General features: G+C 44.9%; 2 protein-coding genes across 3 annotated transcripts; one reads left to right on the plus strand and one right to left on the minus strand.

The window, feature by feature from the left end:
- The first annotated feature begins 3,881 nt into the window (after positions 1–3,881).
- Positions 3,882–23,822, plus strand: RSPH9 (radial spoke head component 9). Its single transcript, XM_054821321.1, has 5 exons — positions 3,882–4,114; positions 4,371–4,533; positions 5,102–5,231; positions 5,790–5,936; positions 22,644–23,822. Exons 1-5 carry the CDS (start codon positions 3,888–3,890, stop codon positions 22,802–22,804), a joined length of 828 nt encoding a protein of 275 aa, XP_054677296.1. The 5' UTR covers positions 3,882–3,887; the 3' UTR covers positions 22,805–23,822.
- Positions 23,823–23,876: 54 nt separating this feature from the next.
- Positions 23,877–46,767, minus strand: MRPS18A (mitochondrial ribosomal protein S18A). 2 transcript variants are annotated; one of them, XM_054821322.1, is made up of 6 exons: positions 46,642–46,767; positions 46,379–46,410; positions 42,770–42,874; positions 35,264–35,387; positions 34,420–34,486; positions 23,877–24,873 (listed from the first exon to the last, which is right to left on the minus strand). In XM_054821322.1, exons 1-6 carry the CDS (start codon positions 46,739–46,741, stop codon positions 24,729–24,731), a joined length of 573 nt encoding a protein of 190 aa, XP_054677297.1. In that variant the 5' UTR covers positions 46,742–46,767; the 3' UTR covers positions 23,877–24,728. The 2 variants fall into 2 exon arrangements, with proteins under 2 accessions (XP_054677297.1, XP_054677298.1); XM_054821323.1 differs by lacking the exon at positions 42,770–42,874.
- Positions 46,768–71,029: the final 24,262 nt, after the last annotated feature.

The raw sequence follows: 71,029 nt of genomic DNA on the forward strand, positions 1-71,029 counted from the left end.
AAGCCTAACCACAGCCAGGACTAGGCTTACATAGCAGTTTCTCACCGTGCCGTTTTTCCCTTCCCAGGGTTCCTCAACAGCATCCTCCCACTCAGACTGTTGGCAGTTTGACTGGCAGCATGGTGGGTGCAAGGTCAGAGGGCTACATCTCACTTCTCTGGGTACCTGAAAAACACAAAGAAAGATGTGTGTGTCCAGTTGCCAGCTGGAAGAATCACAGCTACTCATGTGATGCCCAGGCAAGATGATATAATCAGCACATTGGTACTTCTTACCCCAGTAAACTCTTTACCTGTCCCCTGTGCCAAGAGCAGTCAGGAGGATAGGTACTATTAGGGGAGCGATGAAAAGCATGAAATGAACCTTAAAGACATAGAAAACTTCATGTCACAAAAATCACAAAGCTCTTTGGCTCTCATGCCTGTCTTTTCCCAAGTTGGGCAGGTTAACCACTTTTTTGGGCATACTGCCTTGCCCAGGATTATGCCAAAGAGAATCTCCAGGGAAGGCTTGTCACAGTCATCCCACAGATTTCCTCTTTACCTCAGCACAGCTGTTCCCATCCTGACCTACTAGCCTGATTTCTTGCTGACTTGTTACCACGAATGCTACTGCAGGGACTGCAGATGTGGAGGAGCCCAGCCCGCTGCACACACTGCACCTTCACCCCTTCCTCTCCGAGTTTCCCAGTGACTGCGCACAGCTAGCTTACCGTGGCATTGGTCCCGGACAAGTCAAAACACCCACATCCTTTTCCTTTGAACAATTTGCAGTCAAAGTGTTCCCAAAGTTTTGCCATATTTAGTACAATCTCCAAGACAGAGGAAAGTGTCTGTATTATACCAGGTAGGGACATCCCTGGTCCCTTCTGTTGCTGTTAAACTGTTAACTTGGCTTCAGTTCCTTACTTTATGCTCAGCATGCTCAAGGCTTCGTGTTACAGTTCTTGAAGTTTGTTCAACTGTTTGACATCCACAATCTCCTCCCCTTCTGTCAAGCAGCCATCTATCATGCCTTCCTTATTGAGAAAAACTCTGTACTTTCCATTCTTGTTTACTATCTTTTAATAACCTATTTGCCTTATACAGCGATGACATGCAGGAAAATGATTCAAAGCCACAGTGTTTCTGAAACCGGAGACAGTCTGAACTTTTGAGATAACTGGGAGGAAAATCAGACTTTATATTCAACACACCTGGGAAGAATAGCCCCTATCTATTTCTTGCTGCATGAGAACCAACTGCAGACTGTCCCCACCACATGAAGAAGTAACCCGAATGATGGACAGCAGTATAATTTGTGAGCAGTGTCAGCCTAATGGATGCTAAGGACAGTGCTACAGTTATCCTGCAAGAGTGTCTTGAGGGCAGCCTTCTTAATCTGTACCAGCAGAAATGGTGACATGGATTAATAACTATTTTTCTTTCTCTTGAGGTGAGGTATACTAAAGAACACGAAGGATGATGAGCTCAATTCCTACTACATCACTAAAAGTATTTTCAAATGTTCTATAAAGCTGTGCAAGCATAAAGGAGCCACTGGGCATTCAGCAGTAACTTACACGTATTTCAAGATGCTTAACTCTGATGCTGCAAGTAGTTCTGTGAGCTTCAGTACCTTGCCCAAGGCGAGGGGAAGGGAACCTGTTTGCTTTCTTACCAGAAAGGATGCCAGCTCTAACAGGGTGCAGCTGGGAGGAGCTGAAGCTGTTTGGCGCACAGGTACATGCGTGTTCTGGGCAAAGGCAGGAGAGCTCAGTGCTCTGACGGGAGCTGCGGTGCCCTGCTGGGGCATGGCACCTTACCTCCCTGAAGCAGGTCTCAGAGAAAAGCCAGCTGAATGATGCCTGGTGCCTCTCTTCCCTCCTGGCTGCCCGACCGCTGAGCGGCTCCTTGTTTGAGCCTGGGATGGCAAGGGATGGGAGAAACTGCTTTCAAACTGTTTAATAACAGTGATGGTAACCTTTGACCTTGCTGAATAGAAGCGCTTTTGACCTTTCATTTGCTAAATAATACAACCACTTACTTCCCGATCCTTATCAGTGTTTAGTAATTGGGGTCAAGACAAAGCGAAGCAGAGTACAGTTACCCACCAGACTTTACTGAACCAGGAAGAATTTCCTTAAGCTATAGATTTCCTTTTTGATAATCTTCAGTCAAGACAGGCAAAGACTGGAGACTGGGTGGCTTAGAAGGTCCATAACAGGCTAAAGAGCCTCTCAGCTGTTAGCATCTGGTTTGAATCCAGCTGTGGTTGACAGTGGCAGAAATTCATTATGGTCTCAGGTTGCCTCTCTGACTCGTATGAAATGAGTTTGGCTTGCAGTTCTACTGTTTACTGGTCAGATAATAGCCATAACATAAAATATTAACACACAGTTCTAGAGACATCCATGATTAAAAGAATTTACAAAGCCTGAAAATTCCTGTTCCCATAGAGAAAATCAGACTATGGCACAGTGGTAGGTGACACCATGGACAAAAAGTTTGCTGTCATTCCTGCATGTTCTGCACGATTGCCATCAAAGAAAAGTGGTTAACTTTTGGGAATCTGAGTTGCTTTTTAATGGATCAGATTGTGTGCTGTATAGCTCGTTAAACATCTCACTTGACAGACAAGCAGGTGACGGCTGTTACAGGCAGCGGTCCCAGGATCAGTGTTTTCCTTAGAAGTGAACAGGAAACGGATGAAAAAGAAATCCAAGAATTTATGACACGACAATGGATTGAAACGTAAGCGCACACACATATATTTATTTATATAACACACGCGTATAAAGGCTTAAACTTCCTGAAGACGTCAAACAAATTCTATTTGTCTAAGCAGCTGCACAATTTCATTACTTATTTATTGCATTTTGTATTGAGCCAGATTGCAATATTTTTAGGGCAGGAGCTGTTTCGTGGATGTCTGTTCGTGATTCAGGAAAATGAGTCCCCAAGGAGTGATCCAAATGCTGTCACTTATAAATAAGCCATTTATTTATAGATGTACATGAGCTAGATAAGATCTATAAAAATGACACTGTAAGTAGTGAGATTCAGAGGGGGTTTTTGTGCTGCCGTTCATGTAAGAAATGAGGAAAATGGAGGCCTTTGTGGTATCCCAGCTAAGGTGCAATACAATTGTATGCCCTCCTGCTTTTTGGGCTTACCTTTGGATTTAGGCCTCTTGAAATTGAGGAACACCTATGCAGGACAGCCGCCCCTAACAACATTCTTAATGGGTTGCTGCTTGTCAGCATCTCTGGGTGTCGGGACAGGGTTAGCTTTACGCAGGACTGGCACAGCCAGATCTGCCGGCACAGGCAGTTGCCTGCAGGCTCTCCAGAGCCCTGCTTTCTCCTTCATTGCTCTAGAGGAAGCCCACGGCTGGCCCACAGACGGCGCACAGCCTCCTCGCCGTGACTGCCTCTCTCCCCTCAGTTCGGCGCGGAGGGCAGGCCCGGGCTGAGGTGGCGGTTGAACCGCACGGGAGGTGCCGTCGCCCCGTGCCTGCTCAGGCGCTGAGCTACCAAGGGCCCTGTGAAGGGCCGGCCCAACGGCTCCTCTCCCGCCTCACCCGCGGAGCCTGCCCGGCCGGGCCCTCAGCCCAAACCGGCCGCACTCCCGGGCTGGGGGCCCAGCCCGACCGCCCAGCGAGGACGACGGCAAGAGCTGCCGCCATTGTCCGCCGGCGCCCACCGACGCCGTTTCCATAGCAGCGGAGAGGCGGGACCCGCCGTTGCCATGGCGGCGCCGCTCGCCCCCCCCCCCTCCCCCGCCGTTGACTGATTGACGTTTTGGGCCTTTCCCTCCAGCGGAAGCATGCCGTCACCTTTGACCCCAGCGCCCCGGCGACGGCCCGCCCGAGCTACGGTTGCCTGGCAACGACGACGCGCAGTCGCCATGGAGGCAGCATCGCTGCCCGCCGCGCTGGAGCTGGTGGCCGGTGGCGGCGCCGGGCTGAGCCCGGAGAAGCGGGCGGTGCTGGGGGCCTCGCTGCTGCTCCTCCAGCGCGACTACCGCTTCGAGCGGGTCTGGTTCTGGGGCTGCATCCAGGGCGTGCGCGGCGCCTACTACATCGCCGAGGGGCTGGGCCCCGACCGCGCCGCGCCCCGCAGCCGCCTCTACAGGTGCGGAGGGCCGGGCCGGGCCTCACCAGCGCAGGGGACGGGCACCTCCCTGGGGAGATGGGACAGGGGAGGCCTAAACGGCCTCGGGAGGACGGTTTGGGGGCTAAGGGGAGAAGAGAGGGGACTGGGGAGCCGGGAGGGGGGCCTGCCTCGCTCTCCTGGAGGGAGTCTTGCTGTGCCCTGAGGGGCCTTGCAAGGCTGCATCAAGCCCTGTGCTTCAGCTGGCTCGGGCCTGTGTCGTGCTTGTCGCTGGCAGCTTGAACTGCGTGGAATGGAGCCTCCTGCCACCAGCGACTGAGGACATAGTTGCACAGGCAGAGCAGCTGAAGGGCCGCTTCCAGGGGGATCCTTCTTTTGAGTACGAGTACACCGAGATAAACACAGAAGATGCTGAAAGATTGTTTGAAGATGGTAAGGAGGTAAATACAGCAAAATGCTTTTGAACTCTCTTTGCTACAGTTGTACCCCTCACACTGGGTTGGCCCCTCCTCCTTGATTGTAATACGCAGCCTGAGCCTCGGCTCAGGCAGAATACACACGATTTCCTCTTTGCTGTCATTGTGTAGCGATGGCTTCTTGATTGAACTCTTACTTCAGTTACTCCTGGAGTTAGACACAGCTCAGAAATATTCTTTCTCTTTTATGTTTTATTATGCACAATTGGTACAGATCCTCACTGCTGTGTCTGAAGCTTTACATAGGAACCGCAGGTACCATTCTTTATCACTGAAAAGACAAGTCCTAAGTAGCTTAACTGAGAGAAAGGAAAGGATGGATGGAGGGACAGTTAATTCTCTGATGAGTCTAGACTGTCTGCTCCTAGCCACATTCTTATGAGAAGAATGTTTGATTTGTGGTCCTCCTCTTAGTGCCATCGGGCTTCAAGCTGATGAGTCTGTTGTGGTTTCTATTGTCACTTCAAGTTTATTTTCAGAAATGACAACAAGGAAAGCCCCGCCTTTAAAATTTGCCTATTTTTCTTTAAAGCTCATGATCAAGGAGGAGACCCGCCTTGTAGCTACGATAGAACAGATAGACAGAGCAGTTGGTATCATCCCCCGGGGGGCATTTGTGAAGACTCCTCTTGGGTCTGTCCATGAAAACAGAAACTTTGAAGGTAAATTCTCATTGTCTTTATCAGGATCAAGTGTACTTTGATCATAAAGGCTGTAAATGAAGATGACTTTCTCTAGTTGATGAGAGAATTCTCTTTGATTTCAGGTTTATTTTTCCCTTGGGTAGGATTAACAGGGAGGAGAGAATCCAGTGCCACTAATGTTAAAGTGCATGATTCAACTCAGGAAGGTGGGAGGAAAGTCAGTAACAGCTCTGAGTCATTAAACCTGTAGTTTCATTTTTCTGTGTATAGTTTATGTCAGAGTTTAGCAATTATAGCTGCAGAGAATTCTCCATCTACATACAGGATGTAACCAAATGGGCACAGAGAGTTGGTCTTGACTCAGTGCCTATTGCTGTTAGCATAGTCTGCAATGCACAGCATGGAGGAGTGCTGCCACCCATTTCTGGCAAGACTTTGGTCTTCTGTGGAGTCCATTAAAGAAAGATTGTGATTCTGTCCTATGCTGTGAGTGTTAAACAAACAATATGGCATTCAATGGTATAATGTATGTTAGCCCAGCTTACTGTATTAATGGTCACCACTGGCTGTTTTCAGGTCTTTCTTTGACAGAGGCGAAAAAGTTAAGTTCCTATTTCCATTTTACTGAGCCTGTTAACCTGAAGAATAAAACCCTGCTGGAAAAAGCTCTCCTGGACCCATCCACTGACTTTCTAGACTCTCTGGAGCATGATATCCCACAAGGTAAAGTTAACAGAATCAAGAGATGCAAGGAAAGGGAAAGCAGTCTGAGTAGCCCAGGAATCGCTGCGGGACAAAGTGTGGGTTACTGTGAAGTTGGTATTTTTGGGAGAAGCTCCTGTGAATCTGTAAAGGAACCTTTTCCTTTACTAATTATTGTAATTAAATTCCTTCCTTAAGCAATTACAAATGTTTACAATGCTAAGATGTACCAAGGCTGTCACATCCTCATAACAGGTTTTCTGACCACACCAGCAGTTACCCCTCTGCCTGAGTGCTGTGTTCTCTCCTGACTTCTGTAAAGCCTGTGACAGCTGGTGTCGCTATAGGGAGAGATAATGCTGCTAGCAACAGAGGGAATTTATGTGGTTTGAAGTATTTCACACCTCTCGTCCCACCCAGTATTGCTCTTCTTTATCTAAATGGGCTCTCATTAACACTAAGCTGATATCTCTGAGAGGCAGAATTCAAACTTTCCTTTGCTAAACTGTGTTAGAAATGCTGTAGTGTGGAATAATCTGTACCCTACCAGGATTACACACTGTAGAAGGAGAAAGGAAGATACTGAAATGTATCTTCAGTTCACATCTCTACTGTTCTGCTGGACAACTATTAAATAGATTTAAAGCCTCTTCCAGGGATTTCTCTGGCAGGATATTTCTCTACAGAGATGGGAATGGCTTGTTATTTGTTTCTAACTGCTTTTTGCTGATATGCTGCATTTTTTGGATTGGGCCAAGCATTTTCACATCCTGCTGTCTAGAAAGATTCTTGGGACATAATCAGAACTTAGGTTTGCTATTTTATTCCTATCCTGGAGTAGCAGGGTAGGATAGTAGGCATCCTGTGCCAGATGGAATTGGCTGGAACGACAGTGAATTGCCAGTGCTGTAAATAGCTTTACAGGCTTTGTCATATCCATGTCTATATATGTCCTAATCTTTCCTTTGGCAAAAAAGAACTGAGAATGAACCTAGTGAGCTCCTGCCCAAATTCTGAACATTTTTGACTGTTCAAAGCATAAACAGCGCTAAAATCTAAACCCTTGTTCAACTCACTGGGAGTGTCCTTGCTGCGGTCATTTTCCAGAGGTGCAGTCTGGAGAGACTGCATTTTTACATACACTGGCTCATTGAGTTGGCCCTTTTGACTCAAAAAGGAGTATTGCAAGGGAGGTTAGGTCCTAGATAACTCCTAAGAAAATTTTAGCTGCAGTTTCATATGGTAGTCCAGACATTGCTACTGTTTGCATTTTTTTTTTCTCTTTTTTTTCTAGGGTTTGTGGTAGGGAGACTTTTTTAATTTTGTGAGGCCTGAAACCACAATGCCACTGCAGCAGGACGTAAATCTGTGATGCTTTCTATGCTTCCACTACAAAACTAGCTTAAAGGGCTAAGAGCCTGAAGGCTAATTTGCATCACAGAGCTGGTTTTAGCCACCTTCAGCTGTGATGGAGAATGGCACCTTTGAAAGATTACAGATCTCATACTGCTGTGTTTCTCATCTAGTTCAAGGGACCAGGCAACTGGCAGGTCATACTGTGTTAGACATGAAGATGGTGGTTTTGTGGCAGTCTTTAAATCAAATTTGACTTGTAGCTGTATTTTACCCAGTGGCAGACAGAAAGTGGGGCTCAGCTGTACCACTGTCACCTTTGTCTTCCTGTGGCAACCTGGAGTCTGTGTAAGCGTGAACCTTTGCCCCTTTCCCGGGAGGTTGTTGCTGTTAGTGCAGATCTCAGTCTCCTCAAAAAAAGTTACCCCTCAAAGACTACCTGAGCTCAAGTGGAGCTGAGTGCTTCTTAATGGAACAGGAGAAGATTCATCACAGTGCCTGTGCAGCTCTGTCTGTATTGTCCTGCTCTTTTCTGGACTGAACCTGGGGATTGATGGAATGAGCTTGTCAGGCGAAGGAAGTAAGACAGGAACTAGTTACAGGATCTGCAAGGCATGTAGCCTCTGTAATTGCACTCTATCACATGCAGACAGGAGCTCTGACACTAAAGAAACATCAACAGCCCCCCTTTAACAAGTAATCAGGTTGCCCAAAGTTCTGGTTGCTTGTGAAAATGTGGTGGGGGGGGAAGAACAGAGGGCAGATGCAGGCTTTCTGCTGCTGTTATCAGCATCACTCTGCCAAAGTCACTTACTCCTGGTTGCAAGGCACTCAAACTGTGGTTCTTTGATCACCTTCCTTCAACTCTGCCAGTGCATGTTGGTCCTGACCCAGAGCAGACAGTGTTTTTTCTATTTTCTGATGTGTTCATAGCTCTGGCAAATCCCCTCATTTTGACCTGAAGCTCCTCTCGCCTTTCCTGGCTAGATCCTCTCTTGAATGGTTAGTGTCAGAGCAGAAATAGGAATTCCCATATCTGTTGCATCTAGAATTGTGACTGAAGCCAGAATTGTCTCTGCCCTCAACAAATACACAAGAAGTGGACCGAGGGTGAGTGACATCTGAGTGATGCTCCCAGCCTGCTTTGGCTAGAATTTCCCTACCATTTTAAAAGACCTAAAGAACAGGGCTGCGAGATTAAGGACTGATTTTAACCTGTTTAAAAGTAACAACTCTGTTGGAACAGTTTTCTTTATTAATTGTAGACCATCATTATTAAATGTAGAGCATCTGTGATGGCTGTGAAGGGGGTAACTGTCATAAAATGTATGGTGTGTCATTATAGGAGAGCAGAGGTGTCTTACAGAATGGAAAGTTGGAGGCAGAGAGAACATTTTATATGACAGCTGAGAGGTGGGAAGAAAGGAAGTTAAAACCTGGTCGAATAATGGAAACAATGGTAAAAGCGGAGTGTTTAGTGCAAGATTGGAAAACCTGGAGTTTTTTAACAAAACTGTCTGCCGCCCTTATCTTTACCAGGGATATCTGTGGTGATTGCAGGTTCCAGATTCTGTCTGTGTGTCTATCTGTCAGGTTATCTGCGCACTTTAAGAGTTCAGAATATGTTGCTGCTCCTCCCCAATCATACTGTGAGTCTGTCTGTTTTTTCTTGGTGTCTCAGCTCCCAGAGACAAGTGACTGTGTAACTTAGCTTTTATGAAAAAAATACATTTTTTTAAATGATTGTAGAGAAAAGTGGGAGAATGTGAACCCTGTCTCAAAAGCAAATTCAGTCATTTTATCCCCTTTAAAATCTCCAGCTCTCTGAGCCAAACTCATGAATTTGAGTGGCCTGACTCATGATTTTTGAACATGGAGGGGTTGCGATACTGATCTGTCACCGCAGTATCAGATCATGTAATGCCTCATTCTGATCCAAATGGCCAGCTGGCCAGAATGTTGCATGCTGGGATCTGTAGGTTTTGCTGGCCATATGTCTGCATTAAAGATAAGCTTGTTTGCTCTAGTCTAAGCAGACAATCTGCTCAACTTTATGCACAATTAGATGTAGCCTTTCAGCTGCTGGCAGATTGCCAGCATGGTTCTCTCTGCTGCATGGAGTTGGGCACCCTGGGCAATAGCATTTCAGGAACTAGACCTTTGGCAGTTTTACTTGTGCTTGTAGATAATGGAATGGCAAAGCAAATAGCAGTAATTCCTAGCATGCCCACAGCGTTTTCATTTGATGACCTAATGTGTAGATATGAAATAACAGTCACTTGCCAGGCATTGGCATGATGGGCAAAGTGAAAATGGAGGGCTTAAGGATGATTTTACTGTGACCATGGTGAGGCAATGCTACATTCTGCAAGGATAAAGGAAGAGGATAGGAGAAAGCCTGAAGTACTGCTGTAGAATGGAAAGCTTGACAAGAAGCAAAATAGGCGATAGAGAATTCAGTTCTTTCGTGTTTTCAAACTACATTTCAGAGAAGCAATAACTTGACTCTGAAGATTTGTTACAGATTACTGACTCAGATCACTTCGATATGGAGATAAGGGATACCAACAGGGCACTGTTAAAAACTGATGCAGGAGGAGGAGAAGTATGTCAGAGGCAAAGGGAAAGAAAAATGTAGATAGGAAAAGATATGAGTGGAAATAGGATTTCTATGAGAAGAGTTTATTGAAAAGTCCCAACTCCCAGTCAAGAAATAGCTGCTTGTGGCTGAAAGCCTACCACAGTTCACTGGTAAAAGTAGGAATTAGAATTTTTAAAAAAGCAATATAAAAGGAAATGCATAAAGTTGGGAACAATTAACAATTGATATAAATTGGAGTTGATAATGAGTAGAAAATGACAAAGGAAGCCAGGATAACCTGGAATAATCTATGACAACTGTAAGGAGGATTTTTTAACTATATTGAGAGGAAAAGAAGGCATAGTAATGGTACTGGAAACTGTCACTAAATGGTGATGGTAAAAAGGCTGATAAGAATGTGAAAGGGCAGAAATGCTCAATTTTTTTTTCTGGTTTGTTTTTGGAAAGAATATGTACTCATATCAAATGAATATAATAAAATACGGTTTCAGGCAGTTTTCAGACTATTTGCTAAGGGAGAGTAGAGTTAGGCAACCTTTTCTGTTTGTCAAAAAATGAAAATGGCAGAGCCAGAGAAGTTACTCCTGAACTCATTATCTCGGGAGACTTGTGGCATATTTATGATGCTAACCTTTAATAAATCCCAGCACTGCAGAAATATTCCCCTAAACTGATCTTGATTAGTAGTTGTGATTCAGAAATCACTGAATGGGTGTATTTCTGGAAGGGGTCAGAAGGGGTTTCAGCTGGGACCAGTGCCAGCACTGATGTTCTTCAACTTATAAATAAGTGATCTAGAAGTAAAGGATTGGTGAAGAGACAAAAAAATGACAAGGGCAAGATGGCTACAGAGATCTGGTAAACTAGGCTTACTTAAATAAACTACATTTTGATGTAGCTACCTGCAAAATCACGTATCTAAGAGCAGGGACTGGAAGCCAGACTTGTATTCTGGAAACTGTGGCTCTGAAAGGAAATCCAGGCACAACCTGCTGAACATCAGCTCCCAGTCTGATCCTGAGGCTTAAAAGGCTAATTTGATCTGTAGATGTACAAACAAGGGTGTAGCAAATAGGAACAGGGAGGTGACTTTACTTTTGCATATGCTGTTAGTGGAATCAGAACTGGATTACTGCACATTGCAAAACTGGAGAGTTGCAGAAAAGAGCCACAAAATGATTCAAGGGCTGGTGAGAGACATAAACAATTCAATCTGTTTACCTTATGGAAAAGAACACGAGAATGGCTGTATTACACTGTGTAAATACTCCATGGAGTTTAAGTATTGAGTACTGAAGAGCTATTTAGTATAGCAGAGAAAGGCATAACAGGAATGAGCAGCTGAAAATTATAGCCAGGAAAAGCTAAAACGAAAATTTAGGTACAAATTTTAACAGTGAAATGACTACCAGCTAGCAAGTGCAATGAATTAGTCTGTGTCTCTTGGTATCTTAGCATCATGCTGGATGTTTTCCTGGGAATTGTTTTAGCCAAATGCAAATATAAGCTGCTAGTCCCAGACATGAGTAACTGAGTTCAATTTAATGGGCAGTGGTATGCAGGAGTCCAGAACAGATGATTTCTTGGTATGCTTGGCTGTAAACTTGACAACAGCTATAGAGGGTTTTATTTAGCTTGGGCTTCTTCACTGTCAGTGACAGTAACACAAAGGTGACAATGGGTTCCTGAGACAGTGACACTAAGTGCAGGACTCTCAGTACAGCTGGCTTTGCTTCCTGAACTATGATACATGAGGGCTCAAAAGAAGACTGAAGAGATTCCTGACTTATCCCTGTCCATTGTTGAGGGTGAGCTGACAAGCCAAGACCCCTCAGATGTAGTTGCTGACTGTAATGCTGGGAGAGATTTTAAAGCATCATTCTAAATTGTTATATAGACGCAAGGTGGATCATGGTGAATCTTATCCACTTACTGTTTCAAGATTCAGCTACAGGAAGAGGGGAAGCGCCTAGACAGAAGATCATTTCAGCTCCTTTACCATTTTGACTGTGGAGGCGGTGACAGTCTATTTCTTCACCCAAACATGCAATGGTTTTGGAACGTTCCTTATACAGTATTACAGGCAAAGGGATTTGTGACTGTTTCCCTGGCTGAATACTCTGGGCATTAGCCCCTCTGTAAGCTAGCTGAACAGTAGCCTGGGTTAGAACACTAACCTCCTGTTCTCCGAGCTTCATGAACATGCTATTTATCGGTTTGGCAAAAGCTGGTGCTTAACGGGCCCTTGAAGGCAGAAAGGTTGCATTTTTAAGTGGGAGATAGTTTCCTTTGGCCACTCTCAGGAGCCATTTTGGTAGCCCTATCTTGGGCCACCCCAAAAGCCCAGGTGCTGGGAGGAAAAGGTCCAGGAGACACAAACCTGCTTTATCTCCATGCATTAACACAGCTAATTAACTCCCTTTTGACCCACCCCTCCAGGCAATTAATCCCCTATCAGCCTCTGTCTCCAGCCATTCGAAGAGTCTGTGTCTGCAGAGAGGTATTTACAACCCCCAGCTAGCCAGCAGAGAGCAAGTTGGTCCGTTATCAGGGCTCTAAGACAAATGGCTGCCTATCTCCCCAGCGGCCTTGCAAAATCCAGCAAAGTGCTGTGCTGTGCGGGCCACCTACTTTCACCCAGCCTCCCTTCTCCACTAACATTTCACAGATGTGACCTGAACCCTCCCCTTTCATTGCTTAACAATAAGCAGCACCTCCCCAGCTCCGTGAAAGCTAAGAGCAAGAGCACTTCTTAGCTTGCCAAGAGCCACACGGGGACAAGGCTTTTCAAGCTGTCTCACTGAAATCCAAACTAAAAGACCCATAATGAATGAGAGGGCAGTGCTTTGCATTAACAAGGATAAAAAGAGGTAGCCAAAACACCTAGTGTGGCTCAAAGCTATCCTCATTTCTGGTTAGGAGAGGTGATCCTTAGGCTCAGTGAATGCGTGAAACTGAGCTACAGTATCCTGTGGAGTTACCTGACATTTATACATGTGGTTTTGACATACAAGCTTTATAACACAGTGGTACAGAAGGAGTAAAACAGATTAGAGTGCATCAGAGCAGTCAGCTTTCGATGTGGGAATTGAACTGAATAGTTGGCCCGGTGGGTTATTAGTTAAAGCATTGGTACCTGAATTTCTCTGTTAAAACTGGTCAGCCATCCCTAGAAATAATTCTAGGATGGCTGTAGCTGCTACCTTCCAGCAGGGCGCACTATGGTGTCAGCATTGTCAGAGCTGAGCACAGGAAACCACAGAAAAGTAAAATGAGAAAGAAAAGCACCAAGAGCAGCATCAAATTGAGGAGAAGGTATCGCCTGAGTTTCCAGACTGTGTGTGGTATACTGACCTCCTGAACTGTAGGCATGGAGAAGAGACTCTGTCCCTTCCAAGCTTAGGCAATTTCTGGAATGGTCACTGGACTTTTCAATACCTTTCTTAGCATCCTTAGTGATCACGGGCATGCAGTGGACATACACAAATATATGACTGTGTCTGCTACATCCTTCAAAAATAGAGACACTCTTAGTTTTTGCTAATGATATGGACTGGGGAGCCTTTAGAGACCGTTAAGACCACTCCTGCAGTGATCCAAGAGTTGCCTGGGAATGATACAAGATGTTGTCCCTCCTACAAGCTGGGGTGCTGCCAGCTCAGGAGTTCAAGATCAGACTGTAACCTCTCACGTGGCAGCACAGCAGGGGGACTCCAGAGCCAGCTCGTATTATAGCTTTTGACTGGCTGTCCATGATCTGCCTTGATTTCTGGAAGGGAGTCTGTTTTCCTTGGGCTTTGTGTCTGTGGGTAATAAAGCAGTGCATTCACTGCTTTTGGGTCCTAGGTCTGTATCACCTCACGGATCTTGTTTAGTCAGAGGCCTCGGATGAGTTTATACTGGAGCAGGGCTGCCCATCAACTGAGAGCTGTGGTGGAATCTTTCGCCCTCCTGACTGCTGCAGGGAAAGAATAAAGACAGAAGTCTTTGTAGCAACTTTCTAGGGATTGTATTTGAAGTTTTTTCCTCCTCAGTAAAAGAAATCATTGCCCACCCTGTCTCTATTTCAGCTCCTGGTTCATTGGACGTGAAAAGGAGATGAACTTTTTGCTGAACTGATGGGAAATGCTGGTAAAGCCTCTTAGAACCATAAGTTGTAGTTTTATCACCACATCAGTCAGCCTTGGCCTAACCCTTTCTCTAGGGAATGATGAAAAATTACTTGCAGGGGAAAGCCGAGGGCAGTCTGTGTGTTGCTGAAGTCAGAACGAGGTCAGCTTTTGCTAGGAGTGATATATTTCTGAAAGAGTTCCACGTAAAGAGTGGCAGCTCCTGCCTGCGCAGCAGTTGGCGTTGGTGCCAGCCCTCCATATAGCTTTGCTTTGCTGTTTGCTGTCCTTTTGGCCATAGAACTTTTGCAGGGAGGAAGTCAGCGGGTGTTGTCTTGTTTTACTGTGCACAAATATATGGATTGAAATTCTGCATGTTGAAGAGGTGTGTGGCTGTGTATACAAGGAAAAGGACAAGGGACAATTAATCTATGGGTATATTTGTACAGCAGTTGTGCTGTGCAGAGATAGCTCGGCTATCCCAGACACTAGAAGATGCTTAGCCATCTTTAGTGTTCAGAATTAGCTTGAATATCAACACAACTGAGCTGTGCTGTGTGGATATGCTCAGTGTGACAGCCTTCTCAGAAACTGGTAAACTCTTCAGGTAATTTGGACCAGAATTCGTAACTAGTTTAGTATGAAAAGATCGACAATTTATAATCCGTGCCATCTGTTCCTCGTCCTAAGCCCTTTTAACTAGTCCTGCTAATTTGATGATGAGGTAAGAAGTGCGACTGGGGGACTGACAGGGTTTGCAGGCTTGCCCCTCCTGCAGGAGAGTGAATTGGATGTGCTCTAAGCATTCGGTGGGTTTTGAATCCCAGCATCGACTGCTTTGTGTTCTCTCAGAATTCAGAGATCAATGTGAGGTTCTTTGCCCCTAATCCAGCCCCTGTTCATCATTATCACCTCCTCAAAGTGGCCAGTGCTTTGTTATCAGGAGAGGCAAAATCTTACAAGGTGGCCATAATCTCCTCTGAGAGTCAGACATATTCTCCCGTGGGTAAGAAAGTGACAGTGACCGAAAGCTCTAGGGGGAAGCAGGCTAGAACAAAGCTGTCCATTGCATCCTTTCATCAAACTGTTAATCTTTCTTTCAAAGACATCACATTTGTTTGGTGACAAAAGCCCCAAAGAGGCTGAATTGAGCCTGAAATCCTGTAGCAAGATTTAGAGGAAGCGTCTTTCATTCAGAGCAAGGAGGGGCGAGAGACTCCTTCTTTTTCTTCCTACCAACCAATGGGCTCACAGAAGCCCACGAAGGTGACGGATTAATGCAGGGGCTCCCCAGGTAGATGCTACGTGACTCCTGGCACGCTCCAAAAACGTTTCCACAGCGACCAGCTGAACAAGAAATATGGAGTGTGTCGGGATCCAGCATTAAACCTGGGTTTTGGAAGGAGAGTGCTTTGCCACTCAGAGATTTCTAAATTTACTACAGAAGACCCAGGATACAATGATCTGTATTGTAGTTGTCAGAATCCAAATAGTGGGGATTTTAATCAGTTTTTCCTACTCCTTGTAAGTTTTGATTGCATATTGTCTTGCTATTTCCTCTAGTGCACAGCCCTATTCCAAATCTTTGTTCTGGATGCTTTCTGTGCAAAGGCTGCATCTTTTTCTTAGGAAAAAAAAAAAAAAAGAAAAAGAAAAAAGTAGAAAAGCATTCTAGCTCTATTCTAATTATCAGGTGGATTTCAGACTAAAGGGCAAACTATCTGGGCTATAAGGGAGGTTGTAATTTGATGTGTATTACTTCAGTGCCAGCTTTTTCAGTCCTTCCCATCCTCTGCTGCTCATTTATGTCTGTGTATTGTCCCTTCTTTTGTGTTGGCATTGCTGGCTATGCAGCCAGATTCCGGATGGAAAAATAACTTTATTTTTGGCTAGACTATTTTTCAGCCAGATCGTTTCCTTGACCTCATTCACTGAGCAGTAGATAAACACTTTTGTGGTCTCTGTGATGAAAGTTGGGGGGGGGCAGAAATAAAGGTTTGAGAGCAGAGACTGCTTCAACTGGATAAAGCAGCACTCTTGTCAGATGTCTAAGTACAGCCTGAATTTCACCCAGTACTCAGAGGCGCCTGAATACTGTGCATCTGGGACAACATTGCAATCCCTAAGTCTTCCTTGTCAGCAGGAAACAGGTATTTTGTGTGTAAATGAAAGGTCCAGGCCTGTCTTAGTAATTTGTGCTAAAGGGGCATCCCCAGTGGGAGAGGATAATGGAGAGAAAAAGCCTCTGAAGTAAGATCATTTTAATTTGAGGTTTGGGCATGGTTGTATTTGTGTGTCAAAGATGTGGCAGGCATTAGGACCACGCAAAAGCCACTTGGCAGCATCTGACTGTTTGTAAGCTGTGCTTTCCTGGCTCTGGTGGCTTTTTAAAATAGTACTGAACCTGCAACCAGTCTGTGTTTTTATTTAATTATTATTAAATAGTTATACGGGGAATTGGAAATATTGACAGCAGTGTTAACATATGAGGTGCAGGTGGTGTGTCAAACAAATGAAAGAGATTTAGTTTGCAGCCAGTAAGAGGCATGAAGGAGTTTGAGCCCACATAGGCTGTGTGTGAAATGTCCGTGTGGCAAAATTTGTTGAGAGCCAGAGCACAGTGACCTTTCCTTACAGCTGCTCTGCTTTGCAATTTGTCTTTGTTCCCTACAGACAGCAAATTAGAAGTAGGAAGCTCTTCCCAGTGCAGGATTTTCTGTTGGAGGGAAATGGAAGCTAAATCCCACGGGTGTAGTGTAGCTTTGTCAGAGCCAAGTGCTTGGGGTCACGCAGCCAAGCAGCAGCTGCTTTTGCGAAGGGAATCGGTTATGTTGCCCCTCTCTGGGAGTTAATATTTGTCCTATAACTCAGTACTTCACTCTCAGTCAGGACTGACTGCAGCAAGATATGTTATAACTTGCTCTTGTGGCAGCATATTGTGTTAATGGTAAGTGCAACCATGCTGTAGCTGCTTTTCCCTTGAGACACTTCCTCCTTTGAAGAGGAATTGATAATGTCACTTTTATGACCCTCTGTGAGCTTTCACGACATGGAGCCTCTGTATCAGGCTGTCTAGCTCTTGAAGCTGCTTCTTCTCCAGCTTGCACTGAAATGAGGCATTTCTGAATCACCTCCAAAGCAGCAATGTTATGAGAGGTCATACTGAAAGTGGACCAGTTACGGCAGGAAAGTTCTTCTGCAAACAGCCCTCTTAAAAGCCTTTTGTTTAAAAGCTAATGTCTCATGCACCCTATTGCCTCTGTGAATTACAAGATTCATCCCGTAACAGAGACAGACATGGGGTGGGGGATGAGACAGGGATTTCTATTGGCGACTGGAAAGGAAGAAGAAGCTGAGAAGGAGGTTGACTTTTGAAATTCAGCCCTGGTGTCCTGGCAGCTGTTGAAGGGCCATAAAAAGGCAGTGGTTTAACACTGGGTGAGCATCAGGATCTTCAAAGCACTTTCTTGTTTGGGAAAGATGTAAGGAACTCCTCAGAATTCCTGCTTGTGCTTGGAGGGGTGGAGGCTGCAGCTTGATCCAAAGAGGGAATAGGAAGCTCCAGATCTTCATCCAGAGGATATTTTTCCCATGCTCTTTCCTCCCACACAGCAGCTCCCTCCCTTCCCTTCTGGAGGAGCAATGGGCAATAGTTTCAGCACAGACAGTGCTTGGCTTCCTTAGGTTTGCTGGGTGCAGCTTAAGAATTAACTTACTCTTTTTAAAAAAATGTATTTTGAAGAACGGAAACCGCACCAGAGCAGTGTTACTGTGAGAAATCTCTAGCATGAGAGCAATGACCTCCAGTTCCCTGTACCTCAGTGAGCTTTGTGTGATGAGTGAAGTTAACTCTGCTGCCCGATTTAGGGACAATACAGGCTACAGCTCGCACGTAGATGCAAGTTAAAATCAGTATTTAACTCTATGAAAGCCAGCTTTTACTTGCTGTCTCCTAGTTCTAGTCATATTCCCTCCAATGCAAATAATAATACATTTTTTCCTGACAACTTTTATCTAGGAGTCTTAGTGTACCTTACAGACTGATGCTCTGAGCTTCCCAGCCTCCCAGAAAGAGACGTGTTGTCTGACACAGGGGCAATTTTGAGCACAGGGACTGCTGTGGGATATTCTGAGCCAATGTTAGGAAGGATTTGAACCCAGCATCCTGCTTCTGCGTTTTTATAGTAATACAGACCTATACCTACCTATGCAATGATTTTACTTTAGAACCATTTGTAATAGCAGGGAAGTTAAAAAAAAAAGAAAAAAAGTATAAAAGCAGTATTTAATTTTTGTAATTCTCCTCATTCCTTTTTATATTTTATTATTGAATGCATTTCTAAGACTTTTTCTTGAAGAAGGAAAGAAGGCATATTCATTTTAAGCTATTATTTCATACTATTCATTACCAACTGATTAAAGTACTTTTAGTGATTTATGACATCATTATTTCAAACTCCTACAAGAAAGGTGGGCCTGAAAAAGCATCTTGTTGTTTGAAGATTGTGAGATTTGAGCTGTGATGGAAAAGAATACAATTGCCTTGGATCTTTCAAGGAGGACAACTTTCTCCATGTCTCATGAGCTCAAATATTAATTTTGGTTTTTGGACCATTTCCTCAAATGCTGCTAATGTGGTGAGGTATGGAAAAAATAAGAACTGGGTTAATGGGCTCTAATTTCTTCCTTTAAAGAAAAGGACCAAAATAAGCAGATAGGTTCCAGAACTTCAATGTGATGGCTTCTTAGAAGGCAGACACCAGCATTGTGTATCAAATGCAGCTTCTGAATGGGTTTTGTGTGTTTCAAAAGTCCAGTCTGGAAAAGTATACTGAATAAATCACCTTTGATAGCTGAGTTAGAAAAATGTCCCCAGCGATCTGGTTAGTAAAAGGTGGAATGTGGCACTGCTGCTGCTGTTTGGCTCTGCAGAATAAAGAACAGTTCTATGACTAATCATCATTCTGGCTGAAAACAGAATCTGAGTGAAAATGACATTACAGTTTCAGGCAGTTTCTTATAATTTTTCCTGTCCTCAACCTACATTGCATGGGTCCAGTGGGGACTGCCCTTAAGTAACCTGCTTGTTTTGTTCAGGTTCTCATTTCACAGGAAGACTTATGCACCATTAGCAAACCTTTATTGTCTGTATTTGCATAGAACTAGATGCAGAATCAGAGATCAGAGAGGAGCTGGGAAGTATAACAACTTAATGTTTCCCAAAGGACTCACATTTATGAAATGACAAATTTGAGCCCTTTGAGAGTTTGCAACTTCCACAGATGGTAGAGAAATGAAGCAGCTGCATGCACAGCCTTCAGAGATCTAGCACAAAAGTGAATGGAGCTGTCTTCAATTACATCTGTCCATTGCTGCCAGGTGTGAAGGTGCATGGGAAGGTCCTTTGATCAGCAGAGTTAACTACTGATGAATACTCCATAGAAATTGATAAGCCTGTGTGACACTGGGTAAATGTTCTGAGATGATGATGGATCCAGGTACTGTATTGCCCAAGAGCATAGATAAGGGGATTTAATGAAATTGAATTTGATTTACTCTACCTTCTCTATGAATTTGTCCAACAAAAAGTCTGAATCCAGATGTAGTTCCAGAGAGCGTTGATATCCCTATTTTCCCTCTCACCTTCCCCACTTGTCACGCTTCAGGCATTTCTTTTTATTCTTTCTGAATAGTTTGGGGCAGAGGGTTCATCTGTGTACATGAACATATATATACAAGCTATCACATGTATCCAGGCTGCTGGATGCTTCCAGTATATTGGGGGGCATTAGCAAACTAGATAATCCCTAAAGGCTTTCACCACCCAGAAAGGCAAGGCACAGTCCTATCCTTGACAGACTTGCTTCTCAGATGACTGGTCGTAAATGAGAGCTCCTCATTCCATGATCTTTTTTGACAGAAACTCTTCCAAAAGTTTAGTTCCCCCCTGCAAACCAGGTGTAAAGCTGCAGCAAGAACCACAACTATTTGGATGACAGGCTTGCAGGTAATTTCTGCAAGTTCAAACTGCAAAACCCTGGTACTGAAAGCAAAGTCAGTTCAGTGTTCAGAGAAGAAATGGAAAAAGTTATTTGTCACAATTACATTCAGAACCTATGTGCTTGCCACTTGTTGCTCGACACCCCTATGCATAGTCTGGCTACTGCCACTAGCAAATGCTGAAAACGTAAAGTTCAAGAAACTGTTTGAAAGCTTGTCCTTTGACAGCAGATGGCTGTAGTGCTTCAGCCACTGGATGATCTGCCTTGTAGCGAAGTGTTCATTTGGGTTTCCATGCTACCCAAGTAGCGACGTTTCTTAAGAACATGCAGATTTTGTCAGGGACCCAATCAATCAGTCAGAATTTGAAATCCCAGTGGCTGAGCCATAGTATGTGTATTTATTCCAGGTATGACAAAGATCCAGTCCAGTTTCTCTGGAGAGACTGCATGAGAGATTGGGGTTGCCTTGTATGTGAAACCACTGCTTGTGAAGACGCTAGCTCCTGTTTTAACTAGGACCTGTGCAAAGAATGTCACGGTGCAAGGAAGGTGAAAAGATGGCACATGCCTGTACTGATCCTGCCCTATATTAAGTGCTTTGTTTTGCCGTGATTCCAGCTGTTTGTCTTTAGTGGAAATGGAGCTGAGTGAGTCAGAAGTAAGCTCTCCAGTGCAGACATCTCCTGTCTTTAAAGACTGTGAATGTCTCCTTTGTACTTCTGTCCTGCAGCCAGAGTCAGTTTGTTAGGAAGTTCAGTGACTGTCGTGGAACGTAGCTGTTCTTGCTGTTCATTTAGTTCGATGTTTGCACGTAACTGAAGAGGGCACTTTGAAAGGTAATAGATCAAAGATGACACAGGACTTATGTTGTGCATATGATGGTATAACAAACCTGTGGGACTTGCTGCTGAAGGAGACAGGGGAAACACTGGTGTCCAAGAAACTTTGAAAAGTACAGCAATACAAAGAAAAGAGATAGGTAACTGGTGAGGAGCACAAGTTGTGACACCTGGTTTTTAAAGGACTTTGAATTGTGGTGTTCCTTTCTGATTCTGCAGCCACCACATATATGTTTCCCCTCAACTTCCCTCCTCCCTCAAGCTGTCAACTACTGTAGTTTGCCATGAACTGCATGAGAGGCTACGTGTACTGCGAGTGAGCATGCAAGAGCCCAAAACTAGGCAAACACCGATTGCCCAGCCAGCTGCTGCCTCTTGGCTGCCCGGCAAGCCAAACAGCCTGTGCTTCCTCGCAGCTGCTGGCAGACTAAACAAACAGCTTCAGGAGCTGCAGTCAACCCCTGAGCCATGTCCTGTGGAGACCTGTTGTAGGAACTTGTGGTGTTAAAGCCCTTCAGCCCTTTGTCAGATGTGACTAAAATTGGCTCAGAGTCAGAAGTTAGTAGGGGGGGAGGATTGGCAGCTGACAGCAATCACAGAAGCCCTTCCCCAGGCTAACCATGACATGAGTATGTGTGAGTCATAGCATGAATTGATGAGCTTAAAATTATCTACAAGGATGAATACTGCCTAACTGGCCCAACGCATTATGGGCTTTCTGCTTACTCTGGAATTGGCAGATTTTGGCTTTGGGTGCAGATAGGTTGACCCCTTGACTCTAAGCCAGTAGTGGCCTGACAGCTCCAACTGCATTTTTATTTGGGCCTGCTGCTTTTGCTTTTAGATGGAGATTCAGGAGGAACCTTCTTTCCTACATTGTAGCCTCTAGGCATTACTGATTTCGTGCTGAAGCTGGCATTTTCTTCTCCTGGCAGCTCCTTGCCCTCCAGCATTGAATCCAAGCGATGCTCCAGCCCTCTCCCCTCCAGCATTGTTCCCAGGCTGTCGTGTCAGACACAAAACAAATACTCAGTGGCTCAGAGCTCCTTGCATCCAGGAGAAATTGCATTATCACACTGGCTCTGAACCTCCTCTGCAAAGCCAAAGCAAAATTAATGCGGAAACTAATCCCTTTGCCCCTACCACGCACATCCTCTTCAATGGTGGAGCCAAGAACAACTGAAGAGAATTAACCTTTTCTGTAAATTTCTGTGAGATAGGAAATACCCTGCTTTTCACTTTCCCTTCTTCCTCTTTCCCAGTCACTGCATCAGGGAAACCAGTCTTCCCTGGAGCAGGAAAGTGCCGCCTTCTTCTTCCCACTACTAATGCTACGAGTTTATTTTAAGAAGAAATTTCATACCTTTGCAGGATTGCTATAGCTAGTCTTGGCTCTCTATAGCTATTAGCTAGACCAAGTAGGTGGCAGAGCTTGTTAGAGTAACTGCTGCCCACTCAGAAGCATCCAAGAATAGCTGCAGCCTCTCCTAGGGATCAAGTATACAAGTCTGGAGCTCCAAGGGTCCCCTCCTGTGACGCATATGACGTTACTGTCATAGCCATGGGAATATGCTACTGTGTGAAAGTAGACACAGACATCTGGAAACGAGGGTGGCCTATAATGCTGAATTGACAGAAGAAGAAAGGGCATCAAGGTTTCTGGTCTCCCTGACTTTCCTCTTCTCAGGTGTCACAAACTCCAGGGCAGCCTTGTGCACCGTTAACTGGTCAGGCAGTCCTCCTCCCAGCTTAGGGACAGCTTGCTCCAGGAATGCTGCCTCTTTCTCCTTTGCAGTGACTCATTAGCACATGTTCTCGCACAGGCTCCTGGACTGTCCAGCTAGAGAAGGGAGGCACTGTGGTGGTGCTGCGGAGCCTGCTGTGGCTGGGACTCACGTTCTACCATGTTCCAATGACCAAGCAATACGGCTACGTCTACTTTGGCACTGGTGAGAAGAACTTAGATCTGCCCTTCATGCTGTGACTCTCCTGTTTGGGACGAGGACTCAGGAACATTTAGATCTTATACTTTGGAGATTTTTGTTTACTGCTTGTTCTATTAAATACGTGAAACCTCTGCACATTGAGCACGATTCTTTTGTGCCTGGCCTCTGGGCCTGATTCTTTTCCTAGGACTTCACTGTTTGCAATCCTCCAACTCCAGATTGAATTCACTGTGTCACTGGACATCCTTTAGGTAGTAACAAATGGCATTTTCTTCCATGACAGGCAAAGCCCTAGGTCAGAAATCAAACCTAGGCCATCTGTCTGATTACAAAGGCACCATGCTTACACAGAAACTCATTTGGAGACAACACGAATGAATGCCTGCTGTCACCCATAAATGACGAACAAAAATAGTTTCTGCCTTGGAGTCAGAGTAGAAAGCTGATGCATACTGTAAGGGATCTCTACTAAACCCTGACCTCCAGAAAGGCATATTGAAGAGAGTATTTTGTTTTTCAGATGTTAGGTTTCACCAAAATTAGAGGGGTCTTTCCAGCTCATGGAACTAAACTGTAGAAAAAAATTAACTGTGAGCATCACCTGGTCTTTTGCAAAATGTGCTCATTCAGGTTCATCTCAAGGCAATGGTTTAATTCAGTGACTTTTCCATTAGTAAAACTCACTGAGGAGAGCTAGCTGGGCTAGAAGACATAGTAACTTCAGTACATAGCAGAAAGAAAAATCTTTTCCTTTCTGAAGGGCTGTAGTTTCAAAGCTTCATAAAGTAGACAGTCAGCCAGAGATTTTATCTCAGTATAGTTAATGAAGTCTTGGCTCTGTCTCCCAAAGCAAAAAGCTTGGCCAGCTCAAGGAGCTGAATGTAGGGCCTCCATTTCACAAAGTAAGGCTAAAAAGAACCATTATAATCTAATTTGATTTCCTGGGTAATACGGGTTTATCCCTACCCTTTGTTCTTGTCCACGCTGGTAGGTATTAGCAGATGATTCTGATGAAAGCAGTACAAGGTTAAGTGACATAGTAGTACATAAAAAAGCTGTATTGATTTGTAGTCCCCAGATAAATACCAAAGAAACGGAGCCAAACAACAATAATGATCCTGATACATTTAATCAGCCTTTCATATCAGGCTATAAGTAGCACTTCTCAAGTAGCAGTGGTCAGTAGAAGATGCATACATGTACTGCCCAGGGAGAAAAATGGTGCCACCTTTTAGTTACAGAATGGAAAAATGTGCACACCTATCAGCCCCAAACTCCCAGGAAGCAGCCGTATCACTGACACGGAAGATTTGTGGCAAATGTATTTGCAAGAGATAAAAACAGGCCAAGTCATCAAGGATGTCAACATTCTGTATTTGCTAGATCCAGGAGTGAAGCACAAGCCAGGAATCCTTAAGGGGATGTGTAAGATGCACACATGCCTGTCTGCCACTGCCACAGGTGTACTGCTGCAAATTATGGATAATACAGATTATTAAAAAAAAATAATTTCAGTAGTCATTAACAATTTCTGTTATTGCCAAAGAAACATAGTGCTGCAGGAGACTTTTTCTTCTATCAGTGTCACATGTACAAAAGCCCAAGTGCAGCAAATCTGAGTTGTAACACATGTTAATGGGGAATCACCATTCATTGCTGAAAAAAGAAGGAAACAACCTTTCAAAACCCAATCATGGACCATAATGAAACAAAAGGCTTCAGCTCCTTTCTGGCTTTGAGGTAAAAGTCTTTGCCCCCTGGTTTCTCCAAATCATTCTGCACACTGAACTTTACTTTGCCGAATCTTGTATTCTCCTAGAGGAGCAGATCACAGCTCATTCACTGGAGACAACATAGAGTACTAATGAGAGTTTTCGAACAAGAAAATTTGAGATACTGACAAACTTGCAAAAAAGGCAGAACAGTGGAAACTGGCTGTGCTTACTATGCCAGTTCTGACCATTAGTGGTTTAAAGAGAGAGGCTTCTGTGTATATTTGACATTATCCTTCAGCAAAGGGTGTCCGACTGGCATGGGTTTTTTGCACCACTTAGGGCCCCTACTCCAGATGGGCCTTGCAGATTTGACGGACCAGCGGGTCAGATACCTGTCAAAACAACACAAACACATTTAAGTTTGAGATGATCACTGAGAAAAGGTTCCAACCGAAGCAGGAGCAGGCACTGTAGCCTCTGGCCTCCCCACATGCCTCTTTATAAAAGGAATAATCACGAGCAGAGCTCCCTCAATTCAGAAGGGACCACTGGAAAGGAATTTTTGTTTGTTTTGGAACTTGTACGCTGTACTTCTGTACTGAACCCACTGGCACCTGCCTGACTTCCAGTCTCACAAAACAAATCAGGTGTAGTCTCCAGGCTGCTTGCAAGTTGTCCACCTGTAGCTAAACTGGAGTGCCAAATCCCTTTATTGCAACTAAGCCCAAGGCTGAATGCATCCAGCCTGTATGGGAGGTGTTACTTCAACAGCTGGCCTTGATAAGGTAAACTAATTACAAAGGCTAAACTCTGTGAGAAATAAAGTCTCTAAAAAGGGATTGGTTTACTTTCAGTGGATAATCAGTTATTTCTTCTGCATGGGATGGGTTTCTGGCCTAGTCTTGTATTTTCACATGTCCAAATTTGCTACAGTATTCTCTGTACAATGCTACTGCTGCTTGCTGGTGCAGGAAGTCAAAACCTACAGTGTAAGAGGTACTAGAATGGAATTATCATCACAAATACAAATCTCTGTGAAGAGCGATGTCTGGCAAATATCCTCTGCTTTTTGCCATTTGAAGTTTTATACTTGGCTTTGCAAACAGGCGGGGGATTTCAGATCTAGAATCAGTTACTGGAAATCTTACCCTGTGGCTGGGTGGCCTGGAGTTTTGTTAGGCTTTAAATCTTTTGCTACCAGTAGAGAGGGGAATAGAAGTCCTTAGAGAAAGAGGAGTCTTTTCAGACAATAAAGATCCAAAGTAAAACCCTAGCATAATCTTCACAAACAATGCTCCAACAAATTAGAATTTGGAACAGACTGATAAACTTTGTCCAGCGATGTTTGCATGCCTCTGTTGAGTAATTCCATGGTCTTAATGTAACCTCAATCAGTCATCCTCTCCCCAAACAGCTTTGTTACCTTTTATTTGCATCGTGCAAATTTGAGATATTAAGAACTTTGGACAGAGACCATGTAATGCATTTGTTTGAAGGCACTTGGCACATTCCTGAGAACTACAAAGAAAGCTTGCTATGCCAGGCAGCTACAGACCGTATAGCAGCGGCCCATTTTCCTAGCACTTTTCTTCCTCACCAATCCCAAACAGCACAAATTGAAAAATGAATCGCATTTGGAGGTTTCTGCCACTGAAATAAAGTCACCTCCAAAATGCTTTGCTTTTGCTTTGAGGAGTTTATGACAGTTAAAACATCTAGAAGCAACAGCAGGAGAGATTTGGGAGACGGTGTAGAGCAAGATCCAGCCACTTGTCCTCCTATGCGTGCATTAAATTAGTCCCTGTTGACCTTTAATGTTATGCTAGTGCATTAGTGGAATCCCTTACATAACAACATCAGGACAGGAAGTAGGAGAGACTCTCCTTGTCTCTAATTTCACATGCAAAGGGAGTTCAGAGAGTCCAAACACAGGTCCCCAGTTTGGGGGACCTGGCAAAGAACCATGGCAAGGCAGCTCCTTTGGGAGAAGCTGTATGGGTATTTGACAGGCACATGGGGCTCGGTCCTTCTTTTCACATTCCTCTTGCAGCAGGGGGAGGTCTACAGCACGAGTTTTGATATTGCAAAACTGCATTTACAGCAAAGGAGGAAAAAAAATCCCAAATTGTTTTAATGCATCAGTGTGCCAAATGCAGTTCTGGTCACATGTCCATACGCTTACGGGAAAGTGCTCCCGTGATAATAAATGATCTCACTGGGAGAGAAGTGAATGTGTGAATGTGTGATACACATCAATGCTGTGTGCAGGTTTAGACAGACAGTGGCTTTTTAAGAAATCCCTCTGTTTCTGTGTGGGGGCTGGAAGTGCACACCCCAATTCTGCATAGGAAGGAGGATTTAGTAATGGCCTGATTTTAAAGCTTTTGTTATTTCTCTTTTGAGCAGGTCTAATCCAGCCCTCTGGTCCAGGCTTTTGGCTTCCTTTGGGGACTGCAGGCTGGGGCTTTTCATTGTTAGCTGAAACAGACATTTGGACGCTTTCCCTTCCTGGAGCACATTTGCTTTTAGCGCTTTTAATACTTGCTTTGTCCCAAACTCAAACTTGTCCTATTTTGTTTGCTGCTTTTTTTTTTTTTTTTACCTTGATTCAGCAGTGGCAAAAGCCTGATGCCTGGGAGCAGTCAGTCTACAGAGTTCCTTTTCCTCTTTGACTAACCCCAGTTCCTACTGTTTCACAGATTTTTTTTTCCCTGAGAGTAAAAACAATCCACAAAACTCACATGTGAGAGCTTCAAAGCCCATCACACAGGACTTTTCTGCAAACTCTGCTGTCCATGTAAGGTAGTGTACCCCCTTTTCTAGCTAAGTCACCCAACTTTCCATTGTATCGAACCACACAGTTTGTCTTGGGGAGTTTTTACAATAACCTACAAACACACACTGGCAGATGGTCTGAATTTTCTCAACCAGCTGAGAGATGTCAGGACAGAGGCTCCATGTGGATGCCAAATGCAGCTGGTCTGCAGTCTCCTAACCTGTTATCTCAGTATGCAGAGCTCTCACTCTGGACAAAGGGGGACAGAACTTCCAATCTCAGGGACTGGCAACTCACCTCGGGGCTCTGCTTGCCCCTTAAGTACGGTAGGATCCTGGTCAACACCCAGAATCCCTAGACTCCAGCTGCACAAATGAGTAGTTTGGATAAAGTGTGATGGAAATCCTGGTGGGACTTCCTTGATGGAAAAAGGCAAGATATAAACAGGACAGAAACAAGCATGGTTAGTTAGTCACCTGCCATCATTGCAATTGCCCAAAATCTCTGGCATGTGGAAATCCATTTCCATGGATTTTACTCAGTGAGCAGGAGGGCCCCAAAACATTCCCACTCAGGGGCTGCTGCTTAACACCTAGGAGTAAGCACAGGGCTTCCATGTACTGGATAAGGAAAATGACCAACCCATGGGGCAACTGCGGTCCTGCACACAGCCCAAGCAAAGGCCACGTTGGTGCAGTTCAAGGCTGAACTTCTGAACCCTCACTGAATTTTTTCAATCTGGTTTTTGTTTGGATTAAGAGCAGAAGGCAGAGGGCTACAGACTGCAGGAAGCACTCGATCAAAGTGCTGGCAAGACTGCCTCCTCCCTGCCACATCCCTTCCCATAACACCTCTTGGCTTTGCTCACCTGCAGCCACTCTGGCTCTTTGCTTTTGAATTCACATGCTACGCACAGTACAGTTTCCATGCAGATGAGAGAAACCACATGCTGCTGGAGTGAAACGCTGATAGCAGTGAAACCAGATTCTGCTCCTAGGGAAGAGAGGTGTCCATGGAGCCTGAGAACTTTGTAATTCATGAGGAGTTCATATGGAACCTGCCTCTTTCCTAACACATAGCAACTTCTTCAGTTCAGGTGATGGAGGAGGGATTGACTTGGATATTATCTGTGCCAAGTTCTGTTCTTCCAGTAGGAAGCTGAAGATGGAGTGGCAGCTGAGCACTCAAAATCAAGTACTCCATCATCTACAGCACCTCTTGCTGACAGAGCCCAGACTCAGGGAACCTGTGACACCCCTTAGTCCCTTTGGAAAGGGAACAACTTCAAAGTGTTGTGCTTTAACCAATATTTTGGACCTGCCAGAAGAAAATGAGTGCTATAATCACATTGAGAGCATTTAGATGCTGGCCTGAACTCAGTGACTGTTCTGGATAGAGTGTTAGTCCACACGATCCATGTGACAACTTCCATGCTGGAAAGAAAACTGACGAGCTATTCGGGTTTCCATTCCTGAAAGCAAGGATAGAAGTTTGACCTGCAGCTGTGCTTGACTGTTTCCCAAATGGTTCTAGTGTGTGGTGGCCTTACACACATGGCTCTGGAATACGAGACCAGTCTGTCACTCTGCACAGTGCTGGTGAAATCCCCAAGAACTTCCTCAGCCTCGCAGGCTAGTGAAAATATTTTGTTACTGCAGCACTTAATGGGAACATGCCAGGCTGGAGCACAAATGGACACAGAAATAACAGCAGGAAGTTATGAAAGGGAGAATTCAGGCTAAGGACAAGGGAACAATCCTTGGCTGCAAGACAGATTTGCTTGTAGAATCATCCCTTGGAAACAGTGAAAGCCCCAGACTGGGCCAGACATGAGAAAATGAACTATAGGGAGTAATTCTGCATTGACGGGGGTAAACTTCATTGGTTTTCCATGTCCAAGTTCTGCAGACAAATGATACGGAAGAGAGGGGGAGGACAGTAGATTCAAGAATTTATGGATGATGTGGGTACTCCAACAGCCATATTTCTGCAAAAGCACCCATAGCTAATAAAACAGTTAAGTGATAACATTCACGAGCTATCGCTGTCAAAACCAGATTATGCAGAAAGCAAAAAGGCAAAGAACTAAAGTCCAACAAACAAGAAATACCATGGTAAGTTTCACCCGGACAATGTCCTAACTGCAGGGGGTAGAAAAGAGAGCCGTGGAGTGCTCCCCAGTTGAATTATGACCACAAGGTGTTCTCATACATCTCCTACCACCTCCAGGACCACACAGCTTGGCTCAAACTGGCATTTCACTTTCATGTTGTACCTTCTTCTGCAGTTCCAATCTCCTCCTCTATGTTACATTACATCCTGGATGGGTGATCCCTACTGTGCTAGAAAGCTGGATGACCAGGCGAGAGCCGCAGGCCACTACTTCCCAAAGCATTCTGCTCTTCCTCTTACATTCCAGTAGTAGAAACCAGATCAGAAGATGGGGTGGGTAGGGGGAGGCCAGCTGCCAAGTGACCTAGCGCAAAGCAGGGACATTCTTACCTCTCTGCAGAGTAATCTGGGGCACGTAGGAGGGAACATCCCAAGTTCATACAATGAAGACACAGTACAACCACTTCAGAAAACAGAGCAGGGATTCTGCTTTTTGGAAAACATCATTGAGTAAGCACCAGAAGAGCACCTTCTGGAGGGGCAGAGCAGGCAGAGGGGTTCTGGGTGATAAATCCACACTTCACATCACTAGCTCAATAGCAGGGCAGCACCCCTGACCCTTGTTAAAATAAGACAGTTTGCTGATAGTTCCATATGGTGGCATGTTAATCTCAGCTAGGTGATAGCCAGTGCATGCCAGACACTTTGTATTTGAAGCAGGCTCACTTTACAGGGTGACCGTGACATGGGCCAAACATTCTGGCCAAGAATGCCACAAGCGCAGCCAAAGAAAAGCTGAGGAGCAGCTTTTTTGGTGCTCTCAAACGTATACATTAAGACAGCTCCTCCGTCTTTCTGTATGTACTTTCTTAGCACCTTCGCCCAGGAGCCATAATGCTCCTCCTATGCAGCTGGCCTGAACATTGTCTCAGGGGCAAAGAGCAGAGACAAAGCAGTTTTTCATCAGGCTGGTTTGTCCCTCTTTTGGCAGCAGATGAAGCTGCTTTCAAAAATACTGACACAACCTTGGAAGAAGCCTGGCTGAAGGGAGCATCAACCAGAACTTTGCAAGACTGGAGAGAAATGAAAGGGATTGCTCATCCAAATAAAGTCATCTGCCAGACTTCAGCCAGGCAGGGGTTGCTGCTCTCAGTCCAGAGAACATCCACAATGTCTACATGCAGTAAGTGAACACTCAGGTCTGTATTATGGTAGAAGCACGGGGCTCTGACTCCCACATAAATTTACACTCCCCACAATGAATCTCCTTCAATCTCAGGTGGTGTGAGTGGCATCAGTCCCTAAGGTTATCTTAGGCTTTTACCTTGGTCCTGTTACTCTAGCAGGTGGTGTAGTCTACTGTGAAGAGCTCTACCATCAGCAAAACATTGTTCAGCTCAGTGTAAGATTTTCTGTCCCCAAATGGTAGGAATTCTCATAGAAGTATGTGGGGTAACATCTGGACTAGACAGTGACTTCTCAGAAGTCCCTCCTTTAGGAAAGTGAGATTTCTCAATTCAGAGTGGAGTTAAACAACAGATTACTTACAGGGGGGCAATGAAAGGAATTTCAGGGCAGAAGGGGTGAGCACACAAAAGTACAGATAAGACTCTGAAAGAAATGCTGTCCTTCAGCAGGGTAGAGCTCATTGTCACAGTCTTGAGACAGACTATACGTGTCTATGGTGCTCTGTCTATTCTTTTCACCTTGCACCTTCCTATTTTAGAACAGTATAGCAGGAACTGTGTCTTCTGTATGCAAAGCTTTCTTCCGTGTGCAATGCAAGCTCCTGATGGCAAGAGAGTAAGTGCAGATGAGCAAGGGGGAAAGACATCAGGAATGGAGGACGTGTGACTGGGAATAGACTAAATTCTCAGTATACTGGATACTACTAGCCCACCTGTGAGAACTATCCATCTCAGTTTGCAGCCCCAATACAAGTTTGTCTCCATCTCTGTTTGCTGGCTTGTTTCTGCATGACTACTTTCTTTTGACCAAGGAGGACCAGTCTGCTGCAGAGCCAAGCAAGTGATGCCTCTTTCACCTTTGCAAGCATCGGTGCACAGCACTGTGCAATCTGCTGTGCAGGGCCCCTGAGTCCTTCACAGATCAGGTTAAAGGTCCCTCAAACAGCTGGTGGCAATTCAATAGCTCCAGCATCTACAATATAGACACTTCACTTTGCTCCTGAAGTGTGGCTGATGGGGTTATTTTGGAGGGGATATGGTGCAGAAGAATGTATTTCAACACCACACTGAGCAGACCCACTGGTGGAGCACATAAAAAGCTGTCACTGCAGGGAAAGCTAGAGAGCACAAGGGCTGGTTAAATTGATGTTAAAGAATGTACATTACCTGTGTTCCTGTCTTGGAAGAGCTTTAATGAGGGGCCCAAGCATATTATGAGGCACCTCAGTTTCTCCCCGTTGGCGTTACCAGGGCTAGAGCAGCAGTGCAAAAAGGCACTGTTATCTCTCATTTAAACAGAGAGGTGGAGACAACTAGAGCAGCCAATACGATGTACATCACTTAACTGTGCAATGTACTGCCTGCTATGATGTACATCATATTCATCCCTTCACGGACAGACATTTAAAAACCCAGCAGACACAAATGCAGTGAAAAGACTAGCTAAGTTAGGTGTGCAGCCCTGATATTACACCAGACAGGATTAGAGGATGACCTAGTCATGTTCTCATGGCACTGAACAAGGCAGCTTGTTCCACTGAAAAGTCCCAGCCCAATTCTGCCCCTGTCCTCCCCTGCCAGCTCACTTGCAGCACCAGTGGTTGACTGCTTCCCAAATTACTATGGACTTACAGAAAGCTTTAGAAACAAGTACTGAGGCAAAGACAAGGTAAGCTTGGACAAGTCATTTATGTGGGAAACTTATTTGATAAGAGCTCTAGCTTCATTCCCAAAATAAGTACTAGTTGAATGTCTTCAGCATGTGGGTACCCTTCAGTCCTTCCTTCAAGCTAGAGGAAGGAAGCACTTTAAATCTCCTGCCTTATGCGGTGCCAGCTACAGTTCCAGACAGCAATGCGGGAAGTGCAGGTGGGGGTACACAGAGTCAAAACTCTCACAGAGCTGCAACGGCCAAGATTTCACAAGGCTCCAATACGCAGAGCTTTCCCCTTCCAGCAGGCTGAGATAACAGTATCACGAGGGACCAGGAGAGCACACCTGAAGTACGCCTGCACTCTACCCTGGCTCTGGGACTCCATTCTTTAGTTCCAGCCTCCCCCCTAAAAAAAATTCAATCCAATTTCTTGATACTATTCTCTTGTCTCCACTCAGAGCCCAAAGCCTACCTATTTCAATGCTGTTTATCTCCTCAGCAACGGCTCTACTCTCTTTTTCTAAACTCTGCTTTCACCCTGCTTGCTACGTTCCCTTGCTGGGTGGAAAAAAACAAGGGTGGTGTAGGGAGGGACTAGCAATGCAATAGGGGAGGGCTTGGATACTAAACTCCAATTTAAATCTCTCCATTTTAGAGGTGTAGCATACCTACTTGCATGTAGAACGTATCTGGAGGTATCCATTCTTTGTTCTCGCTAAAAGTCTATGGAACAATTTATAAGAGTCAGGGCATTAGATCTGGAGTCCTGGTGTGATTCCAGCAAGATACAGGATTTACCATTTCCTGTCTCAACCTGCTATGCAGAGCTGCTATGTGAATGCTAACTAGATAATGTGCTCCACCCCACAGCTGCTAGATAGACACAACTACTAAGGAATCCCAAAGACTTGTAAGACACAGGAAAAAAAGTTTTCAGAGCTGAAGTATCTGATGGCTACAGGGCTGCATCAAATGTAGAGTCCTCTAATTTGATCCTCACTGATACCCTTTGTGGAGCCTGCTGGTATCCAAGGGGCATTTCCAAGAGCTTGCCTCAAATCTCCACTGCAGAGTTAGACCTGAAATGCAGGAGTCTCCGGCCGCCCCCAGCCCTGCAGCCCGAGCTCTCCCAGCAACAGCCCCATGGCCTCTGGTAACCTCATGGCTTGCTAATGCGAGGTTCATAAACCGCTCTGACATCCCCATGGAAACAGAGTGTGAGGTCATAAACAGGGGATTAGCACCTCTGAGCGCCCAGCGCAGTGCAGGAGGCAGCCGCAGGCTTTCCCTTTGCCCACCAAAGGCCAGGGGCCATTCAGGCTGGGGAGGGGGAAGAGACCCTGTTGCACAGGAAGGGCAGGCAGAGGGCGAATCACTGAGAGAAATGGGGATGGGGCAGAGGGGAACAGGCTTGTGATGGGCCCTTGCTGGCTGCTCATCCCCCCACTCACTGCTGGTACCCCCCTCCTGGGCACCTTCCTGCTGTTGGGGGCCAGGCACCAAAAGGCTAAGAGAGAAGGGACTGCTCAGCCTGGAGAAAAGGCAGCTCGGAGCAGGTCTTACCAATGTTTATAAATACGTGAAGGGAGGGAGTAAAGAAGATGGAGCCAAGTTCTTCCTAGTGGAGCCCAGTGACAGGACAAGAGGCAATGGGTACAAATTGAAACATAAGAAATTCTGTCTGAATGTAAGAAAACATCATCTCACTGTGAGGGTGCTTCTCTGGAACAAGCTGCCCAGAGAAATTGTGGAAGGTCCATCCTTGGAGATACTCAAAACCTGACTGGACATAGTCCTGAATAACCTGCTCTAGGTGACCCTGCTTGAGCAGTGGGTTTGGACTAGACAATCTCCAGAGGCCCCTTCCAACCTGAACTACTCTGTAATGCTGTGACTCCATCTCTGTGGCATCCTCCTGTGACTGCCCTACTGTTAGTGATGAGGAGGTGAGTGCAGCTGAGGAAGGGAGGGCAGACTAACAAGTGTGGCAGTTTTAATGCTGTGTGGATAAATGGTTTGAATAAGATGTGGTTTGTCCTTAAAAAACTAACAAGAGAACATCGTGACAGACGTTTCTTCTCCGAAATGCTATAACTACTCTTTATGAACCCAGTTGCCTCAGGCATGTTTTACTCAGTTATAAGGAACTGTTTTTCCTCTTCCAATCTATTCCTGAAAAAGAGAGATGTGGAAAGACAAGTCTATTCACCTGTTGAGCTTGGGTTTCTTGGGAATATGCCCTTCAGGAAGTTGAGGCCTGTGATTTGGCAACAAACCTGAAATAGAAAAAGACGTGAGAATATTTTGCAGTGCCTCCTTGCCTCTGTAGCATCCAGAGGCTAGATTACACCTCGTAAGCCAGGCAACCCAGATCCCTACTGAGAAAGCACAGCAAAAACTCAAGTACAGTAGAAAGGGTATTTTATATTTAGTCATTGCTGAACCTGCACCCCAGCCAAAGAGAAGCTAGGAGGTTCTGCTGGGTATAGAGAGGAAATACACACCAAAGACACAGCCACTTGGGCTCATCAAAGAGGCTTTTTGAGAGGACATAGGGCGCTGGTGTCCAATCAGATTGATTATTAAAATTCTCAGTCTATTTAACTTGGATACAACTCAGGTACCAGGCATAAAGCTCAGCACAATACTGACTGTGTCAACCTGGGTCCCACTCTCAGGGTAAAGCAAAAAAGCATTCACATGGCAGATGGTAGATAGGTGCATGTTATTAATGGGGTAGGTCAAGCTTATGCTAAATCAAGTAATTTCCAAGGATGGTATTTAATCATTAGTTACTGGAGACTGAGCCACTTCCCAGATCTTTCTGCAACAGTAGACTCATCTACAGGGATAAACGTCTGCTGCCAAGACACATAGAAAGCAGGGCAAGTAGTCTCTGGTCCATCATCCTGTCCCAGCACTTGGACCATAATGAGTTTGCTGGCTGACTGGACAATGACATCTCAATGAGCTATACTTACTGGGCGGGAGACCCCTCTCACGGGGTTCTATGGGTAGCCCACAGAATGGGGTTGTCTCAGAAGACTAGGTACCTGCACGGTGAGCCATCTGCACACAGACAGCAATCTTCTTGTGCTCCTCCAAACAGAGGCCTGTGATCCTTCGTGGCAGCATCCCTCCATCAGAACGGATAAACTGACTCAGCAGCAAGACATCCTGAGAGAGCAAGAGAAGGGCAAAACCATCAGTGCTACAGCTACTTTAACTGCTGTGATTCTTAGGTGGTGTGCTCACCCTCATGCTGTGTACAGAACTCAAAACAAAACAAAACAACGATTCCTTCCCACGCGTTTTGGCTGCAGCCTGACGAGTGGCTTTTGCTTGCTGTCACTCCACCTGCCAGCTTAGCTCAGTAAGGTCACTCAGATGATCTGAGTCTTCCCCTGACTTCACTAGTGTAAACACATGATGTCAGCTGCAATCCTTGCTACTTCACTGTCGCTTGCTCCAAGATTCTAGCTAAGATAATGTGTCCTAGGTAGTCAGGCACAGTTACACAAGACGTACAGATGGATAGTGTTTACACAATTTGAAATGCCATCACAGCTGCTATCCTAAAGGTCACAGATATGTTAGATCACCTCTGGCCCCCTCCTTGTTCCCTCAGAGCAGGACTGTTCTCTGCTATCTACTACTCAAACTTTTATCCACTTTCCCATGATGGAACTTCTCTCATTTCTCTCTGGAGGGGTGGAGAGCAGGGAAATGGTCCAAGATCTTACATGAAGAAGCTTTTTGTAAGAAAAGAACGTGTGCTGATGAGAAAGACCTAATAGGATAAATTGTTGCCTTCAGTCCTTTCACTGTGCGTGTACGAGGTGGAACTGTAACGGCCATGCTGGATGGAAGGAGCACTCAGAGCATGCCAAGGGTTTGTCTGTGATTCAAGAATCATTTAGATTACACTGCTGTTGACCTTTCCAGTTAAGAGCTCTAGAAATGCAAAGCACTCTTAATAAAAACAAAATTAAAGGGATCTCTAGGATCAGATAGTATCACAGAGCTGGGATGACAAATTTTTAAACACAGCAGCAACACTTGTTGCACGAGTGTCCCATTAACTGTACACAGTACAACAGCCCAGTATTTAGATACATGCTCTCCATTTCCACACACACCACCGCTGCAAATGTACCTCTCAGGACAATATAGGCAGGTCCCCTTGACATGCTGATGTCAACATAAGTTGGCCCAAAGGGCCTCTAGAGACTCTGTGCTTCGCTTTTTTCCCCATCTGTTGATAGATGTTGCTGGTTGAGAGTTTACTTCTCCACTGCTGTTGTAAACATGTTCGTAGTTGAGGCAGCTGGACCATGTGGAGGCTGCCTGCAGGCTGGAAGGGACCTGCCATTGAGCACCCCGACAGAATGAGAATTAAAACCAGGTACGTCAGCACTTTACATCTGCCTGTGTATGGCAACAGGTGAGAACAAAGAGTACTTGTTGCTTTGCACGTTGGGTGACCGTGACTGCCTTTTGTTCACAGATTCGCAGATGTGCTCCCACCCCCCCATCTTTGCTGCTTTACAAAGAGCTCCCTGGAGCATTCCTAGCTTCAGTTACTGCCCTTGCAAAAGCAAACAATTACAAGTGGATATAAAATGAATATTCAGAAAACCTAGCTATCTAGGAATTATACATCTACCCCCACTACACAAGATGAGCTCAGCTCTGAAGGGGGCTGCTGGAATTCAGTATGGCTTTCTGGTAATCACGGATTCTGACAGATGCTGTCACACAAGTCTTACAGTCAAAATTTAGAGGTTTTTGTTTGTTTTGGCTTGTTGTGGTTTGGTTTTGTCCTTCTCTCTCCCCTGCTTCAATCCCACCCTCACTAATATTATCATGACACACAATTTCCCTCCCTTATCTGGCTTCCTTTCTACCTCCACTTGTCTACAATGAATGCATTCAGACTGATTTTCAGACACAGCTCCTTTGAAAACATGGCAGGTTAGGCAACTTCTCACTGATACAAAATGACTTATCAACCACCATACAGAGTGATGTTGTATCTGAAGAACAAGAAAAGCACAGCTGAGCAACCAGCAGCATGCTCCTGAGAGGCCATCTATGGTTAAAAAAAGAAGTGAAGTGTCCTCAGCCCAGCTAACACATGGCCTTGCCAATGAGAACCGTAACCAGGGGATCAGTTGGTGCCAGCTGCGTTGGTGGAAACTGGACGGAGGCCAGCCAAACAGTCCAAGGGCACTGACTTTTGGCCACTCCTGAAATGCACTGGATTGGGTTCAGGAAACCACAGCACGACTCCATCCCCTTTTTTCCTCTTCTTCAGCCATCCAGTTCTCCAAATCACCAACAGTTCAATTTGCCATTTACCACAAACATATTGCGTCCCTAAGTGAAAAAGGGCTGTTTAGCTCCAAGTGCCTAGAAAGAGACAAACTTTCTAGACTCTTCTACTAGCCTGCTGCATTACTCCATCGGGAAGAGGAAAAAAGGAGCTGATGGCAAGTTTGAGGCTGTTCCAGTCTTTGCAGCCGTGAAAACCTAAGTAGGCCACACGCTCTTGTGAAGGGTGTGTGTGGTCCAAGTGATTTCTCGTATTACCACCACGCCTCATGGAGTCACAGGCTTGTTATCAAGTGTTTCCATGCAAAGCGGGGAGGTGGGAAGCAAAGGGAGATATAGTCTTTCTTTTTCTCCCTGTGGAAAAAAATCAGGAAAATCCATTCTCTTTTATCATCAGTGACACCAACAGTATCACCAGCTGACCAACACCCCTGTGTGGCAGTCATTTCTTAACTGAAATCATCTATGTCCCAGCCACTGCAGCTCCAAATTACACTCACGCCGTTTGGCTTAAAATGCTGCACACTTGACAGAAGGTTTGTCCATTTCTGAAGATCCCCACAGTTAACAGGCCAGGTGCCTCTCCCAGAGTACTCGCACAGATGCATCTTACCACAGGGAGAAAGCAGACAGGTACAGCCAACTTTATGGGGCAGCTGTGGAGGGAAGCAAACAAGCATGTGGAGCGGTCAAAGAAAAAAAATACGTCTGGCAAGTCCTCATGGTGCCGTCATGTTCCATGAAATTCACATTTTGTGCTAGTGGACAGCCAAGCCTGTAACCACGGATTTGCTTTAATCACTGGACAGCTCCCATGAGGCTGGACCCAGATTCCCACCCCTGTAATCTGCAGCATTTGATGAAAACAACTTGGATTGAATTAATCTAGGGCTAATAGGCAAAGCTTGCAGTTTGGTTTCCCCTAATTGCTGCCAAAGCAAGATGACATATTTACTGCCTACTCAGACTAATGATGTTTGAAGTGGATAAAGGGGAAAATGAAAAACAAGTTTAGCTTTCACCTCTGAAAGGGCTGGATAAACTTGCTAAATGAAACATTATGTACAGCACGTTCTTGTGAATGGATGGCAACGAAAATGCAGAGGCATCTCTGCATTTTGATATCTGCAGACACTTTGAAAACAGGATCCTTCACTGGTTACATGCGATTCATTAAAACCTTCATTTACTGCAAGAAGAGTTCTGTCTGTGTAGTCAAATTACTACTGGGCTGTATCAGACAAGTCTGCCAGTCATTATTTCCAGTTACACAAGAGTCTAGTTTTTCCTTTCTCCCTTACTCCTGGGAGCTGTACACCATTCTCCAGGCATTTCGTAACAGGATTGCAGGTTTCAATCCAGTTGCATCCTGACAAATCATAGAATCATAGAATGGTTTGGGTTGGAAGGGACCTTAAAGATCATCTAGTTCCAACCACCCTGCTGTGGGCAGGGACACCCTCCACTAGACCAGGTTGCCCAAAGCCTCATCCAACGTGGTCTTTAACACTTCCAGGGATGGGGCATCCACAGCCTCTCTGGGCAACCTGTTCCAGTGCCTCACCACCCTCACAGTAAAGAATTTCTTTCTAATATCTAATCTAAATCGACCCTCCTTCAGCTTAAACCCATTACCCCTTGTCCTGTCACTACACTCCCTGATAAACAGTCCCTCACCATCTTTCCTGTAGGCCCCTTCAGGTACTGGTAAGCCACAATTAGATCTCCCCAAAATAATTTTTTATCTCCAATGGATATGAAAAAAAAAATCATATCTGAGGTCTCTGTTTCAATGGACAGACAGACACACACAGACCACAAACTGGGGGAATTTATACCTTAGGCTCTGTTAACCTGCGCCTCAGCAGAGACTAAGGACTGAACTGGCAAAGACAACTGCAGCCCTCCACACCACAGCCGAGACAGGTTGGAATCATGACCTGCTAGGGCTCACAATGCCTGTTCAGTTGATTAATAACTTTGGAGACATTGGTCCCCCAGTTCTCTGACAGCCAAAGTAACTCATTATGCCACTACTTTAGACTGTGCTAGTTGCACATGACAAAAGGAAAGTCCTATGAGGTCATATTACTCAGCTCCCTCAGGGGCTAATTCAACACTTCCCTTTTCACAGTGCCTCATTCAGTCCAATTACAAGCGTCCCAAGCAAAAAAGCTCACACTTTCTCTTCTGTGCAACTGACTGATCTCAGCTTATCAATCTCAAAGGAACCACTGTGATCCATCTATTCTGATCTCTTACCAAGAACAGATTATAGGTTATGCTGTATGAACTAGGCTATATCTTTAACAAAAATAGCTGTTCTCAATTTACAGACTTTTAGGACAATTAACCACCAGTGAGTAAATTGTGCCACTGTTTAATTACCCGCACAGTTAAATGCCCGCACTTTATTATTTAAGCATTTCAAGATTCTGCTGCTCATCACTGCTGCAGCAAAGAAAATAGCAGAGAGCGCTTTTGTGAAGAAAAGGGAGATTTTATTCACCTTAACATTTAAAAGTCTGAAAATCCATGGCTGGTACAAAGCATTCAAACATATAAGGGACTTATTGAAGCAGAAGATGCGGTCTGCTCCAAAACTGAAATTTCTCCTAGTTCTCATAAGCCCCACAGAGGAATGTTTCTAAATACTGAGGTAAGAACCTTATACAATTCTGAAATACCAGTTCATGCTGCGCTCTGTAGCTTTTTGTCCAGGTTCTCCTCTGCTCTACTGCAGGAGTACTGGATATATATATATACACCAGATGCATATGCATTCAAAAACTGCACGACAGCCAGAATGGACATGTTCCTAGTTTGTACCTCAGGACCACAATTTCTTAGGAATGATCTCAGCAATGATTCTCAAGACTCTGGCTGCAGGATCTCTCCTCACATTTAGGTTTCTCTTGCCTCCATACAGTAGAAAGAATCAGATCTAAGAATCAAACTGTGGAAGAAAACTCAAAACCTTAGTTCACTCTACAAACACACATAAGACTCATGTTTTACATTGTTGGTTGGGATCAACAGCCTACTTCTAATCCTGGAACTCAGGCTCTGCAGCATCACATTGTCTAAAACTGCCTCTTTGGTTCTCAGTGGCACTGTTATCTCTACATGCAACAGAGTCTTTCTCCGCTGACAGAAGTATAAAGTTAGTCTATATATTAATTTCCAAGATTTAATCCGCTCCCATGGCTCACTTCATCCCTAAGCATCAGTTTATAGTTTCTCTGGAGTTGTTAATGTGTGACTCATGGAATACTTTCTGGAAATCTGTAGAACTACCCAATTTAATGATGCTGTTGACTCCTTGCATTTAAAAGTCACATAAAACTCTATTAACCTTAAGAAAGTATTTTCCAGTGTGATTGGTCTGTTTTGATCAGAACACAATTCAGCAACCATGAAGAAGAAAAGAGTTGCAAGAAATCACTGCATTCAGACATGGGCAACACAAATCAAACATGATCTGTTTTTGTAGTACTTTCCATATCTTAATGGTATTTGGTATTTTGCTCATTTATTATCATCTGCAAATTCATTTTGTTTTTAACTTTCCTAGATTACTGAGAAACCAGACCAGAGAACACTAAATATGCCCCACCCCCAACTTATTTTACTGTTTAATATTGCGTCCAGTCTCAGTCAGAATCACTGACAACACTCAAGATCCTAGACAACTTAATTTCTGCAATGCAGGCTTTGAAAAATAGTAAACTGGTATTTCATTTACATCTCACATCTGTTGTTTCACCTGCACGGAATAACTGCAAGTATTGTCTGGCACTATTTCTGTACTCATGTTCTTCATAATTCATGAGTCATAATTAGTCCTATCCAACAGGTTACTTGTTTTTACTCCTAGTTGATACCATTTTACTTGGAATTTGCAAGATTTGATTTACCAGGTGGTAATCATCAGCATCATTTTCCTTCCTCTCTCAACTATTTAGTATTTCACTTGCTATTTTCAAACCATTTGGCGATTCCTTAGAATTTTTTTCATGATTTAAAAAAAATCCTGCAAGTGATTTAATACATTTGTTAGCTAATTCTCTTGAGATCTTGGGCCTACATGCAATCCGGGCCTGCTGGTCTGTACCTAATTCAATGCTGAAGTTATTTCTGTACCTGTTGTTTTACATTTGCAAGATTGCCATTACTACTTAGATATTAAAACATAATTTTTATTTTGTGTGTGTGCACGCTAGGACTGCATATGAGCAGCTTAGTCATTCTGCAGCCAACGTGGCTTTCAGTCCTCTTCTCCTCTCATTAATGGACTTACTTTCTCACAAAGATTTCCTCCAGATGCATTTGTACCTCTCTTGCCCTAATCCTACTGACATTAACTTATTCTGAGTTTTCTGTTGCCTTATCTTAGTAACAGCACGTTCCTGTCTGGTTTTCTTCTTTTCTAATTCCAGTACTGAGTTTTTAGCTTGCAAGGGAGGAACTTAGAAGTTGCAGAATGTAACTTTACAAGAGGTCATTCAAACACAGAGTTTACAAAAGGACTATCTCATGCTTCTTATTCTAAAGTGTTCTTGACTGTTGTGCTTTTGTTTTAAAGCATTACAGGATTTCCCTCCCATCTTCTACATTTAGTGTTAGTAATCCTCTCCATAGTTAATAAACTTCTCATTAGCATTTCCTGCAAAAAGCTTGAATCAAATCTATTTTTTCCTGATGCAAGGGATGTAAACACGTATGCTCTCCTTCTGACCTATCAAGAGTTTTAAAAGTTACATAAATGAGCTACTACATTAGTGGACAATGACCCAATAAGAAATTGTAGTGCTTGAAGACATATAATTGATCTAGTCAAGTCTTTGGCCTCTCTGGAGTTAGAAGAGGCCTGATTCAGTTGACTAAATGTTGCATTCCAGTTTGATTCTCCTGGAAGTACAATACTGAAAGGCGGCTGGGAACAAAAGAGATATATGGCCTTTTCAGATCAGACGGCCACGTGTATAATTCTAAACCTCCTATCTGATATGAGCTCATCCTTCTTTTTCCCAGGAACACCATCGACCAAGGCACACAATTACTATGTAGGAAACTCTTGTTACACCCAAGAGAAGCAGAGATAGAGTTAGCTATCTTTACTACATCCAGCAAAAGACGAGAGGGGCAGGTTGTGCAGTATGTAGATCTGAGACCAATACTTATCTAGCTATGAGGATGGGGGAACTCTCCTTTGTTAAACTCACCACATAATCATACTTATGCTTCAGATTCCAGCGACAGATGGGACACTGGCCAGAGGGGTTTGGAGGAGTTGGTGTTTCAGCATCCTCTATAATTCTCCCTTCAATCTAGGAAACAATTCAAAGGATATAATGATCAGGCTAGTTTAGACCTCTACCCACACCTGTGACTTGATGAATATTTTCATTAAGTCCACAATGTGTTGACCACTATTGGACATACATAAGGGGAACAGTATCTGCATTATTCAACTTGCTTATACATAGATATACCAAGCACTTTGGATATACACAGACTATGGGGAAAAGAACAAATCCAAAGGGTGTAGAGAACCATTTGGTAAATTCTTGCATGTATTTTACTAAATGCAAACTAGTTCACAGTCAGTGTGAAGTTCTCATAGCTGCCTGCAGCGCTCCTTTGAACCGCTATGCCTTGGAATTGTAGCGGCCCTTTAGCCAAAAGCTTTAACACACATTTTTTCTGGGAAAAAAAGAGAACATCACAGAATAGCAGATACACGTTGTGGAACAAAACATGCAGGGGCTTACTAGGTTATAAATCACCATCAGGGAAAATTCTGAGCAAAAGTTAAATTTAAGAAATGACTTGTCCTTCCACATTAGGACATGTCTGTGGGTTTGTAGTTTTCTTTTTTAAATACACCAATATTATATCCAGTTTAATTCCCTGAACAATTCCTTTAGGGGATCATTTTATAATCTTTTCTATATCACTACAAAGTGGTGACATCCAACATGCAAGTTTTCTCAAAAGTAACATGCAAAGAGATGCAGAATATGTGTGGAAAGAACTTGAGAAATTTGTTTTCTAAATGTAGATATGTTAGGAATATGAAGTCTATCTACATGTGCGTTTGTATTTTTTTTTTTTTTAGGACTTATGACTAGATGCAAGAGCTATCTCAAATTGCAGCTGAACAGACAGAAAAGACAATAGAACTAAGCCATTTTTTTCCCCCAAAATATTTTGGAACCTTCCTCTGGTCAAATTAAGATTAAAACCAGATTTTGAACACCAACTGACAGCCTCAAATAGTGCAAGCACCAGAGAGTTTAAAAAGAAATGCCGGGTGGAATGCACTGTTACTTTTAAGAAAAAAAGCTGACTGATTTAGACTGAACTGTCAGGTTCTGTGCCTGAAAACCTGGGAAGAGAAAAGCATGACATTTTCTCTAAGTGTGCATGGGACGCTGGCATCCAGTGGAACTGTCAGAACTATTTTATACCAAGGATGTGTGGGTTTTGTCTAGTGATGGCAAAATTGAAACAGATAAGTTATTTGTAGCTCAAGCATCTGTACCTCAGAGAGAGAGTATCGTCAATTTTTAAATAAGATTCCTCCCCCCACAAGTAGAACAGCCAGTTTATTAAAAAAAAAAGTAACTATGAATACAAAATATAGGCCAGTATCTAATTTTCTATTCGTTGGTAAAGATATTTTCTGGGAAGTCAGTGGATCTGGTCTTGATTCTTGCAAGCCTGGCTTCAGACTGTACTTTGTAATTCCATCTTGGAAATGAATAAAGATTCAGAATGTTATGTCAGTATCAATTTTTCTTGAAATAAATTTCAGTGTACAGTTTTTGGCAATTATTTCCCAACTGCTGAGAACTTTCATATTGTTAACCCACTAAGTTATTATTCTTCTGTTAGAGAACTAAGAAGGAATATAGGGGCTCTACATTCTCAGTATGCTGATGAAATCCAAATTTCTCTGGGATTCATTCATCTGGTTGATGTCAAACACTTCCTTCAATACTGATAAAAACAAGGATACATATAAAGATGAGCATAGAAAGATGGATTCAGAAAAGACTCACATAGACTTGGTAGGATAAATGGAATGACCAGAGGATATGCTGAGAAATGTATCAGCCCTTTAGTTGGTCAATTTACACCATCTGTTACAAGATTTTCCTCATCTAGGGGCACTGACAGATTCTAGATTGATGCTATGATATTATACAGCAGAAATAGCCAAATCTCCCTTATGCTTCTACAATGGGCCAGGAAGAATAATTTTCCCTAAAGGGTTCTGCTACTGCAATGCATACCTTTTTTACTTCAAGCCTCAGTTAACATATTGGGACTTTGTGATTATAATTTACATCCGCTTTGAAACTGACTGAGTGCAAAGTACAGAAATCCACTCTGTGTGTTGATGTGCACACTTCCCCCTTGTTTTGGTTAAAACAACTTCAGGGCATGCTTGCAAGCTCTTCTCTTCAGGTCTGTGGGCAAAGATTAGTAGCCTGGCACTTGAAGAGAAGAAAAAGAGACTTTCCATCACATCTACTGTCACACCTCAAACTTATTTTTGGTGACAGTCTTTAAGAGATCTTGCTAACCGCCATATTCTATTTGATATTATATATCTAAAAATATAACTAACCTGCTCCATTCAAGTTTCAAACATGACAGTGTCCACTAATACAAACATGACAAGAAGGAAACTCAGACTTTCAAAGGCACATACAACCAGGTTTTGTCTGTTTCATTAGCAAGCAAAAACAGTCTGTCCCCTCCTTATTATTTAGGTATATATACATTAGCATTTAGTGCACTGTCTTCTAGCTATTCCCAAATAATTTCTTCTCCACTCTCCTCACTGTATTTACACATTTAAAAGAAATCTGTGCTACCTATCTCCAGCCAAGGCATAGAATGCATTATTCTGCTCACATTACATATGCCAGTAGCAATCTCCTCCCCCTCCCCCAAGTAATTTCAGCGTTTCTTCTAAAAAAATGACAATTATCTTGATAAAGCACAACAGATCAGATGGCATTAATTTGGTAAAATTCTAATTCTACTGCTTTGGTCTTTTCCTTCCTGTCTTAAACCACAGCTGAGAAAATGCTCTTTATCAGGTACTTCAGAACTTCTGTTTTATTTTCAGGAGCAGTTTTCCTTTAGTATTTACAGTCATCTTTGATGATACCCCTTTCAAATAATTTTTTTTCCTACCAAACGTGTTACAAGATGCAAGCTTTATATCACCTGCAGTCACTATGGCACACACAGTGATTAACAAACACAACACAGATCAAAGGCAAGCGACATGTGTGGCATGCAGCTGGTACAGAGCCATCCTGCAATGCCACATCCTGTTGCCAGCCCAGGGCAAAGTGACAAAGCCACTGGGCAAACCTCCTTTGTGCCTGCCCACACTCAAGATGAAGCCAAGTGTCACTACATTAAGAAACAAACCCATCTGAAGAGCCGCCTCTTGCATTTTGGGTCCCAAACGCCTCTAGTCTGGGCTTCCAACTTCACCAGGGGTGCAGTGAGGGGTTTGGTGCTCATGGGTGGCTCTGACTGGAGCTACCCGTCACCAGCAACTGGGTGACGCTCCCGACCTTGGGCAGCCAAACCCTCCATCTGGCTTACCCGCACTTGCAACACACTCCTACCTTGATTTTGCCTTCACACCCTGGGATGTCCTTCAGGCAGAAAAGCAACTCTTTCACCAATTTTTTTTTCCTTTGGGGGCAGACACGGATACATACACACACACAACGGGAGGCTGAAGGAGAAGGAAGCAACGGCAAGGGCAGCTACTGAGGGAAAGGGGTGCAGGGACTTACTGTGGTCGTGTTGCCTTCAGTCACCTCCACGACTGCAAAACAAACAAACAAAAAAAAAAGAGATGGGAGAACAAAATGAGACTCATTCAGCCTAAAAGAAGTTGGATTTGGGGGGAGAGGGTGAAATACAGCGAACGCAACAGTCTCTCCGACCGCGGTGAGGCAACGGGGCGCAGGGCAGCCCAGAGGAAAGGTGCTATGGCACCGCCCCGGACCCCCTTCCCTCCGGGCTGCCCTGAGCCCAGGGCCATCCCCGGACTCACCCTCCCGGAGGGCTCGGGCCGGCGGCGAAACCCAACCGTTTCCGAATAGCCCGGTGAACAACCGTTTCAACCCCCCGCGCAGCAAGCTGGGCGCCGCCATCTTGCCGTCGCCGGCGCTGTCGTCACTCCTGCTTCCGCCGGCGAGAAGGCGGGTTCTGCCGGCGCCATTTTGATGCGCGGCTCTGCCCCGGTGCTTGTCACCTGAGGGGAAGAAGGAGGCGGGAGACTATTGCTCCCCTGCCCAGCATCTTTCCCCAGGGTGGTTTTCTTAATTTTTTTCGTTTGATTGTTTTAAGGTTTTGTTGTTGGGGGTGGTTTTTTGTGGTGGGTTTTTTTTTTTTTGAGCTTCTATCAGCTTGGGGTGGAGGTAAATGTAGAGGTAGTGCTGGCTTTGTGCTATGGAGGCCTGAGCAACACTCCTGCCAGAGCTCCTGACTCTCTCCTGGCTCCCCAGTGAGAGGAGGAGCAAGGGGTGTTTTAGTTTAAACTATGTTTGCATGGGCTCTGGGGTGACACCCTCACACCCCATCAGGAGTGTTTCAGGCCAGCTGTGGGGTGCAGGGAAGAGACTTCTCTGTATCTGCCGGGGATGCTGAGGTCCGTGCATGTTCCTGCACTGGCTTATGTAATTCAACAGGTGAAGATTTGAAGCAGCATCTTGCCAGGCTGTAAACTTACTCTTTAACCAGTTGGTCCAGTTTAGATGCTTTCCATTTTTGTTTTATATTGCTTGCCTTTGGCAGGTCTTGGGCAGCTTGTAGGCTGCTGAGAGATTGCTTTTCCCATCTTTTTTTTTTTTAGTATACCTCATCTCTTTAGCTTCTTCCACCTGCCTTTGGTGGAAGGTAGCCTAGAGGTGCTAGTTGAGGGGGTGCGTCATTTAGCTGGGACTTTAGATACCAACAAACCATTCATTTTAGATGGTAAAGCTGCATCTTCATGAAGAGCATACTTAAGATTGAGTTGAACTGTACTTGACAGCAAAGGTCATTTCATGGGGTTTCTCCAAGTGCTTGTTTGCTTTCTGTTTGTCATTTCATCTCTTTAAAAAAAATCCAGTAAGCAAAATTAATGGAGTGAGATAAAACCCCTCAGAAGTCATATGCATTGATGGATATTCATGCCATTCTATTCCATCAGTGGTCAACAGTGCCCATGCGAGATGTTCTGTATGTTTTTCTGAGTTTCTAGCTAAAATGTGGTGTAAAATACAAATTGTGCATAAATGTAAAATTCAATATAAAATAAAATTTGATCTTCCTGTCTCAGGAGGTCTTCCACCTCCTTCCTCTCGTGTGTTACACTTGCTTCTTGTTACAGTCCAGTTTGCAAATCTCTTTCTGTGGCAGATCAAAGCACTCAACTCTGGGACTTTCTGAAGAAGTGGGAATGAAGGCAGGGCTTCTGTCCAGACTCTTGTGCTCTATGCCAAGCAATGAAAACGGCCATCCCAGTTACTCAGAGAACAAATTGAGTAAGAATGCTTGCTGGAAGAGATCTCTTCCTCTCTCAACGCATTATGCTATATAATGATTTCTAGAAGCAGGGTGATCTTTAGCTTGTCCAAAAGCCTAAACATAAGAGCCAAACAAAATATTTACTGCCATCCAGTTTAGGGATAACTTCCTTATGAGTAGAAGGAACATTGCTAAGCACAGTGGTGTAGTGATGTCACATTTTTATGAGTTGGGTTGGTTTGGTTTTTTTCTTTTTCTTTATATAGAGAGTTTTATCCTAGTGGAAGGAGTTTGGCTGCAACAACCTGACAGGAGAGTTTATTCAATTGCTTAAGTTAAATGCAATTTCTTCTTGTGATGGGGAAAACTAAAGGGCTGACTCTCTTCATGGGGTAGAAACCAACAGTTGGTAAGCACAGTGCTGGCTTGCCATGGTGAAGATGTGTAGACAGAGCATTAGGGGCTGTTCAGACGTTTCTCCATGTCGTAGGACTTTTGATTAAGATACTTAAGCAGCACTATGGCTTTTGGTGGGATAGAAAGAGGCCAGCAACATGGTGATTGTTCAGATACAGTAAGCTCTCTACTTGCTTGCCTCACCTTCAAACAAATGGTGTCTCTAACAGAATTTAAGTGACACGTAATTTAACGCAAAGACGGAAAATACTTGCTTTCTTAAAACACTGCAGTCTCTGACTTGGGCGAATCGTCTCTTCTCCCGAGATGTTTTCTTTGTCTTCTGAGTATTTTCTACAACTGTTAGCAATGCAGACCATCAAGTCCCAAGGAGACAAACAAAGCATGTGCCAATTTGAGTTGAAGCCCATCATCTCTTTCCAAGTTTGGAAATTTGACATATTTCTGATTTCTTGCAGATAATTCTTGAATGTGTTTATTTCATCAACCCCTTGTACTCAGGGGAAAAGAAAAATAACCACGCATACTATGTCTGTCTCTACAAGAGAGAAAAGAAAGTTATTTTCTTTCTGTAAGTCGGTTCAGCCATGGTCTGTGATTTGTCAGCACTGTGGACGGTGGTCCGGTTTAGATAGAACTGGACGTTTCCAAGGACATCACGGGCCATTGAAGAATGATTCCATTTTTGTTTCGAATTAAAATTAAACCTGTGCTCCCAAGTGTGGGTCTGTTCAGGAGCAAGGACATACTGTATTTTAGATGAGAAATTTATGTCCTAATTGCTTATGGCCTCTAGAGATTTTATGGGACTGTGTGCAAAGAAACAGTATTCCCTTGTTTGAACTGCTTTGGGATTACACATTGTAGATTTTCTGTAAGCCTCCATTTTTCTTTGCATACTAATTTGTGTTCTTGTCTGAAAAATGGAATGTGTTTTACTATTTTTCTTATTTCCTATAACGTATTACTATTTTCTCCTTCCAACTACAAAGAAACTTTTCTGGTCCTTTGGGCCTTTTCTGGTCCATTGGATGCTAACAGATGATACGTATGTCTGCTCCGGAGCCTTACCCGTGCAAATAGCTTATGAAGGTTGAGGGTGTTCCAACCAAACATGATTAAAAATCATAGAAATCGAGATGGAAAAAGCTATTAGGTCACATAGTTCCCACACGCGCCCCCCAGACCAGTACAGGTTTGTTTCCAATGGTACATTTTTGGTGCTTTCCAGAAGGGGTCAGTGCAGGTCAGCATTCACTTTGCATCCAACAGCCTGCCTCCCTTCCCCCTTCTTGAAAAATTAGGAAACCTTCTGAATCTGGTGACAGGTATGTTGCAAAATGTCTAGAATTTTTATTATAGCTTCTAATTTGATGCTGGGTGATCAGAAGCAGAAGAAATGTGTTCAAGTCCAATAGCTGATCAAGATTTTAAATGAGGAAATTTTAGTGAGGTCTTCAAAATGACTCAGCTATGTATATTAAATGCTACAAATCCTGAGAACTGTTCTGGGGACGCTCGGTTGTAAAGAGGAAGACACAGGTTCACAGGTTTACCCTGTTGGGTAGTCCATACTTAGAGCATATTACAATAATATTTTATAGTTACATAAAAAATGTCTGGGTAATTCAAATCAAATTTCTGATTGTAAAAACAAACAAACAAACCAACCCTCTTAAGTCTGAATAAGGGAAGAGAATAACAACCATGTTGCGTCAAAAATGTGGTTCATCTTACTTTACTACTGTGATAGAGAAACCTTTCTGAAGATTGTCCAGTGTCATGAGCCTGTTTGGGCGCGGAGGCTCCTGCAGGGTTCGTGAATGAGGTGTCCTGCTCGAGAGTGGCCACGTGCTCCTCAGCAACGAAAGGCCTGCCCCTTCCACGTAACACCTTACCCCCAATGCCTCTGTCCGTGAAGAAGTGACAACCAGCTTCTGAATCAGACTTTGGAGGGTGGAGGAGAATGATATTGGGAGAGAAATGAGTAATTCGAAGTGTGGAGGGGGATGAAAAGGTGGCTGGAGATGGTGAGAAGGAAATGCTGCAATGACAGCAAGGAGAGATGGCACTCTGGTGGGAGGATGAGCGACTCGCTTGAAAATAACTTGTTTATATTTTTAAGGTTTTCTTATTTTCCCAGTGGATATGGTTATTTTTCAAAGTAAAATAACCAAGTAATAATTTCATTACATTTCCTTCCAAGATTTCAAGCTAAGTGTAAACAAGGAAAATCCAGTGGGAAAATTAATCCAACTTCCTTTTTCAAGAGCACTTCAGTTCTGTTTCTCCCCCTGCCCCTCTCCTTATATATTTTTATTGCTACTGTTCTTATACCCAGTATCTGTGACATTGCTGACACCAGCTGAAATACCTCAGTGGTGGCATTTGTTAGAGGGAGAAACCTTTAGGATAACTGAAAATCACTTCTGATACAGAAATGATAAGTTCTGAGATTTTCAGTGTTTAAAAAATATCAGTGACTTTTGACATTTTGGGAATGTTCCATATGGGCAAGTCAAAATGATGGAAAACAACTGAACCACTTGCACTGAGATTTGATCTCTGGCAATTAATATTTGGGCTGCATGGGAGAATCATAAGGAACAAAAACTCTGTAGCAACTCTGTGGCAATCAGACCGGCAAACTTCCAAAGCTTTAATTTTTCCAGATGTTAAATGCCTTTTTTTTTTCCAACCCAGGTGAAGGAAAGACTTCAGAAAGACAATGAAAAACATTGAATTTGTAAGGGATGGTTGGCATAAAGACCACCACATCGTTGGATGTTCAGATACCAGCATGCTGAAACACAAGTAGGGTTAATTTGCGTTAACTCAAGTTAGAGGGTTTATCTGGGCCATAAAAAGAAAATATGTTTTATACATTTTAAAACGTGTTTATATGTTTTTATAATAAAAATGTTGTGTCTTCAGACATTTCCAGGCTGGATTGTAATGAATGCTGAGTTTGCCTTCAACAAGAGACATGCTTGTAAACGGCGAGGATGAGCAGGAGGGAGACCTGGAACCCTCTGCTTTGTTCACATGAGGGTGGTCTTTCACTGGGGAGTCAGGAAAGCCTGAAGCCAGCCATCTGCATCCCTGTACCGTGCTGTTGGCTGCAGCAGGTATTGCCTCCACTCAGTTTCTTGCTTGTTGCCACCAAAGCCCGAGGTTTACCACAGAGGCCTTGGGACAGTGTAGGCAAAACCAGTAATGCCCAGTCCTTTCTTCTGACAAACTGATGCGTCACTGTAGAAACTGCTTCACTGAGTATTTAGTGTGGACATCTGTAGGCTTCACAGCCCTGTTTCTGGGTGCGGGAGGATCCACAAGCTCAGCCTCCAATTGCCCCGGTCAAGATTTACATGAGGCTGGCTGAGTGCAGAGCAGGCTCTGCAGCCTGTTCCAGCCAGGAATCAAACACCTAGACTTCAAGTGAAGTGGGTTTTTTGTAACGAGGCATAGAGTCAAGACTGAAATAGTTTGCAGGAGAGAGTGCCAGCTGAGTTTATAGTTTGCGAGAAGAGTAGAGGCTCTGTCATAACGATGAACTTTGCAGTCCTCTTCTTGCTCTTCTTCCCATATTTAGCTCCATGAGATTGGAGTGGGGGAAGCCCGTGCTGTGCTCTGATGTTGGACCATGATGGGACGTGATGGAGAGATCTCCAGCAGGGTTTTCCTCTTATGGCTCCTCCAGCCAGATGGCTTCAATCTACTGACCAATTCTCTGTGCTTTGTGTGAGGTCTGTATGCAATTTAAATGGAGCCTGTTCTCAGCTAGTTTTGCCTTTTCTTTGCCCCCCTCCCCCACATGCACATATATTCCCAACTGACCCTTTTCATGCTTCCCCTTTTCTCTAGCCATTCGGGGAAATTATGCTGGCACCATATAACAAATATATCAGCTGGATTCGCCTCAAAGCCCTTCACTTCTGGAGGCTTTCAGTCATCTAACTCCTCCGAGTATTTCTGAGAAGGGCGCTCGCTTAGGCAACTGTGCTGTTGATGTAGCTCTCAGAGTGGTATTTCTTTGTGATGCTGCTGTTTTCCAGCTGGTTAGAAGTTTAGGACGTGGCACTTCTTGTACACACCTATGTTTGCTACCACCCTGTGCCCTAGCAGATTTGTCTAATCAACAGAGCACAGTTACCTGAACCTCCATTTATCTTTGCATTTTGCAAATCTGGAAAGAATGTATTTGGTCTCTAGGGTTTTTTTTTTTTTTCTGCGTTTTCTGATATTGTTCAGCATGAAAAGCCTCAAATATCATGACAAAAGCAGGGACTACCCTTCTCACTGCATTTGTATAACTTAGCACCAAAATTACACTGAGTAGGAGACAGTCTTATTAGACAGTCTTCTAAATAGAAGACAATGGAAGAGTGATAATAGTACAAGACACCAGGACATCTCAGTTTGTTTTGTTTCAGTCATCATCAAGCTTGCTTCCTGGACTGGCATGTTAGAAAAAAGATCAGATGGGCTGGAGTGATGGTTGTTGGTCTATTAAAATAAATTTTACTTCATCCCTAACTGTTTGTGCTTTTTGCTTTGCAATTTGTGCATTGCATTTTTTAGTGAATTCTTTACTTTCATTAATCAGTGGCCTGGAAGAGACTTGGAGGCTGCTGGAAATTAATAGTGTTGGCCTCCTTGCCAGTCAGGTGAAAACACAATGTGCTCTTGCATTTTTTATGGCTTCCTAATATGAGTCACAGCCGGCTGGATACCTTATCTGTTTAGAGACAGATAAGGGAAAAGGGAATTTCCCTTGGGGAAAGAAGGGCACGGGAGTACTTTTCTGACACTTTCCAATTCTCCCGGTACATTGGACTGTAGGGTCTGCATGAGTCTCTGCCATGTTGTGCAGCTCAAAGAGCTATTCCACTGATGAGGATTTCCAAAATGTATTGCAGTGCAGTGCTTCTCTTCATTTAATTTCTGCCAGTTCTTTTCGGGAAAAGCATTCAGTGTCTGTTTGTGTGAGTGATAATGACAAGCAATTCCCATTTTGATATCTGAGACATGGAAATAAACTCCCCTCCTGACCTCAAAGATACTTGTTTCTGGCACCCTGCAGATCTAGTCTATAAACAAGAAGGACTCTGCCTTCGTTCCCCCCAAAACAACAAGACAAACTGTTAACTGTAATCTCACTCAGTGAATCAGAGAAGAATATGAGCTCGGCATGCAACAAGAAAGCTGAGACAGTGCTCGGCAGAGATGAAAGTGAGATACTGATGGCCAGAGTTTAATTGGGTTTTCATAAAACATGCTGTTCTTCACAATTTGGCTAGCGCTTGATAGTTTCTTTTTATGAGTCTGGCAAGACAATGAAACTTCAAACCATTTGCTTTGCAACTGGAAAAATGAACCGGAGAGATATTCAGAAGAGCACTAGGACTCTTTGTCTCTTGTATTGAGAAGAAGCAGTTCAGCGGCAAGGGAGCAAGAGCCTCTTGCAGCCATACAAGCACAGTTTAGCAGTAAATCAGCTCAGCTGCAGTCCTCACCACATGATATTCTTTAGTTGCCACTGGGGAGAATTCTGCTCATCTCCAGACAAGATTTTGACTTGAGTTAATATTTATTTCCGTTTTTACAGATGTGGTGTCCAGTGATGGATGGGGTGTGTTAACCTTCTACTTTTTCACACCTGGTCCACACCTGTTTGGGATCTCATTCCCTGCCCTACTGGGCAGCAGCTCTTGAACTTTGTTGGATCCTGGATCTCAAGCCAACCGAGGGTGGTGAACAACTTTGAAACTCTTGGCCAGAGGGCTTTTTGTTTTTAAAGTCAGAGAGGTTGATAGGTTTTGTTTTGTTCTTGAGTGAATATTCATTCTCATGACAAAAACATTTCACAATAAGCTGTTTCCATTTGACAGCTTTTTGGCAGCACATCTGTGAAACAAGTTGTTTTTTTTGCCGTCCAGTTCCTAGTGGGTGAGAATATCCCTGTCTCAAAAAGGCATTGGACTTTCATTGCGCTCATTGATAGTTTAATCAAAGCAGTTGTGGACTAAATATTCCTAAGAGTCTAAACTTGCTAGGGAATGTAGAAGTTGATCCTCCCACACACTGAAGAAACTCATTCTTGTCTTGCCTGTGCAGCTCCTTTTGGGTAAGAAGGGGGCTTTGGTCTTCAGGGCTGTGGATTCAAGAGCATGAAATTCAATACCAAAATTTTAAAACAAAAACCAAATGACATTGTTTAGAATCCTGTTATAGCATGTTTTTTTCATTTGCACTGCGGGAGCTTTAAATTTTAGTATGGGAGCACTAGCCAAATTTAGGTTGGTCAAGACTAGAGAGGAATTGCAAGGAAGCTCAGAGAGACCCAGCTAAGCTTACTGAAAAGACAGCTCAATGGCAAATTAAGTTCCCTGTAGAATGCCAGAAGATAATGCATGATTGGGAGAAAACTCGTTTGCTCAGACATCTTGAAGTGCTCTAATTTAATTATTTTAGTTTAGGAAAAGACATGAGCAACACTACTCAATGTGCTTATCAATATTACTGAGAATATCTTGATTGGGTGGTGTGTGAATGGCAAGTATGTGGAGAGTCACTGTAGTTATTAGTAACATAACTGGGAGCCAGAATAAACATTGTGTTTCAGACTTTTAAACTAGTATCAGTTCAAATTTGGATGGTGGATGGGTTACTAAGTGGATTTTACATCCTCCCCTGACTTGACTGGTAGTTTTTTCTAGAGGTGAAATACTGAACTATAGAGACCTTGGGACTGATACAGCAGAGCGACTCACATATTCCACATCTGTTGGTTTCTGTCTGTATGGGCTAAAGGAGGTGGCGAGTCAGGACTGAGGAGCATGGAAGGAGCTGGGACAAGAACAGCTGGGGTGTCACAAGTGATGACCAAGGCGTGCCAGCAGAGACAGGTTGTGGGATCACAGACCTGAGATGTCATTAACTTGTAAGACCAGCATGTTGCTGTGGCATTGGGGCTATCAATCAAGGCTCAAAGATGACTACTGGGCAATATGTTGTGGTCCCAGGGCTGGAATAGTAGGAGGGATGCAGGTCAGTATGAGGAGCATCCGCAGGGTTTGTTGCGGTGACACCAGAGAACAACAGAGAAAGAGAGGAGTTGCCAGTCAAGAACGAGGGATGTTGGCAGAGGTCAGTACTCGGAATAACTGGTTAGTGCTAAGGTGCTTTATTCTTCCTCAGATGCCACTATATGTCAATCTTTCCTGGCTTTTTTGCAATTTTTCTTTAAGAATCTCAACCCTCCTGAGCAGCAGGTGATCTTGACTATAATGTAGAGGAAAAAGCTTGGGAAAGTTTTGTTAAAAGAGAGCGGGTTATAAAAACAACCCTCTCTGCACGGCTTGAACCTGTCAGCATGACGCTGCCGACGACGCAGCTGGAGGGGAGTGTGGCAGGCTCCTCGGCCCTGAAGCAGAGCAGCCCACACAGTCTGCAAATGTTACAGGCCCGGCATGGGTTTGGGGGAGGTGTGCCTGCCTTGCCAGGTGGGCCATGCATGGAAGTCAGATGCTTAAGTAGCCGTAAGCCTCTAATCAAAGCAATCATTTTGAATCCTGGTTCTGCCAAGGGCTTGAAATGGGTGAGGAAAGTCCTGAAAGTCCTCCTGGGCTTATCTCCAAAGTACAGGGTGCTTTTCAGTGTCCTCTTCAGGACTAAATTATTGACCCCTTGCAAGATGAAATAACTCTTCATAAGGATAGTTCTCTCTGCAAGTGGCTGCAGCATGAAGTTGTGTTGGTGTCCAGGCAGTTGGAGCAGTCAAAAAAAGCTGGAAAGAAAGCGGCCGAGGGGCTGGGGAAGCTTGTGTCACTGAGGGCTGGGATGCTGGTCTGCCCAGGCTGTCCTGCTCAGGGTCAGTAGCCCCAGAGCAGGGGTTGCTGCAAACAGTTCCATCCAGACACATTGACTCTGTTTGTTCCTGTTGGCTTTGCTCCTGTCTCCTTTGTGTTCCAGAAAGGGAGAATTTACCCTCTGCACATGCAGGGCTTACATGCAATTTTCCTGGAGCTTGGACAGTCAGCCAAATCAGCAGAAACTTTTTGGAAATGACAGGAGCCAGCTGAGGTCAGTTTTGATCTGGTAGGAACTTTACTAAACCAGTCTTGATTAGGAGTCACTTTCATTAGGCCAAGTCAGTAGGAACTGCAGAGAGCTGGCTGAAAAGGTGTAATTCCTGGTGAGGATCTCTTGGATGGAAGTCACCTCCTAGATGAAGGAGCCAGGACCATACTGAGCTATTTGCTGCTAGAAGGGACTTTGTTCTCAACCAGCTGAACTAGACTATACTTTTTAAGTTTTTCTTAACTTTCCTCGTTGTATACTAAAACCCTTTCCAAACAGTCAGCAATGGACCTATATCTTTTGCATAGGGAGTAGTGGAATTTACCATGCCCTTTGTGGATGCCCTGAGGCCAGGTTGGAACCTTCTCTCCTCATAGCTGCTAATTCCACTGTGTAGTCCTCACTCCAGTTGCACAGAGGCTTCTCTTGATCTTCAGAGATACCGCAGGAAGCTATTTCCTCTCATGGTCCTCAGAGCCATCTATTTGGAGAGGAGGTGTCATATCATAGCATGACATCGGAATGTATGTAGTGCTATGTTGTGGAGTATTTGGCATGCCATGTCTCTTGCCATACAGTAGCATATGCGAGCATGCCCTTGTGTTTATCTGTCAAGGCAGCTCACCCTTTCTCCCAGGATTATTTTGCTTCCTGTTTTCTGGGTTGTTACATCCTGATGATGGCATAAATTTTCTTGGGATGTTTCCAGGCTGTTCTGCTTCTAATGCAGCATCTGATCTGTGTCCTTAGGTGACTAGCTGAGGATGCAGGCCACCTGGGTTCACTTCTCTGCTTTGCCACAGGCTTTGTGCAAGACCTTGGCAAGTCATGAAGTGATTTTTCCAACATGTTTTTCTTGTGACCAATGAAATGACACATTTTTAGAAGCAAAAATCAAGCTTCAAGAGAATAGCAAGAATAAGTTTTTGCATGCTGGCCATTTATGAAGTACAGAGTACCTACATGTGGTCCCTGTGGTTGTGCTTGAGAAATGATAGCTTGATTACCGAATGATCAAGAGCATAGCTACATTGGCAGAGCCACCTAGTGGGAATGTGGTCTGCATGTCTAGACATCTTACTGCTGGACGGGGCATCATTCTCTGCCTCCTCTCTTCCCAGCCTAGGGCCATTCCCTTGTTTACCCAGTGACAAAAATGAGGACAGTATACGCTTGCATTGGTTTAAAGTGCATCTGCATGAGGGTTTTTGCTGGCACAGTTACATCAGCAGCCCTCTTTGGCTGGATGAGCTTTGCAATGTGGGACAAGCCTTAGTCTTTGAGTTCCTCAGGGACTTAACCATAACTGCCTCTCTTCCCTGTAGGTCTGTGTGAAGATGAACACATTAAAATTAAGAGTTGCACAAGCTGTAGCTGAAGGGACCATTGAAAACCCGTGATAGATACAGTATCATTCAACCAAGATTTCGTAAGATGTTCAGTTCATAAAATGACTTGAAACATGTGGACTTGATGAGTGGAAGTGAAAACATGCATGAGATGGAGAGGTAGATCAGTTCAACATTTGCCTAATTCTAAATATCCTTTGCAATGCTACTAAAGATACCCATGTTTATATACAAGAAAGGAAAATGTAAAACAGGAGAGTATTACGGTGATCTGTTTACTTTTAGCTGCTCACCTGGCTTGCAGAGTGTTTTGGTTGTTGGTTCCCAGTCTTGTCTCTCAAATGGAGTAAAATCATTGAATTGGGGTTTCTCAAGGGGCAAGTGTGGATAATGGCACTTTACTGTAAATTCAAGGCCTTTCAACTGATCTTTGTTAAGTCTCTGCTACAGGACCAGTAGTTCTGAGACTTAGTGCACAATTAGGTCTCTTTCAAAACAAGATTGTGAAACGGATCCAACTCTATCCTTGAAAGCTTCTGCTGGTGGAAGCTCTGTGACCTGATCCATTCCTTCACAGATCAGACTCTGTTATAGGAGATTTTTCCAGTGTGGCCTGTAAAAGCAGCTCGTTCTCTTGGCCTGAAAACTGATGGCCCAGTTGACCTACCACTTTTGGCTTCAGGAAGAGGCTCTGATCCCACTGGTTTCAGAAACAAACATTCCTTGTGGCCACTTCTCTAAAATCAGCATTTCACATCAGTGCATACTTGGCCTTTATACTTTAAAAGCAGCTTTTTTTTTTTTTTTTTTTTCCTTCCAGATACTAAGGAACAAGAGGTTCAGAATATCTGGTAATGCAAGAGCAGTCTGATGCCAGGGGCTGTATTGCTTGCAGCATAGCATAAACATGCTTGTTTTATAAGCTGGTGGTGAAGGAAGTTCTTAGAAAGCCATCGAAAGACTACCTGGAAAATCAACGAAGGTGTTACATGTGAATGAGCCACCTTCCTTTTTTGCAGCTCTCAAAATGAATCCTTCTCCCGCAAGGTGGTTTGGGCATTTTAGGGAGTGGTAAGTGAACCACACCTCTTCTTCCAAATTCTTCTCACTGACCCACTACTGGGCCTTAATTCTGCCAAGGAAAATTCTTTTACAGTTCAGTGTCAACAGGCAAGTGCTGTCTGTTCTCTGTAAGGACAACATGTGTCTGAAGGATCTAAAAATATCATTCTATGTTGAGAACTAGAGAATCTGTGTCCTCTGTAGGGACCTGAGTTACAGAGAGTAACTAAAATACAAAATTTATTAACTTCGTCCAGTAATTAATTGCAGATAGCATGTGAGGACAGTTCTCAGAAAAGACTAGTTTTCATTCTTGTTTTCCTGAATTGGTGTATCTGTCTGTCCACTTACCTGCCTACCTCTACCAGGCATGCATGAGGTGATGGTGAAGAATACAGATGCTGAGCTAGATGTTGAGCTTGATTCTTTGCATATGAGCTGTGCCTGGCACAGACAGCTGGGGACAGATCATCAGGAAGCCAAATGTAACTTTCCTTGTCATACAGGACAGTCACGGTGTGAGTTAGAGTATGCTAAGGGCAGTTTTCTATTATGCTACTGATGGATAAGCTCCATGGACCTTTAATCAGATGAAGAATCAGATAATAAAGCAGAATTCTGTTGGGAGCTCTGCCCTTGGTAAGACATCTTTCCCACCAGGAAACTCTCAACTGTCCCTTTGCACTCACAGTCCTGACAATACTTAGTGAGTTATGCAAAATGGCAGGGATGGAAAAGAGGCTGATGAGTGGTATCTAGTGTCCAGGCCACTTCTTCCAACCCAGGAGTCTTTCCATCCCATCTCACTCCCTGTGTTTTTATAAATGGCAGAGAGGAACCGGACTGTAGCATACAAGTCATGTTGTGGGGGTTTTTGTTTGTTTGTTTGTTTGTTTGGGGTTTTTTTTTTAAAGCATACAGTATACACTGGATTGTGACATGAACTGCAAATGCTCTGTAAAGGGCTTTTTGCCCTTCAATACAAAGATTTCGGTCTGTGCCCCAGTACAGCTCTGCCTCTGTCTTCTAATGGGAGGCCTCAGCACGGGGAAACCCGTCCTAGGAAGGCAAAACAACAGGGCGGGAATTAGTCAGATGCGGAGGAGAGTGGCTCGATACTAATGGCCAGATAGGCTCTGACAGCCTCACACCAATGGGCCACTCTCCTCTACGGGGAGTTTACGAGGCCTTGGCTTGTGTGGCCACCTCCACTTACGAATGAAAATCAAAACCAGATTGATGTCCCCCTCCCAACAGCAGCTGCCTGGTTTTTTGCATAAATCGTGCTCCCCTGCCCCTCTCCAGGGGAGCTCCATAAAATAAGTGGATTCATTACATGCGGATTTCCTTTTCCTTCTTCTCTGGAGAAACAAAGAGCCTATTAGACACAATATGGAAATGCACATACGGATGTACACACGTGCAGACAACATGAAAATGCGCACGTGCACATGCAGTGTATAAGCTCCCTCCCATCTCTGTACCCAGACAGCCCCATAAAATACATGCAGAAAACCCCTTCTCCTTTACACGCACAGCTCTGCCGAACACACAAGCCTGCATTCATTCGCGCAGATCTGCAACTTAAATTCTAAACTAACAAGGACAGGAAAGCCCAGGGCAAATTGCCTCCTCCCAGAAGGTGCAGCACTGAGAGTGCGCTGAGTGGGGGTTGCTTTCTTTCGCCAAAGCCTTCCTCCCCTGGTGCCCAGGAGCTGTGTTTTTACCAAGAGCGTAAGGGCCCCGTCCTTCCCAGTGCAGTGCTCGCAACAGGCTGTGCGCATGGGACATCGTAACCACAGAAGCTGGGAGGCTGCCAGCTCTCCCTCCAGCTGAAGTAGAGGAGGGAGGGTGCTTTGTGGCTGAGAAAAGGCAGAGGGATGAAGGTAGGGAACTGGCTGGGAGCCCTTCATTCCTCTCATCTCCAGGTGGCGGCAATACTGGCACAGGAAAGAGCTGGAAAACACACCTTCCCTGGAAAGCTCTGCCTGTGTGCAGCAGCCACAGATGCAAATCTCACACACCTGCATACCGGGATGAGGGACACACTGGAAACCTTCAAGACGCTGCCACAAGACGTGTGCCCGAGGACAAGACGGTAGTACGTGGGTATGTTCCCATTATATGCTAAACCTGGGTCAAAGCCTGGGTTTGAGCACCAACTTGCTTCCCATGCAAATTGTGAACGCCCTAACCCTCAGGTCCAACTCCCTCCAACTTCAGTTGGAAAGCCTTTGGGGCTCTGAAAGCCCAGCCTCGACAGGGTGCTGTGCTGTAGAAACAAGAGCAAAATTACAATAGCACTGGGAAACTGGTTGTAACCTTTACTGGCTCCTAGTTACCTCTCCTTACCTGGCTGGGGAGCCAGGAATGGAGCAGAGGCGGAAGAGGAGAGCTGCTTTCTCTCCCTGGCACCAGAGGATGCTGTGCCTTGGGACAAGGGAGGGGGACACAGAGCTCAGCTGGAGGGTGGGACGCAGGCACAGTGGTGACATTTGCTGGGTCAAAGCCCAGGACCGCTCTAAGGATGTGCCACTAGCGCCTGAGCTGGACCAAGCTCTGCCAAAGCTCTGGTGTTCGAGGGAAGGAACTGAACATCAATCTCCTTTTTCAACAAGAATCCATACTACTGTGGAGCCCTTTTTAGCCTTTTTAGGAAGCAGTGGTGTACATTTAGGAGGACATAGCAGCAGGCTGGAGGCAAGAGAGACCCATTCAAAATCGTGGGGTGGGGAGGGCAATGTTGCCAGCAGAAGGAGTTCAGATACACGATCCAAGACCCAAATCTCTCAAATCATAAATGTCTCAGTAGTGTAAGAAGATACTGGTGTTTTTCTCAGGCCTGCAGTATTGGGCTTTCGGGTTACAGTCAGGCTCCATTGCTAGCTTTTCCTGGCAGCTATGAAGAGCAGGAACTTTCCCTTATAAGATGTATGTTTTCACATAATTGAGTCTTGAGAGCTAGAGCTTTAAGAAAAACAGTGACTCAAAAGGCATGTCTGATGAAATTTAGAAAGTCAGCAGCATGGGGGGAGATAGATCCTGCAGAGGAGGGATTCTGAAGAGCTGCTGAGCAGAAGCCCTGCCACTGAGAGAAGCTAGCAAGACCTGAGATATGAAGGAGCTTAAAGCAGTTCATATTGCCTTAAATTCAGTATTCTAAGCCCCAAGGTTTCAGACATTTCAAGATGAACCACAAAAATTCATGATAACTTTAAAATCATGATCTTTTGTAAAAGAATAAATGCTGCATTTTCTCTGTTTGCCTCTTGGTTTCTGAGCCTAAGGGTTGCCTTCAAATCACATTTTGTAGTTTTCCCCATAGTGAAGTGTACTAGAAACTTCTTTCATGTAGAAAACATGTTGCATTGGGGTCACAATTTTCAGTTTTCCCCACAATCAAGAGGACTGGAAACTTGTCTTATATAGAAAATGTGCTTATCACTTAGTCATCTGTCATCAGGATCTGGAGCTTTAAGAAAAAACAGGAACAGTGTAATGAGATCCACAACCCATCACAAGCACTGGCAATGCTACTTCAAATGGCTTCACTTCACTGGTATCTGCAAGGACTTCGTATACGCAAATATGGAGATTGCAATCTTGACCCTGGAAGCACTGGAGCCTTGCAATGGCCAAACTGGGTGAGCCCCAATATCCATTTATTCCCGAATCCTGTCTCTGATGCTCTGATGCTTTCTCTGATGCCTTTGCCAGATGCTTTAGGGGAAGGTGCAAGAACTTTGCAGTAGGCAGATGTAACATAATCTGTTCCACACTTAACATCACTTTCTGGTTCCTACCATTAGAGATGGAATTGGGACCAGGAGTACGAATTTTAGTATCTTTTTCAAAAGCATTGTTATGCTTTTTTTTTTCTTTCCCCTTCTCGTCCACATCATTGTCCAATCTTTATGTAAGGTTTGCTAAATTTTTGGCTTCCCCAGTTTCTTGTGTTAGGGACAGCTTAGTCCAATTACAGATGATGTGAAGGAAATTATTTACTTTGATGAAGTTTGGACTGGTCGCTTCTTCATCTGATTGAATATCTGTTCACCCTTGTGTGTCCAAGGACAACAGCAACACCCAGCTGTCTTTTTCTCTGTGAATATTTTGTATGCTTTCATCAGGATGCCTTCCAGTTGCAGGAATGCATGGTGCTGGGGATTTGTGCCAGTGAATCTCTTTGCTCTAGTCTCTCATGTACTTTACCTCCTTTCTTTTACAGACCCTGCTTCCTCTCAGTGTTTTTCCCTCCCTACATGTGTTACCTGACAGCTGAGGCACTCAGCTTGGACTGAGACAGCCTCTAGTCTGTTTCCTGCTGTGACCTTTTGCATCAGCATCTGCTCCTCTTTAGACTATAAGCTCTGTAGCCAGGATGAGCTTCTGTGCATACATGTTTGTGCCTGCAAACCATGATTGCGACTAGAACCTCTATGCTCTGCTGTAGTGCATACGGCGATTAGTAATAGTTCACACCTAAACGTGCCATTCACAGGGTTGAGTTGAGAGCTCCTTCTTGGTGACCTGGTGCCCAGGCTCTGTGGTGGGGCTCATCCCCAGAACACAGTGAGGCCAGTGACTTGGAAGGGATGCAGCGCTCCTGATTCTCCATGGGAAAGCAGAAGGCACATCATTCTCTCTAGAAACAATCCTGCCCCTTTCTCCCTCCTTTGCCCCTTATCTCCGGGGACATTAGTATGCAAATAGGATCAAAGGCTCGGAGATGCAAGATAGACTGCCTGAATATTCAGTGGCAGGCAGTGACAGGCGGTGCACTTCAGAGCAACCCATCCTCAGCTCACGAGTGAGGAGGAGGGATGGATGCAGGGGATCAAGCCCTGACCCTTCTCTGACAGTCACCCCTCTTTCGTACACTTGGGAGGCACTTGTTGCTGTTTGTTGAACCAGTACCTTCCCTCTGAATGGAAAATCCAGCTGGAGATGTGCCTGTGATATCTGACACTTGTAATTCACGGTATGTTGGCCTGTTCTGCAAATTGGAGTGGGAGCACAAACAGCTCCTCATGACTTGCCAGCCACGTGTGGGGTTCAGTAGTCACACCGTGTGTGGGCTCCTTGGAGAGGAGAAACTTTTCCAAGCAGCAGTGGGACTGTGATAAGAGTGAGAGGTGGGAGTGGGAAGGGGCGACGGCTCCCCAGTTTGGATCTGAGCAAAGAGGCAGGTGAGGTTTGATAACTTGTGGATTTGCTCAGGCTCAGGAGCTGGTGGGGGTTTGGAAGTGAGGAGCCAAGCAGCTGGCAAGGGAGCTGGTGCACCAGAAGGAGGGAGAAAGATTTTATCTGTGCTTGTGTGGGGCTTTTTTGGCTTTCTCCTCACTGCAGTCTGCCTCCAGGGACTGGGACTGCAGCTGCCACCGCAGAGTTCAGCCTGGGCTTCCTCTTGGAGAACAGCTTGTGGCTTTGATCAACCATAGCCGCGTGCCTCCATCCCTGCCTGCTTCCTGGGCGTGGAGTTCGGCTGCTCAGACAAGTGGAGGCTCACCTGGGGGTGGACGCAAGCCCTGCTGCTGTGACAGCCCTGCCAGAGCCAGGACTTGCTCTCAGGGCAAGGAGAAAGATGCTGCCAGGCCTAATTGCCTCTGGTGTGCGATGGGTGTTCAGCTTTAGTATATCGACTCTGCTGCCCAGACCATTGCACAAGTCCCTGTGTGGGAAGAAAGGGCCAAAGGAGCCTTGGAGAGAGCAGTTTTCTGGCTTTCAGGGGAGACAGGCAGGTTCTCAGGAGCAGGATGGAGACACAAACGACCAAGGCAGTGGGAAAGGAGCATGCTGCATCTGCCTGCCTCTGTCTTCTATGCCTGGCCCACTGAAAGAAGCAGAAGGCTCCTCCTGTGTGTTTGTCATGTCCTGGCAAATTACCTGTGTCTAGTCACTCCTTTCTCAGCAGTTGGGGCACACAGCAATAAAATCTGTCTGTGTTTCAGGCAGTGGTGTTTTCAGGTTCATGTATTCCCTGTCCCAGGTGGTGAACCCCTGAAGAAGGAGGATATAGCAATGATGGGAGGGTAATATTCAGACTGTTTACAGTCTATGAAGGTCTTTCCTGCCCATCACATACACTACGCCATGGGTTAGCAGATCTCAGGAGTGCATATTGGAAACCACCTCCAGGTTGTCTTCTTTGGGCTGCAGTACCCATCACTGTGATACTTGGGAACTACCCAAATTGTTGAAGGCTTGAAGCCTCAAAGTTTAGAGCTCTTACTGGCCTCTGAGTGGGCCCACTGGCCCTGCCTGCATCCAGACACAAAGCCATGGCTATCCTCTGGTTTGCAGACAGGACATTTTCTCCCAATAGTGGAAATTTGAAGGTAGACTCAGGTCTGGCAGCCTGCACGGCCTATTAAAACCCAGCCTTATAAAATATGAGCTAGGAAGCAAAACGCAGCGACATAAGAGAAAGAGGAGGAAACCACCAATTAGGAACAGCCCCCAAGGGGATACTTTCTCAGGAGCCAGGAGGCACTCTGCCAACAGGGCTTTTGGAGTGGGATGGGGCTGGCTGGGGAGGGCAGAGCTGGGGGTAGCTGTCTTGCACAAGCCTTTCTGCAGTCAGGAGGGCTGGCCCTGCAGCCTGGGAGCTGCTGCCCCCAAAACAGGGCAGTGAGGGATTGCTCCCTGGCTGGGCAAGGGCTAGCACTCAGGAGTGGGGAGGAAGAGCAGGAGGAGTGCCAGGAAGGTACAGCCCTACTTAGCCTATGCAACCAGCTAGCAATGGGGAATTCCTTCCTCCAGAAAGCAGCTTTGCAAAACTCTCCTGATAGCCAAGTTTCCCACAGAATGGTAAATGTGTGCCCGATGGCAGGGCCGCTGCAGGCAGGCAGAGGCTCTGGGGCCATGCAGCGAGCAGAGAGAGGTACCCCCGCGCAAAACGAACCTACACCTGGTGTCCAGCTTCAGAGGTGGCCTCTTACACCGGCAGGTGTAGGTTGGTAGAGAAAAAAGGATGCACGGTCTAAGCTTTGCTGTCAGTGCATCCTTCTGATGGTTTGGTAAAAGCCAGGGGATTATTGTTTAGTTCTTGGCCTGTCGGGCAGTTGTGGCTGGCTGGGAGTCAGGGTTATTGTCCGTTGGTGGTGGCAGAGCATGGTTTGTGGTGAGGGCCGTGCTCCCGATAAGGAGTGCTGAGACGCTGAGGGCTGAACGACCAGGATGTGGCTTGTGGACCAGTACTGTGTGCTTTCTGCTGGAGAGGACTGGGTGTGCAGTGTGGCCCTTATTTGCTCCAGTCTGTCTTGTTTTTCAGTCTTCCTGGAGATGCCAGCTTCTTACCAGCTTAGGGACCTGCTTAGGCAATGAGGTCTGGGGGGAGGATGCGGTAAAATACTTGCTTGGGGCCACTGGGTGCCTATGGGCACTGTCCAGGGCCTGTGAGGAGAAGGGCCTCCAGCAGGCAGCCTGAAGCACCTGAAATCCCACCTGCTTTTCGGGGTGCCAGCGGGAACTTTGTAGGAGATTTAGGTCCCACTGTTTTCTCAGCAATGAGGTGGCTCTTCAACTGGCTGCCCAGACAGCTTCTAACATCTCCCGTGTTCACCATTTACTACTCTTATAGTGGGCATCTAGCTGATCTCTGCAGGGGTTCAGTGCTTTGCTTCACCTCTTTAACGACTGGGTCTGCGCTTTGGGAACAGCTCAGCTGTCCTCACTGATCCCTCTGAGTGAAAGGACACATGAGCAGTGTGCTTCAGGTCAGATCTGCCAGGCGAGGATTGCTGCAGTAACAGTGAGCACAGTGACCACCCCAAGCACTGTGGGCAGTGTGGCACAAAGTATTTTGAAGATGCTGTAAGTGAGAAGCTGCTTAAGTATTTGCTTGGCTTGAAGCAGGGACCAAGATCTCAGTCTCTAGCGTCCCAGACATTTTTCCCCATCCCGCAAGTTTCTGTATGGAGGTGCTCTCTCTCTTCCCAAGGAGCTGTTTCATGTTGTGTAAGGGATTCAGTACTCATTAGATGCAGGATTTGAGTGCAGGCCTCATCCTGTCAGAGGAACCACAGCTGTGTAATGAATCAGTCTCTCTGGTCCATTTGATGCAGACCATGAATCTGGGTCTCCCACATCCTTCTTGAGTACCTAACTTTGACCTGTGTGATCTGTCAGCCCTGATAAGTTTCCACAGAGAGGTTAATTTCCAGTAAAATGATATTTTTCCCATTAAAAAACCAAACCAAACCAACTTACTGAGAAATATCAGATAAGATCTATTCCAGATACGTCAGTCTTCTTCCCAGACAAGAATCTGCACTAGAAATCATCTTGTACCAGCTGACTCTCATAGAGAAAAAAATGCACTGCAAAGTTACCAGCAAGCATTTTGCCTACTAGTACATGCAAATGAAAAAAAAACCAGAAAGGAGCTTTAGTTTGACACACCAGGTAACAGAAATAAGGCGGTATAATATTTTCTGCCTGACCACCCGTATCTAATATGAACAGCATGGTAAAAAGGGAAACAAAAAGGGGATACATGTTACATATCTTCTGAGTCATTGCAGAGTGAACAGGAAGTCCTGATGATTCAAGATTTGGCACTTTCCCTTGCTGAACCCAATGGCAAATGCTAGTGCCAGGAAGTAGGCTGTAGGAAGTGCTGCCTTCCGGCTGAGATAAAAGCTGCGATCTTCCTCTTCATCAGTGAGGAGTCCAGCAGTATTTTTCATGAGAAAGTAAAGCCCTGTTCATAGTATCCTGACCAAGACTGTGCATGGAAGTCTTCACTGTCTCAGTTTCCAAACTGCAGTGAATTTTCTCCTCATTTCAAACACATCTTGCTCTGTGATAGTGTGCACATACATTAATTTGTTAGTCCATTTGAGGAGCTAGTGCTCTTGCTCATTGGGACAAGTTATGCTTATCCTTTTTGTTATGTTACTTATAGCCTTTATTTTTCTCTTTGAAGTGCTGAGATGCAGAGCCACTCTCTGGCTATTCATGGACACCATTGTTTGGTATGTGCATATTCCTCCAGATAAAGCCAAATCTGTGCTCATCTAACTTTCTTTTGGAAAGAAATGTTACTGGTAGGAAGGTTCTTGTGACCGCCTGTCTGCTTTATGGATGCTGTGAACCTCAACTGTTGGGACGTAATGATGTTAATTAATAATGGCAACCATTATTCTTTCTCTGGTGATCATTTTTGGAGCAGTGCTCTGCTAATGTGCTTCTCCAGCTGTCCCTCCTCCTCTCCCCTTCCCCTCTGCCCATCCCTTGGCATGTGCCCATATGTCCCACTTTTCCACTGTCCAGGTACCTTTGGGGAAGCACAGATGTGTCTACAGTCCAAAATCCTGCTGTGACTTGAAAGTGTTCCAGAAGCGGTGAAAATCTTACATTTCATAGCCAACTCAACAAAAAAGGAAGGGCTCTGCATGGATGACTCATTTCATTTCCCTTTGCCTATAGCAGAAGCAGTTAAAGGATTTCCAGTCGGTTGCCCCATTAGCCAGAGTGTCTTGCCACGGATCTGTTGAAATTGCATACATAGCAGCAGTCACGGTTGTTGCATCGATGAGCTAAAGAGGGCACTTGAAGCTTTTGAGCAGCAAAGATAGAATCCAGAGAAAAGAACTAACATATGGAAACCATGCAGACCATCCCCGGCCTGCTGGCTGTTGTGGGCCTCATCCCCATTGCCTCTGCCAAGCCCGGCCATAGGAATGATGTCAGTGAGTCGCTCTACAGGGTTCTGGAGAACAGTGAAATGCACCCAGTGAAGTCAATGATGACATTTCCAGCCCTGGGGGGTTACACAACCATGGATTGCCCCCACGCCTATTCTGTTGGATGCAGATCTGGCAGCAGGACCCTTCAGCTCCTTGAGTACAACTCATTATATCTGGGAACACAGCCAAGGGGGAATGAAGGAGACTTCAATTGGTGTGAATCCCAGCTGCATGTCTGCTTAGCAACACAGGTTTTTGTAAATACATTGTCCATGGTCTGTGCTCTCTGATGTTTTTTTTGCTGCATGCAGAGGCCCATGTGGGAGCTGGGGCCACCCCTAGGACCACTGACCCACTGTGGCCAAGAAAGTTGTAGAAATGCTGAATCTATAAGCCACTGGGCTTTACCAGCCACCTCCCAGGTGCTGTTCCTCATAACTGAACAGTGGGAGCAGTGGTTGCGTGGGTCCTGCAGCAAGCCTCTGCTCATCTTCCTAAGCAGTGTCTGATGCACTCTGGCTGCATCTCCTGGGGAGCTGTGCTGCAACGTGTAAATGCCAAATGGTGAAGACCTTAAGATCAGACAAAGCTTTGAGGAGAAAACACCTTACATTAGAGACAATGTTATTGTAGATTTAGTTTGTGTCAAAGGCTTTTCCTCCATCCTTCTGAGATGTACCTGACCTCAAATCCACCTGGCATTGAGCTGGGCATGAGCTGAGGATCCTGTGTCCATGTTTTGAAGGGGTGATCTGTATGGATGAAGCCAGCCCTGCTTTTTGCTTTATCCCTAGGCACCTCCACAGCCCCTGCTGGGTTCAGTGAGCAGAAGAAGAGCTCTTCCAAACACTGATGCAAAACGTTTGGAGGAGGGCTCCAGGTGTCCCCTTCCAGCTCTAGGAGAAGAATTGACCTAATGGATGAAGCAGGCCCTCAGGAGACAGGACTGCTGAAATCATGTCCCAGCAGTGGGAGGGGGTGAGGTTGGGTGGCCAGGAGAGGGAATGAGGAGCCAGGATTCATAGGCTGTAGCCCTATCCATAATGGACAGTCTTTTTCTGATTGTGGTGGCGGAGAACGTGGGTCAGGACTTATCAGTATTATGGATGAGCCACCCAGAAGCTTTGTTTGCCTTTGATTCTGGTCTGTGTTCATTCAACTTTTGTCTGAGGCCAGATCCGAACCCACTCCTTTCCCTTTGAAATGGTTTTCCGCTTTTGGCATAAACGAGAAAAAAAATGACTTCATTGCCTCCCTGAGTAAACAGATCCCACTCCGTCCTCAGAAAATGAAAGCCGAGGATTCATTTCCATCAGGACCCACAGCAGATGAATCAGAAAGCTGGACTTCTCCTGTGCGTGAGGCTGAGCTGGGCTGAAAAAAGCAAGTGAGCTGAATGGGGACAGCGGAAGCAGCATCAGAAGCTGGCACCTCCACATGCTGGGAAAGCAGCATGCTCTGGACATGAATGTGGCCGAGGAGGAGGGAGACCTCCAGCTCCAAGCCTCTGGATAGTTCAGCTGTTGAGTCAGCTGGGTCCGGGGCTTTGCAAAACAGCGAGGGGGCAAGGGTGAGCAAAAAGCCAAGAGTGTGCGTGTGCGAGAAAGACGTTTCACCTCTGGCAGCCGGCCAAAGGAGCGGCTGTGTTACTGCAGCCCTTGGAGACACACTTGCAAATATACATGCTGGCTTGCACACGCACACTCTTGCTGATGCACACGTACCACTAACAGCACATGGAAGCTGCTCCCTCCCAAAGGCCAGCTCTGCTTCATGCTGGTCCCTGTTAATGGCCAACATCTGGCGAGGTAGCTGGGGTGGAGAGACAGCTGGGGCCAGTGAGCCCTTTCCCTGGCTATGAGAGAAGGGGAGGGCTGAGGGCTGAGGGCTGGGGTGGGCTGGAGTAGGCTCGTCTTCTCTAAAACCAGCCTGCAAACACTCCTGCTTCCTCTGCAGAGAGCAGAGGTTGAGCAGCTCTCTGCTTTTATGTTTTGTGTGTTAAAGAGCCGCTGAAAGACAATAGTGTGAAACCCCCAAACCAATGGTCTCTGGCTGTGCCAGACCATAATAGCCAAGCAGGTTTTGCCAGCCCATCCTGGCTTTGCCAAGAGGCCTTAGCTTTGATAAGGGGCATGGGAGCATGGATATCCTCAGTATATGTTGTTAGGAAGGATTCATTATGATGATGAAAGGATTTTTCCAAATGGATGTGGGCTGTTTACAGATTTGGGTTTGCCTGACCTTCCCATTGGCAGAACTGGGGAGGAGGCAGCAAACATCCCATGGCCCTGCAGGAGCCCTCCCTGCAGAAAATCGGTGGCATTTTGGC

The sequence above is a fragment of the Grus americana genome, chromosome 3, assembly GCF_028858705.1.
Source record: "Grus americana isolate bGruAme1 chromosome 3, bGruAme1.mat, whole genome shotgun sequence".
Classification (NCBI taxonomy): domain Eukaryota; kingdom Metazoa; phylum Chordata; class Aves; order Gruiformes; family Gruidae; genus Grus; species Grus americana.

What these genes read in the sequence shown, in the direction of transcription:
- RSPH9 (XM_054821321.1), top strand. Translation starts at nt 3,888, where the DNA reads ATGGAGGCAGCATCGCTGCCCGCCGCGCTGGAGCTGGTGGCCGGTGGC. An exon ending in TGAAAACAGAAACTTTGAAG is followed by an intron (nt 5,232 to 5,789) that starts GTAAATTCTCAT and finishes GGCTGTTTTCAG; the next exon opens with GTCTTTCTTTGACAGAGGCG. An exon ending in GGAGCATGATATCCCACAAG is followed by an intron (nt 5,937 to 22,643) that starts GTAAAGTTAACA and finishes GTTCTCGCACAG; the next exon opens with GCTCCTGGACTGTCCAGCTA.
- MRPS18A (XM_054821322.1), bottom strand. Translation starts at nt 46,741, where the DNA reads ATGGCGGCGCCCAGCTTGCTGCGCGGGGGGTTGAAACGGTTGTTCACC. An exon ending in GGCCCGAGCCCTCCGGGAGG is followed by an intron (nt 46,411 to 46,641) that starts GTGAGTCCGGGG and finishes TTTGTTTTGCAG; the next exon opens with TCGTGGAGGTGACTGAAGGC. An exon ending in CTGAAGGCAACACGACCACA is followed by an intron (nt 42,875 to 46,378) that starts GTAAGTCCCTGC and finishes ATTGTTTCCTAG; the next exon opens with ATTGAAGGGAGAATTATAGA.